This window comes from Pezoporus occidentalis, unplaced genomic scaffold, assembly GCF_034315485.1.
Source record: "Pezoporus occidentalis ecotype Australia unplaced genomic scaffold, CSIRO_AGI_Poc_V1 ctg45, whole genome shotgun sequence".
Taxonomy (NCBI): Eukaryota; Metazoa; Chordata; class Aves; order Psittaciformes; family Psittacidae; genus Pezoporus; species Pezoporus occidentalis.
Genome location: NW_026915780.1, coordinates 1,370,892 through 1,441,332, shown reverse-complemented (window position 1 = coordinate 1,441,332; position 70,441 = coordinate 1,370,892). Strand labels below are relative to the sequence as shown.

Here is a 70,441-nt window from a genome sequence, read left to right as displayed (position 1 = left end):
ACAGGGGCACAGATCGCTCCAGAGGTGGACCAAATAAATGGGGGATGAGTTATCCTTCGGTGGATGTGCAAAGGTAACAGCACAGAGGAAAAATGGTGTTTCCAGAGCTGCATCAGAATGGCTGAGCCTGTCTTAGGGCCACTGAAGGTGTCCCGGCCATGACCTGGAGCAGGAGAAGGATGATTTGGCCAAGGACCACAGAAGCCAGCAGAGACACTTAAACCTGTCCTGCCTCACTCTGTCTTGATGTTTGATGGCTGCTTAGACCAAGGGTGATACTACTGAGGGAGCTGTGAGAACAGAGCGCTTTTAAACACACCCGTACTTGGGAGTCCCTGGAAGACTGGGATTTATACATAACATGCAATGTCTAAATATTTGCATTTTATTCTGTAGCTCTATGGAAAATGGTGGGAGGGGGATCAAGCCACAGCCAGGCTTTGGTTTGGAAGCGAGAGGAGTTTCTAACAGGCTTCATTTTCACTACATAAGCCATGCTGTGATCTTCCTTGTGCATCTCTTTCCCCTTGATCTGCCTATGTGAGTGACAGCTACTTTACACCAGCATTATCTGTCAAAATATTGTTTAACTGGAATACCTTCCAGAACAAGTTTTTGTTGTTATTAGATATAAAAAATGCGGTGATAATTGAATCCCTTTATATTCCCCATGTAATGCAAGGAGTAAGACGTATTCACACCTAAGGGGAAAACACATCTGGATTTCCTCTTTGCCCCAAGACCGTGTGCTCTCCCTTACACTGTAATGGCTTTGATTCACTATACCTCAGAGGGAGATGAAATTTGCAGTGTATGCATATCATCTAAGGAAAACAATAGCATACATACATTCTTTTGCTATAGGAATCGCATTAAATAAATATATAGCAGGCTGCAGTGTCACAACAAGTAGATGTACAATTACGAAGACAAAATACCCCAAGGAAATCAACACAAGGCTTATTAATATCCAGGCCTGCAGAAGACAACTGTCAGACAATTGGTCAACAAGGTACATGGTATCTGTTAGATACTGACTAACCCATTATGATCTTTATGAAGTGTCCTTTTGGGGGTCTAGATCTTCAAATATGAGTTGGAAGACCCTTTTCTTTTATTAGTTGCTAAGCTCTTTATACTTTTACCATATTGCGGCAGGTTAGAAGTCTGAGCTTTATTGTCTTATGTTATTGAAAATCCAGATTCCCGCAGCCTTCTCCCTCAGGTCAAGATTTGTCTGAGAATACATTCTCATTTCTCCATGTACAAAGGCTGTCTGGAGAGAGGCAGAAAAAGATTATGACTGTAATATACTTAAATCCAATTTATTTGCCTGACTAGAAACTTCCACACTTCACAATTGCTTCCTACAGAAGATTTTGTATTTAATTCCTTCATCGCAGCAAGAAGCAGGAATCATCTTAGTCCTCCAACAGGTATAGACTTGACTTGCACCTGAGCCAGATGAAGCACGGTGGGAGAGACAAATGGCCACGCTTCTTTTGCATGTTTGCAGGTTATTTCTGCTTAAAAACGATGAATTTGGCAGGGATCTTTGAGTATCCTTCATGGAGCTGGTGGTACAGGTCACTGCAGGTGCACGGATGGCTGTGAGCCTCACCTATAAGCACTGTGTGATGTAGACATCATTTTGCACAGTCACTTCATGCTCCTGTCAGTCCTTGGTCAGGGAGGACTAGTGAAGCTGCACTAACCATGCAGTCATCATGTCACTGCTGCTATTTTTAAGCCTTCATTTGAGGAGGCTTGAAAAAGATGTGAGGATCTCGTGTCAGGTCTGCTGCACCCTTTCCCTAAGCAGTGGTGGCAGCAAACGCTTTCTGCCCTGCTTGCAGGATGGGACAAGGCTGACGTGGACGGTCAATAGTGCTTTGGGTATTCTGGGTCCACAGCAATGGGTTGGGGGGGAGCAGGAATAATAGAGGATGAGAAGTCTCTTTGCAAAATGCAGTGCTCACCCTTGCATTGCAGTTGGAGGACTGCAGCAGGGAGCCTCAGCTTTCCATAACGGTGCCTGGGATGCTTGTGGTAGATGGAGAAACTGACACAAAGAGATAAGTGAAGCCACAGTGGGGAAAGCTGAAGTATTAATGGCAGCATCATTTCCTGCTTGCCTTGGGTTCTGCAGTAGTGGCTGCAGCTCGTTGCTTGAGCAGGGTGATGCAGGGCTCCCTGCTGAGGGTGATGCCAGAAGGGAGGCTCTATTCACAGCTGCCACAGCCATGTTTTGTAGCAGTGCATGAAAATGGGGCACAACACGCTTCAGGGTGAATGTCGGATTCACTCTGGGGCTGACACTGCTGGACTGTGACTATGCTGGAGTGGTGAAGAAGCTCCCCATGACCCAGCTTCAGTGTGCGCTTATAGACCAGAACCCCCCAGAGCGTGAGCAGCAGCTCAGGGAGGGGATCCTGCCCCTCTGCTGCGCTCTGTGAGACCCCCCCTGCAGCCCTGATCCAGCTCTGGGGCAGCAGCACAAGAGGGACGTGGAGCTGTTGGAGCGAGGCCAGAGGAGGCCATGGAGATGCTGCGAGGGCTGGAGCAGCTCTGCTCTGGAGCCAGGCTGAGAGAGCTGGGCTGGGGCAGCCTGGAGAAGAGAAGGCTCCTGAAGGGGAGACCTGAGAGCAGCTCCAGTGCCTGAAGGGGCTGCAGGAAAGCTGGAGAGGGGCTTGGGACAAGGGATGTAGGGACAGGCCAAGGGAACTGATAGCAGATCAGTGGGGGCTGAGCAAAGAGGGGTTGGCCAGTGCTCACTGATGTGCTCTGATGGGATGAGGAACAAAAAGGAAGGAGCCAAGTGACCCGAGGTTGTTCTGCTGGTCACCTGTGGTGTTTTGGTTCCTTATTCCTGTGCTCCTAAACTCGTGCTGCTTTAAACTTCTAGCACATGGATGGGATTTGTGCTTTCCAGGAGCTCAGACCCTTCAGCCCCACGAGCTGGAACAGTTCCATTCTCTGTCCTGGCACCACCTTTACACAGGCACCATGCGCAGCCCCAGTGCTGGGATTTCTTCATTTTCCTACCAACCTTCACAACAAATTCTCCTTTTCAACTCTTCACCCTGTGGAGCTCCAAAATCAGAACAATGAATGCTGGAAAAGCCTCCTGAAGCCACCCAAGGCATCCCTCCTGCTGGGGCAGGATTGCTGGAGCAGGCAGGGGTATTAATGGGGAGGGAAGGTGCAGGGAGCTACCCTGAAGCTGGGTTAAAAGCTGAAGCTACTTGCTGTTTGAGGGGAGGTGGCACTGCTGCTCTGCTACCTTTGTGCTTGGTGGCACCTCTGGAAGCAGCTGTAATCACAAGCGTGTCCTGAGTTCAGTCCCTGTTTCAAGGCTTCCTTTTCTCCTTAGTTTTACTTTTCACAAAGGCTGATTCTGTAGCAACAAGGGGTGATGTAAAAGACTTACAAACTATAAGGCTTACAATAGTGTTTATCACCTACTTCAGAGGCATTAAGCGGCTGTAAAAGCATATGAAGTTATCTTTGGTGGATTCCTTGCCTGTTAAGTAATGTGCTCTTCCTACGCTTCTAATCGCTATCAGGAAAAATAGGAGGAATTTTACTGGCTTCCTGCACACCATTCAGACATCTGGTGCTGCGAGGTCTGCACGGTGTCCTAGGGGAGAGAAGATACATCAGGGACAATTAAGATGCCTTGGGAAGCACAGCCTGAAGGGAATGTGCCCAAACAGCCCTGTGACTGCAGCTCCAGCCCTTGCCCCACACATCCAACTGCCCTCACTTGCCTTTTCTGCTTTTCCTTCTCTCCCTGATGCAGTTTTTAAGCCCCGAGTCCATTTATCATCTCCTTAATGCAAACCATTGGTGCCCCGATGCTGGGCTTAGCTGGGGACTGTGGCTGGTGGAGCAGCATGTTTGAGTGGGAAGAGGGGATTTTCCTGCCCATTTTCACCATCCTCAGGAGCTTTTCCCTTATTTATGTGCAAACGTTTCCAAAACGGGGGCTTTTTATCCTCAAAAATTCACATTTGTGAATCCTACCTCCATGCTGTGTCATTTTGGGATGCTTTAGAGGAGCTTAAATACTCTTCTGTGCGTCTGGGCTGGGTGAGTCTTTGTTGCTCCATCCTTCTGGAATGTGCTTCCAGGTACAAATTCCTGCATTCTGGGGGCTTCTTCTGAGCCTCCGCACTCCTGGAAAACCTGGGGACCACACCATGAAAAATGGGAAAAGCATTCCCATTGGGATGCTTCCTCATCGCTGATCCAGACGGGTCATTGATGACATTGTCTTATTTATCTGCTTGAGATACCAGGGGGAAAGATGGTGTGGATTGATTTAAATCAGTGAGCCAAGTAACAGCTTTGAATCCTGATTGAAATCATAAAGTGAGAAACCTTGGCTGAAGTAATTGATTTCTTGAATTTGCTTTGCCTTTGTCCTCTTTCAGCTTCCAAAATAAAGGTCTGTCCCCTTTTGGGGATCTTCTGGACCTAAAATCCTCTTTGTAACAGATCGGGTGATAATGGCTTGCCAATTTTGACTACACGGTACCTGCTGATATAGTTGTGAACATACTGCTATTCCTATCTTGTATAAAAAGCATTGCTTTGTTCCTTTTTTGTGTCACGTTACATAGTTCCTTGCACCGTCTATAGCAGCAGAGGTGACTGGAAGGCAGCAAGGGGACAGAGCAGTGGTTTTTGTTATAGACAATGGGTTTCGTTAGACACGTACCTGGGAAAAGACACAAAATACACCTGGTAGCAGGACACGAGGCTGAACTCATCCCAGTTAGTTCTGGGGAGCCTTTGGGAAGGCTCACACATACCCAGCAATGGGTGCTCACGTAAGGGATGGGGTCGTTGCAACTGCTTCTCACTCTTCGCTTCCCGGGATTAGTAGCTGGTGTTCTCTCACATACATCCGTTCTTGAGCAAAGAAAAGGGCTGTTATTGAAAACTCTGATTTTGCTCAATTTCAGGGAACTACCAAAGCTAAAGAGGAGCTTTTCACACTCCCCGGCAGCTGAAATCAGGAGTAATTAATGCTGAAGCTTTCCTGCAGAGGGGAGATGAGCATGTGGATTGAACACATGTAACCACTGGTGTTTGCTCTGCTGAGTGCCTGCAATGAGCAGCGAGCTCCTGAGGCTGTCAGGATGAACAGGGATGCGGATGCCAGCCCCTGGGCATGGTCACCCCTGGATCTGCACAGCGGTACCCTTTAGCTTTGAGCACTGGGGTTTCCTTGGCCTGTCACTGTGCTTTTGTTGCTTGGTTTGAGAGGTTAATGATGGAATCCCAGCCTGGTTTGTATTGGAAGGGAGCTTAAAGCTCCTCCAGCTCCAACCCCTGCCACGGGCAGGGACTCCTTCCACTAGAGCAGCTTGCTCCAAGCCCCTGTGTCCAACCTGGCTTTGAACACTGCCAGGGACCTTGGCCTCCTGCCTGGGATGAGGGGAGCCATTTGACTGGTGCCTACTCCTATAACAGTATCCTGCTCCTCTGTGCAGTGTTTAGGTCCCCAAATGAGGGCAAAACAGGAAACTGAGTAATGGGGAAGGGGAAGCATGGGGGTCCCCTTTGTAGCCCCCAGAGGCTGTTCATTTATCCATCAGAGTGCTTTACTGCTGTGGTTTTCCACTGAGACACCTGCACTGCTGAGGAGATTCCCCTGCTGGTGCTGGGATGGGTTTGGGTGGGCACCATAGTTTTTGGGGGCAGTGATGAAAAGGCTGCATCAGCTCACCTGGCACCCAGCTTTGGCTCTGTCCTGCTGGGGTGGGGGGACCCTGGGTGGGCCAGGGGGCCCTCGCATGGAGCTGTGTGACAGGGGATGTGGGCATTGCCTTTGCCTATTCACACCGGTGAGCAGGCAGCTGAGTTATGGGCATGGCCAGTGATGGTGACCATTAACTCACTGGTGTTAGACCTCGCCCAGATCAAATTGGTGCTGCTGGACCTTCTTCATGGGGTCATGTGCTCCTGGTCCCACAGCAGAAGCGTGGCTCCAACCCAAGGCTCATGCCCAGCCCACCCCTAGATGTTAAAGGATGCTTTACCGGGAGCGCTCGCTGGATTTATAAGGGCTGATCAATACTTTGAGCCTATCTCGGTTGCAGCTGACAGCACCAGCAAAGGTTACCCTTTGCACTTTCCCTCTAGATAAAACAGAACATAATGTCTTCTTTGAACCCCTCTCAGAATTGCAAATCACCCTCTCCTGGAAGCGAGATACAGCCAGATACTTGTAGGCATCTTTGCCAGCATCAGGCAGGGCTGGGGTCCAGCAGTGAGACTTGGACAGACCAAGGTTCCTTCCCAGCAACGCTGAGCCTCCAGCTTCCCCTCACTGAAGTGAATGGGGGACCGGCCTCCTGCAGCATCCTCGGCCATGGGCAGTGCTCGTTAAACCAGGAGAGCCCAGGGAGCAGGAGCGCGGAGAGCAGCGCGCCAGGAGCGGTGCTTGAGCTCCTTCCTGTGGTGGCAATGATGAGTTACTGCTGTGTACCACCAGCCCTGCGTCGGGGCGGCATCGGCCCGAGCCCGCATCCGCCTGGCCATCCGCTCTCCATCCTCCTCAGCCAGGCCATGGCAAGGACAACAACGGCCGGGGAATGCTGTGTGGCTTGGCAGTAGGTGGGCAGAGGAGTGGTGTGGTTTGCTGGTACCTATCAGTGTGGCTATGAGGGTTAATGGGAGTTGAGGTGCATGGTTGTGCCAACCAGTTGTGTGGTGACACTCTTGGCCAGATGTATGGTCACTCATAGTATATTCTTTATTTAATGCTCCTGCTTTTACTCTGTTTACCCATGTTATCCTAAGCAGGGATGCTCAAACACTTTGTATTGTGTGTAAAAGTGGAGCAAGGGAGGACAAAGTGGCACAGGTACCACATGTGTCTGGTGTTTGGTACCAGCGATGATGAGGATGCCTGGGGACACCCTACCCAGCCCATTGTCCCCAGCCCCACCGAAACAGGCAGGCAATGGGCAGAGCTGCAGGTCCCACCAGGTGGGAAGCAGCAGTAACCTGCCGGATGCGCATGGAGATCTTCAAACAAACAGGATCTGGCCCCTAATGTTCTTTTGATGTCTTTTTTGCATGCAAATAAGGTTTAATTTCTGAACTTTGAACAGTTTGCAGCTCAGTTTATTGGAGTGTTGTATTATTAAGTTGTATACTCCTGGGGTGGGAGCGAGGCATTTGGAAACCTCGGTGAGCATTACTGGGATTGTTAAGCAAAGTCAAGGAATACAGACAGCTGGTATTCCCCACCAAAGCAGACAGGGAAAACAAAGACGTATTTGTAATCATACTCAGTAGTCTTTTTATGTGAAGTAATTACTAAAATAATCTAAAGACATGGATCAGATTATTAATGAAAATGATAGCCTGCACACCACCGTAATATACATCCCTACCTTTCATAAAGCAGACGGGAAACTGTGTAATATAACGAATAGCCCTGGGGTTGTGCAGTGCCAGGATTCATGCTTTGAAATCTGTTGTCTCAGCTGATGAGCTCTAAGGGGAGTATTAGCAGACCTACTGCTGCTTGGGCTGGAGATGGCAGTTCTGAACTCTACTCCTTCTAGTCAATGCACTGATTTGGCTCTTCGCACTGAAGCAACCAAGTATGAGTTATTAATGAATTCCTCTTAATATGAGTATTTATATGCATATAGCTGGGGTAAAATTCCAAATAAGGTAGGAAACATCCAGGGCTAATTTGCCTGTATTAACATAGGAATGGGAAGCTGAGTAGGGCGAGTTGGGAGCTGGTGTAGCTTTCCCCAGTGGTCACTGGGACATCTGTGCTCTGGGCTGTGGGTTGTGTTCTCCTCTGTGATGCTGCTCTTCCCCAGCCTTACAAAGACCAGGCAGCCAGAAGGAACTGAATACGAGCACACATATAGACACACACCAGGTATGAATTGGCCTCTGAACCCTGCAGAGCTGTGCATGGCATGGAGCAGGCTCCAGCGCTTTGGGAATGGGAGCACCACAGCCAAACAGCGGGAGTAAAACTCCACCTATTCATTGCATTAACGAATATCTCAGAGTGCAGCACCAGCTCTGTGCCCCTGTGAGGGCTGGCGTTTCAGCTGCTGTGGAAGTTCTGCTTCTCCAAGTGATGGTGAGGCTCAATCCTGTCATCGGCTTCCTCTTACAACCACCACCGGCTTCAAAGGAAATCCTGCTGGCAAAACAGCCATGGAATTGTGTCAGTGGTTTATCTGCTCCCAAGATTAGATCATTAATGGAGACAGAACATTAATACTGCATTTATATAAAGCTAAGGGTAACCTTAGAGTGTTCTGTTATTTTGTAAAAGACCCGGAGTTTGCAACTCATTTATAATCATGAAGGAGGACATGAGTCCCTTCAAATAAAGAAGCACAATTTATAGGCACAGTTGCCTTGTCACAGAATCATAGAACAGTTTGGGTTGGAAAGGGCCTTAAGATCATCCAGTTCCAACCCCCCTGCCATGGGCAGGGACACCTCACACTAAACCATGGCACCCAAGGCTCTGTCCATCCTGGCCTTGAACACTGCCAGGGATGGAGCATTCACAACTTCCTTGGGCAACCCATTCCAGTGCCTCACCCCCCTCACAGGAAAGAATTTCCTCCTTAGATCCAATCTAAACTTCCCCTGTTTCAGTTTGAACCCGTTACCCCTTGTCCTGTCACTACAGTCCCTAATGAACAGTCCCTCCCCAGCATCCCTATAGGCCCCCTTTAGATACTGGAAGCTGCTCTGAGGTCTCCACGCAGCTTCTCTTCTCCAGGCTGAACAGCCCCAACTTCCTCAGCCTGTCTTCACTGGTTATTCATGCTGCTGTTGAATCATCTGCCCTTCAAACCCAGGGAGGCCTCAGAGCTTGCTTCACCTGCCCGTGCTGCTCTGTGATACAGCCTGAGCTCTGTGCCGGAGTCGGTCCAAATCGCATCAAGAGGTGGTGAGCTCCACACAGATCATCTTGCTTGGGCCTGGGTATCCCCAAATTCAGCAGGACTTCTGCTGTTGGGCTTTCCCTTCAGGTTTAGACACCTGAATTCCTGAGGAGTTAGTGGTGGTGCAAGCAGACATTTGCAGTTCCTGGTATAAAACAACAGGAAATGCTGATTCTTTTCCACTCTAACACTTGAATAACCATTATTATAGAATCATGGAATGGTTTGGGTCTGGAAAGGGCCTTAAGATCACCCAGTTCCACCCCCTGCCATGGGCAGGGATGCCTCACACTAGACCATGTTGCCCAAGGCTCTGTTACCTGCTTGCTTTGAAATAAGCATCTCTGGTCCATCAGAGCTTTAGTTAAAGCCCCTTACCTGTTCCCAGGTGCAGTGGTTTTCCCACCCCTATAACACCAAAGGGGCATTTTCAACACATAAATGCATTGTGCACGCAGGGCCCTCGGTGGGCAGCAAGGGTTCAGCAAAGCCACCCAAGGGATTCAGGGCTTTAATCCACAAGCTATCCCAGGGGTGTTCCCAGAGCAGCAGTGCCCTGGGAAACCTGGAGAGGGGCTTTGGACAAGGGCCTGTAGGGACAGGACAAGGGGAATGGCTTGAACCAAATTCCCTGTCATGGCTGGCACTAAACCTGAACCATCCCACTGCTCTTCAACACAGGCAGCAGCATTTTTGCCAAGGAATCCCAGCCTGGTTTGGGTTGGAAGGGACATTAAAACTCATCCAGTTCCAGCGTCCTGCCACAGGCAGGGAATAGGAGCCCCTGTTCTGAAATCACTGTCACAGCCTCTGACCTGGGAAAGGGGTTGTGGCACTGAAGGTGCTGCTATATGGAGAGCAGGATCTTGTGACTCAACTTTTAGCAGAGCTGGAATAGCTTTAACGTTATCACCAGCAGAACTGTCAAATGGACGGAATGCTGGCAACTAAAAGCAGACGGAGAATCAGGGCTGTGATTTACTGACTAAATCACCCCACCTTTAGCAAAACAGCATCTCTTTGCTGCATAACTCAATCAGTTATTGCCCTTTCCTTACAACCGCTTTTGAAAATAGCTCTTCTGAATACTCCTTCCAGCCTTGTGCTCCAAGTGAACATCTTAAAGGCTTTCAGGGCTTCGTAGACTCCTTCCTTTGCAAGTTACTGGATCATAGACTCAAAATGTCTTTCACGCATCACGTGTTTTCCAGAGGTTTTGAGGTCAGACAACTTTCTTGTATTTAAAGGCTTCTTATTACATTGATAGAAAGTAGCTTTGCTAAAGGCATGGATCCAGCATCCCTGAGGAACCAGGGATGGGTTCCTGACTCTTTTTCCTGTGGGTGTGAAGATGAGGGTGGTGGAGGTAAAGGCTGATGGTGTCCACAAGCAGAGGAAACCTTTTGGATGAGGTGGGAGGCACAGGGAAGGTTTTAGCTGGGCTCTGTCAGCCCAAATGTGGTGCAAGGGCCATGTTACACTGAATTGTGCCCTGTTTCTCCCCGGACGCTGGCTTAGGACACTAGTGAGAACAGGAGGGATGGTGGTGGTATCTTGTCATTAATTCAGGCCTAATTCATACCTGTGTGTGTTTAACCAGGCATTTGGGTGTTGGGTGAGAAGCTCCCCATGTTCTGGCTTCAGTGCCTTGAGCCCAGACCCCCCCTTGTGCTGGGCTGTGCCCGCACAGCGTGAGCAGCAGCTCAGGGAGGGGATCCTGCCCCTCTGCTGCGCTCTGTGAGACCCCCCCGCAGCCCTGATCCAGCTCTGGGGCAGCAGCACAAGAGGGACGTGGAGCTGTTGGAGAGAGGCCAGAGGAGGCCATGGAGATGCTGCGAGGGCTGGAGCAGCTCTGCTCTGGAGCCAGGCTGAGAGAGCTGGGCTGGGGCAGCCTGGAGAAGAGAAGGCTCCTGAAGGGGAGACCTGAGAGCAGCTCCAGTGCCTGAAGGGGCTGCAGGAAAGCTGGAGAGGGGCTTGGGACAAGGGCAGGGGGCTGGAAATGGAGGAGCTTTAAGGTCCCTTCCAACCCAAACCAGGCTGGGATTCTATGATTATACACAGTGTAAAACTTCAGTCAGTCCATGTGGGGATGCTTCATGTAACTAAGAGGTGAAGGTCAGAGTTCCACAAGGAGCTGAGGAGGCTCCACAGTGCAGCCCTTAACAAGCGGAAAGGGGAGAGAAGTCCCAAGTGAACTACCTGCAACCGCTTCAATGTCCTGAGACAGACAGTGTCATTGTAATTGCTCTCAGTATTTAACCATCCTGTCTCCTTGGAACCGTTTCTGGCCATCACTAGGTGGCAACATAGCCGGTGGAGAGAGCTCCCATGCAGAACTGAACACAGGGAAACCTCAGGCCGATTTCCCTTGGCTGGCTCCATAGGTTAGCCGAAATCTTTTTGCTTCTGTAGGTCCAGATCCCACCTGCAGCCTTCCTGCAACTTCACAGGCCTCTCACTGTGCAATTACAGGAGGACTTTAGGCTGATTATGCATCAAAAACTCCCCTCTAGAAAGAAATTCAGTGATCACAGACATTTTAAGTGTTATGTTGAAATCTGAACAGTCCTGCTGCTCGCTACAAAATGTTGCTACAAGCTGCTGTTGGACTTCACATTTTCATTGGTAGGATGTTTCTCGTTATTTAAACATTAAATCCAAGCATTTCACTTAAATCTCCTCTTTTTTGACTGAAATATGTTATGGAAGTCTTAATTACAGCCTGAGGAGAATGAACATCACAAGTCATTGTGATGGCGAGTGTCAATGGGACGCGGAGAATCCAAACCAAACAACAAATAAATGGCACTTTTGCCCTTCAGATATGTCAAAGTGTGAATGCAAATTCTGCAGTCTTGTATTTTCCTGATCCCCGCTATGCTCTAGTCTTATCAAACCCACATTCCCATATTCAGAGTGGATCTGCTAAAGCAGCTTGCTCTTGACCAGTTGCATTGGATTTTTGCAGAGCGCGCTTCCCTACTAAATCCAATTTCACAGTCTTTTCCTGGTGACAAAATTAGCCCTTCCTTAGGATAGAAAGTACCCTTGGAATGTTTTAACTACTGTGTTTTACATCCCCATGTCTCTCAGGGCTGTTGTGCTGTACAGCATCCCTCTTTAGGCACTATTCTTTACTGGAAGCATGGTATCACTTTGCATTGTGCTCCTTCTTCACCCTTCCAAGGCAGAGGTACCACTTGCCAGCAACCATCTCCATTCCCAGTCCCTGCCTCGCCGTGGTGCATCCACGCAGTTGGCTTTTGATATTGCTGTTTGTCTGCGAATGGAGGTGCCTCAAGGTTCATAAATCTGTATGCAGTAGTATGGGTTCTCTAACAGCAATTCATTTTAATTATGTGAGACATAAAAAGACCACCTACAGATGAGACAATACAGCTGTAAGATTCTCAAGGTTACTATGGGGAATACTTCATAACTGAAGTATGTTTTCCCAAAGGAATTGCACTACCATTTGATTTAATTTTTAATTTTTACATTTTAATCAAAAATAGATCAAATGGTGGTGTTATCTCCTGGGAAACATACTTCAGATATGAAGCAGTCCATGTTCCTTTTAAATATGTAAAGCTGCCATTTATGTATAACTCATGAATGACACCCTGTGTTGCAAGCAAATATCACGCCGTGATTTCTATATTGTTTCTGTAACAACACTGTAATCATACACAAATATCACCACACCTCATTCTACAGAGCAAATGGCATTAAAGAGTGAGGACTTCAGGAGCCAATGTAATAAATGTCTAGTGCTAACTCAGCCACCGTGTAGTGGACGTGTGCATGGGGATGTTGGTGTCCCAGGGGCTGCTCAGCACCATAGAGGCTGATGTTCAGCTCTCTGAGAGCTTTTGGAAAGCTCAGGTTCAGAAGAACAGGGGTAATGTTCCAGCAAGAACAAAGCACAGGAACTTCAACCTTGGGTGGTGCGATCTGGAGATCTCAACACAGATATTGTTGTGGAACAGCAAACCGGTGTTTTGACTCAGAGTCCCAAACTGCTTTGGGTTGGAGGGCCCTTAAAGCTCCTCCAGCTCCAACCCCTGCCACGGGCAGGGACCCCTTCCACTAGAGCAGCTTGCTCCAAGCCCCTGTGTCCAACCTGGCCTTGAGCACTGCCAGGGATGGGGCAGCCACAGCTTCTCTGGTGCCAGCGCCTCAGCACCCTCACAGGGAAGAGCTTCTGCCTCAGAGCTCATCTCAGTCTCCCCTCTGGCGGGTTAAAGCCATTCCCCTTGGCCTCTCCCTGTTGGCAGGGGTTTGGAACTGGATGAGCTTTGAGGTCTTTTCCAACCCAAAGCATTCTATGATTCCATGATTTACCTATCTCAGTGTCTGCAACCCAATCCTGAATGGAGTAACAAAACCAGCCAGTTCCACACTGTAGCCAAAGTGGTGTTTAATGCTTCTGCTTTTATAAGTAACAATTTACAAAATACAAAGTTAAAAATAGAAGAATATATCCTATTAAGCTGAATTAAAGGCAGACCATATGGCTATTTTACTATATACACATAAATAAAATCACTCGGGTAATTTTGTGTACAAATCACAGTATTAGGAAATATAAAGTGTCTTACTTTTATCAATAAAACATAATCCCATAGATATACAAGGCAAAGAAAAGTCATACAAAAATAACTCTGTGGTTCTAGTGCAGACTTGACACAAATCTGCTCTAAAGAAACTCTTCCCCTGTCCCCATGGCATTCACCTGTATCTATTGCTTATGATTCTGACTGACACATCCTGAAGCTAATTACAAACACTATGTCTATTGTAAAACATACACTACCATAAGCCTGCAATGTATTTAACTATTAAGCTGCAATTTGTTTTTCTCCTGGCTGATTTATGGCTGCATTCCTCACCCCACTGGAAAGCGTGGAGTGAGGAATGGCATCCTAACTGAAAGATTCACTTCAGAGCTCATCCAGATGCGTAGGAATTCTCATTTGGAAAGAAAATCAGGATAAACCCAGTATTTCTAAATAGCCAAACATGTTCCCAGTTCACTGGAGAGGCCAGTTCATATTTTAGGACCAAGAAGACTTAGGTTCATACGGACTCTACCTGAAATGTTCACCTACCTGGAATACTTAATTTACCAGCAATAGCATTCCCAGGAATCTAACTACATATCTGTTCAAGTTTTTGTCAGGGCTTCCAAGTTTTCCTTAGGACTTAACATTCCTCCTGCAACAGGGAGGAATGTAGAACACTAATAAAAACATCTTCCACAGTTACCCTCCTGCTTCAGTTGCAGCTCCCAAAGGTTCTAGGTTTTTTGATAGCACCAGCCAACTCAAGAGGAACAGAGAGAGCTGCTATCTTTGTATAGGAAGAGCATCCTTGCACTGTGTAAATTAAGTGTGAATATAGCCACACACTTGAATTCTAGTCATAAAGGAACTGCTGCTTAACTCTTGAAGGTCGTATTGCTAAGCATTGGTAAGTTTAATGTTCCCTTGCTAACAAACATACATCATAGCAACAGATCACAGCAAAGGACAAAAATACTGTTGGAAAATACTGATGTTTTCATCATTCCTGAGATATTTGATGTTTGAGGCTTGGCTGTGAGGCAAGAAAGGATGCCCATAACACAACCTGATAGAAAATACTGGCTTTGTATTTGTACCAAGTCTTTCCTTCAATGCTTGCTCTGCTTCTTGGACTCTTCCCTGGGCCTGCCAAAAACTGGTCACTTGACCTACTGAGCTCGGTGTTCCCATCTGACCCAGGGCAGTGCTTTTGCAGATTACCCTGGATGCTGAAATGTTTGGGATGCAAAAATTAAAACACTTCTCAGTTCTGAAGGAATAAAAAGATATAGAAGGGTTTTCACAGAAATCTCTCCTAAGGAGGAATCTTCCACTGAGCCAATCTGTTTCAACACCTCTTTTTGGAGCCCATTCTGAACTGGATGAGCTTTAAGCTCCCTTCCAACCAAACCAGTCTGTGATTCTATGACCCTTCTGCCTAGACCAGAGCAGGCACTGAAGTGTCACACTCAAACAGCACAGCTTGCCTATCTTTTGAGTCTAAAAGTCTGATCCTATATAAAATTATATAGCTCTATGCACTGGCAAAACATAGGTGAAATTACCTGTGACAAGCCAACACAAGGATGTTGAATGACAAGTTCAAGGCTTTCTGAACAGATTTGTTCTAATATCACAGTAACTGGAAAGACAGAGTCAGGCAGTGTCAATTGTATCTTAACAGCTTTGTGAGGACTCCACGGAGCTCATCTACTACTCATCCTATAGAAGGTAGTCCAAATAATATTCCTTTTCCTGTTGGATACTTAACTGCCACATTCACCCACTCTGCTTGTTATAAACAAGCTACAAGTACAGTATATAAGATACCTGAACTGGATGTGTAATTTGGAGATAAACTTAAATTTCAATAGGATTTTTACTGGCTTTCACAGCTGCAAAGCAGAACAGTCATCTAAGGATGAAGACATTTCTACCTGCACATACAGGGCTGAGCTATGTAATGTATACATGCCTGTATGGATGTAAATGCAAGGACTGTTTTCCAAGCACATCAGGAAAAGTGCCCAAAAGAGACAGGAAAATCTTGGATCATGACCCCTGACCCAGGAGAAAACTGCTCCAAAGGCCAGATCAACCCAACTGATCTAAAACTAAATCAACCTTATTTTCTTATTTAAAAAAGATAGCGACTACCTTAAAAGCAGAAGCATTGTTCAAGTGTAAAAAACAATGATACCCATAACTGTGCACTGAAAGAGCAACGCACACAGGGAAGTGCTGTATGCTGAATGACACACACATGTCCACACAAGTCCATGCTTCGAGTGAGGGTACAGATATCCAGCTGCACAGATTGCCAGGTCTAGCTTCAGAACTCAAACTGAATAGCAGCACTGCCGATCTTCTCTCTTGCCACTTCTAGAAGCTCAGGATATGATTGAAGTGTCCCTGAAATGACAAAGTTTCATGTCGCTAAAAGTTACCCCATCCAAACCTGAAGTCTCTTCCTCCTCGGTGTATGAAGGAAGTGACCCTTCCACTAACAACATCACAAATGTTCTCTTTTTGTCCCTGGAGGACCAGTGGACAACTAGAAAGTCTGGATAATAACAGGACTGTGTAGTGTAATCTGTGTCAGGAGCCACAGGAATGCGTTACTTGGAATGAAGATACCTATACTCAAGTCAGATTTTTTCCCAATAAGTGGTCTCTGATACAGAAGAATTTACAAACTCTATAATGTTGTCACTGTAGTTCTGGAATACAACAAAACCCATGTCCTAATGTGCCAGTTTGGGGGGGAATCCCAAAATGTTCTTTTCTTTTGGGGCTTTTATTATTTAGGCAGCCACAGCTTCTCTGGGCATCCTGTGCCAGTGCCTCAACACCCTCACAGGGAAGAGCTTCTGACTAAGAGCTCATCTCAGTCTCCCCTCTGGCAGGTTAAAGCCATTCCCCTTGTCCTGTCCTACAGGCCCTTGTCAAAAGCCCCTCTCCAGCTTTCTTGTAGACCTCCTTGTTCGCTATCATTAGCCATTATCACTTCAGTGTTTTGGCGTCCTATCCAGGGCTAAAAAGAGTAAAAAGAGTCATCACTGACAGATGACTGAGCTCACAGTCATCTGTCAGTGGGAGGTTCTAGTGCTGCTGCTGCACCATTACACCAGAGTGCACAGTGCCAAGGGGTGATGAGTTCAAACTAAAACAGGGGCAGTTCAGGTTAGGTATAAGGAAGAAGTTCTTTGTTGTAAGGGTGGTTAGGCACTGGCACAAGGCGCTCAAAGAAGTGGTAAATCATAGAATCATAGAATAGTTAGGGTTCGAAAGGACCTTAAGATCATCTAGTTAAAACCCCTCTGCCATGGGCCACGTAAATGCTCCATCCCTGGCAGTGTTCAAGGCCAGGTCTGGTGTGAGGCATCCCTGCCCACGGCAAGGGGTTAGAACTAGATGAGCTTAGGGTTCTTTCCAACCCAAACTATTCCATAGTTCTGTAACTGCAACTACAGCCTAGAGAAATCAAATAAGCAATACAGGTTTTGAAGAGCTTTCTCTGGATGTCAGGAGGAGCCTGTGTGCAGGAGCTCAGGAGCCAGCACTGTGCAGCTGCCCAAATCCATGTGCTGCTCCTCAGAAAGCCAGGCTGTGCCAAGCTCTGACTGCAACTGGTTCTTTTGCTCCCTCATTTAGAACCAGCTCTGGTATGTCTACAGGGTATTATTTTTAGGCTGTGTCTATTTGTTGGAAAGGAAGTATCCAATTAGAGTTAAAAACAGGAGATAGAATGGGATTGCTGACTACTTTATTATGATCCAGAAACTCAAGGAAGATATAAAAAGGGGGGAGAGGAAGTTGGATGTCAGTGTTTGCTTCAGTTACTTCCTAAACTCTGCTTTTTAGAGTGAATCTGAAATATGTCTTCATACTCTCCATATTTTCCAACTGCTGCTGGAAACATATTAGTCTGTGCTCTGCTGGTGTAGCTCTGAAGTGCTAAATCAATCTGTCTTCTTTTATTTACATGCTTTATTCCTGAGCTGTGTAATTGTGGGTTTTATTAACTTTGTGTTTTATGGCTCTAATACTTAAGAGCAAGTCTATCTTTTATGTCACAGAAAGAAGGTTAATATACTTACAGATTCTCCAGCAATACATCTTGGGCAAGGCTGAGCAGTACCTCTGCTTCCATGGTTTTCAAAAACCTCATGAACAAAGACACATGCATAACAAGAAGAGGGCAATTACTTGCAGTGGTATTATAGAATGTATTTTAAACGTGTTCTTCTACAAACATAAGATGTTGTGGATGGTGTAAACATACCATTGAATTCTGCTTTGCCTTTGTAGCCCAAGGACCACAGTCAGAGGAGATTTTCTGTTTGGAATCCAGCTCCATGGCATAACCAAGCAGATGAGTCTCAGCCTCACTGGGGATGGTTTCTAGCCGCTTGCATGCTCGCTTCTGAAAGAGTCAAAAGCAGTATCATAGAACCATAGAATAGTTAGGGTTGGAAAGGACATTAAGATCATCAAGTTCCAACCCCCCTGCCATGGGCAGGGACACCTCACACTAAACCATCTCACCCAAGGCCTCGTCCAACCTGGTCTTGAACACTGCCAGTATGGACATGTCTTTGCAAGGAACAGGCCACTGAACCCAGGTTTTTGGGATTAATATTACTATTATTTATTGTTTATGACCAATAAGGCTCTTGCATTTACTTGGTAGAACCCTAAGTTAGTAACAGACCACCAGACACTAGGCCAGAAGTCCGCATCTTGCATTTAACACCACATCTCGTGCTGATGTGGTGATCTCTGAGCAGGTCTCACTAAACATCTCTGTGCCTCACATTTAGAAACTGGAGATAAAATGCCACTGGGAAAAGAACATCATGTAGCATTAGTGTGGAACGTGGGAATGTGTTTATCAAAGGAGAGGAGCAGGGGAAGTTGTGCGAAATGACTAATTAAATCAAGGAAACGGAAGGAAAACCCTGGAGCTAAGTCAGACAGTTATGAAGAGATATGCTGTAATGATTTTTGTATCTTTCTCTGACTGTCACATTTTTACAGCTTTCCATTGCTATGTAATCCATTAATTATCACAGAATCCCAGAGTGGTTTAACTGGGACCTTGAAGCTCATTCAGTTCCAACCACTGCCATGGGCAGGGACACCTTCCACTAGAGCAGCTTGCTCTAAGCCCCATCCAACCTGGCCTTGAACACTGCCAGGGATGGGACATCCCTTCATGCTCTTGAAGCTCTAAGATGAGCTGTTATCTAGTACTGAATGACATCTGGATGTCCCATGAACCAAAAGCTGTCCTTCCTCATGTGCACAGCAACCCAGCACGAGCTTGGAGGTCCCAAGAAACGCTGCTTTACTGCTCTGTGAGAACTTAACTAAGGTTAAGATGCAATGGGAATGGCTTTAACCTGCCAGAGGGGAGACTGAGATGAGCTCTTAGGCAGAAGCTCTTCCCTGTGAGGGTGCTGAGGCGCTGGCACAGGGTGCCCAGAGAAGCTGTGGCTGCCCCATCCCTGGCAGTGTTCAAGGCCAGGTTGGACACAGGGGCTTGGAGCAAGCTGCTCTAGTGGAAGGGGTCCCTGCCCGTGGCAGGGGTTGGGGCTGGAGGAGCTTTAAGGCCCTTTCCAACACAAACCAGGCTGGGATGCTATGAAGTCTGAGGAAGACACCAACTGGAAGCCCTAAGAAGGATATCCTTGGCCTGTGCCTGATATCCCATGCAAGGGGGAGGAACTACGTAAATCCCAGGGGCTCCTTGAAATTCTAACAGCAAATTAACAGGAAATTTCAACACTGACACAGACACTGCAGGGTCCAACTCTGAATTCCAGATACACCCACCTTTGAAATACTTTTCTGATGCCTTTCTGAACAAACTTTGTTTAAGGAATAACAATATTCCATCTCTTTCACAAGCATCTAATTTCACAGGCACAAGATATGTTGTCACAGAACTAACAGACTACTGAAGCATGGCAACTACATTTCAAATCTGAATATGTTATGCAAAACAAAAGTGGATCAATACAATAGGAACCTCAGCGGGAAACAGTTGAAACAAGAACACTACCAAGTGTTTGGATGGGAAATAAATCAAAAAGTGAAATATGTATTGTAGTAAGAAAGTGAATAATACAACAACGGAAAGTCTGAGAAGGTCCTCTAAAGATGGAGCAGCTTCCACTGGGAAAACATTCCTTTCTTGCTGAAGAACTCGTCCTTTATTAAAAGGTACAGCAGAGAAGTACAGCAGCATAACTAGGAAGATGTGTGAGATGAAGGAGAAAAGGGAAAGAAGTGACTTACTGCCATCCATTAGAAGAAATCTGGCTTATTAAAAATGAATTCAAGGTATTGTCTTTTGGGGGGGTTAAGATACTTGGCATCGGTGACAGGAATTCAGCATACAGAATAGATGGTGCCACACTTGTCATGCCAATGCTGAGACAGTTGTGTGCGTGTTTCTATCAGGAAGCTGGCTTCAAGGAAGACTTCACTCCCTTGAATCCCTTCTTTTAGGAGACAAACAATCAATACATTGACCACTGCCAGGGATGGGGCAGCCACAGCTTCTCTAGACACCCTGTGCCAGCGCCTCAGCACCCTCACAGGGAAGAGCTTCTGCCTAAGAGCTCATCTCAGTCTCCCCTCTGGCAGGTTCAAGCCATTCCCCTTGGCCTGTCCCTACATCCCTTGTCCAAAGCCCCTCTCCAGGTTTCTTGTAGCCCTTTTAAGGCACTGGGAGCTGCTCTAAGGTCTCCCCTTAAGGAGCCTTCTCTTCTCCCATGCATGAATGGTCGTTCTACATCCAGCTTGGAAATGCAGTTTAAGACAAGTAACAGCAAATTACGTACTGCCCTAGAACAGGTAGAAAATGGGTCCTTCTGCCAAGAGGATATTCTGTAACTTTCTTTTCCAGCTGGGAAGTCCTGCAAAAACACATGTATTTTCATAGAATAAATCACAGAATCATAGAACGATTTGGGTTGGAAGGAACCTTAAAGCTCACCCAATTCCAACTCCCCTGTTATAGGCAGGGACACCTTCTACTATACCAGGTTGCTGAGGCCACGGATTTTCACTGATGCCAAAAGGATAAAGGCCTCACAGATGCTGCTTTTCAGAGAAAGGCAAACTAAACTGCTGCAAAAACTAGCTGCATTGAAATAACTAATCTGAATGCAATGGGAAGTACTTTTAAGCACTATCACTTGCTTTCTTCGATTTAGCTGTAAGATTTGAAAGTTCTATAAATTCAGCATGTTCATCACATGCAATTTCTGGTTTGTTTAGCATATTCTTAGAAGCTAGGCTTGCTGCTGATCTGTGTTCCATAAGCAGCTGCCCTGTAGGCATAAACCAGGTCTCGTGCAGCACGGCTTTACTTGGTTTAGCTCTACTGGGTACCTTTATGGAAAGGCCAACAATGGCTATGTGTGGATGCTCCCTGTTGTAGCATCCAGCTCCCTATGAAAGAAGTGCAGATGGAATGTGAGTTTGGATGAGCAGAAGGAATGTGAGGTCAGTGCAGGTCCCTATTCTGGGAAGCTTTGCTTCCATTCAAATCCAAACCAGAACATGCCACACAGATAGCTCTAGCCTTGAAAGTTACTACTTGTTATTTACCAGCCTCTAAATCCAAACACCTTAAAAGCAGTAGGACATCAATGAGCTCTATCCTACGGCAAGATTCAGAAATACGTGCAAATAACTACGTCAAGGTACAAAAGGCAAAAGGAAACCATATGTACAGATCTACAACGTGCAGCAGGAGCTGAGGGAGAGCAGAAGAACCCGTGGGGAATCTTCCCCAGTTACGACAGCTACTAGCACAGACATTGCATGGCAATGGCATCCAATAAAAGGAGGATTAGGATGTGGTTGTCTCCCCAAATCCAGGGCTCAGCCTGGCCCCGCTTGCTTCCTTCAGCAGAGCTCTCTCTGCAAAGCCCAGCTACAGCATTTGTAAGGAGTGCAAGCCCCAGTCCCAGCACCTTCAAACCAAACAGGGCAGATGCCCAAGGAGAAGGGCAGCAGATCTTCTAGCATTAGACCTAAAACGTGCAGGCCTCCGTGAGAGCTGTATGAGATACAAAGTGCAGCACCTTGTCTGTGTTGCGCTCGGGCTCATGCTGTTAGCTAAAATCAGACACAGCTGCCAGTTATTTAGCTAAGAAATCCCCACACCACAGCGAGGAGGTACTCCGAGGTGGAGACAGTGAGAAGGGTTAAGTGCAGATGTTTCATCTTGTGTCTGTGATAGAGCCAGGACTGCAGCAGCTCAAGTAAATGCATTAAGCTGCGATGACGCAGTTGTAATCCAGACCGTAACAACTGCCCTATAGGATAAAACAAGCTCTAACGTCTTGTCCAGGCTACTCTACACAGTAAATGTACTCTAATGAATGTTCTCTTTTAAAACTACCTTACAGAGCTTGACATATGTTTTCTGCTACCTACAGAGGTGGAGACAGCGATCCAGAGTCTCTGTCATAGAAGTTCCAGAAGAATTTCATCTGGTCTCCAGACAACTGGCCTGTGAGTGACTTTTTTAGGGGTAAAGCTGCAATTCATGAACTGGAAGAACTTTCTTATTCACCTCTCCAACCTCAAAAACCAGGAAAAGAGAGATTCCTTCTTTCCTATGTTACCTTATCAGTCACAGTCCAAGTTCACTGCTCCTCCTCTCCTCTACAAATGGTGTTTCTCTGGGGAGATGTCAGCCCCAAACTGCACAAGTTTTTGCTCATGTCACACACAAACAGGGATGCTCAAGTAACAGAAGGGGAGAGTGTGAACACCAGGATAAGGCTTTCTGGGAACTTGACACCTTTCCAAAGTTAGCAGCTTGGCACTTACTAGGACGGAAGATGCTTACAAGCTGCTGGAAGAGAAACACCTTGTTGGAATGAATCCCATTGGAGAAACACAGATGAGCTTAGCTGAAATGGAAAAATTATTCCAGAAGCCCAAAGTGTGAATGCTCCACAGAGCAGTGCTGGGAAGCACCTCTTGGAGCCAGGACAGCAGGAGAGTGTGCGCCTGCAAACCAGAACCGCCCCCCGCTGCACCCACACAGTGTGAGCAGCAGCTCAGGGAGGGGATCCTGCCCCTCTGCTGCGCTCTGGGGAGATCTCCCCTGCAGCCCTGGTCCAGCTCTGGGGCAGCAGCACAAGAGGGACGTGGAGCTGTTGGAGAGAGGCCAGAGGCCATGGAGATGCTGCGAGGGCTGGAGCAGCTCTGCTCTGGAGCCAGGCTGAGAGAGCTGGGCTGGGGCAGCCTGGAGACAAGAAGGCTCCTGAAGGGGAGACCTGAGAGCAGCTCCAGTGCCTGAAGGGGCTGCAGGAAAGCTGGAGAGGGGCTTGGGACAAGGGATGTAGGGACAGGCCAAGGGGAATGGCTTTAACCTGCCAGAGGGGAGGCTGAGATGAGCTCTTAGGCAGAAGCTCTTCCCTGTGAGGGTGCTGAGGCGCTGGCACAGGGTGCCCAGAGAAGCTGTGGCTGCCCCATCCCTGGCAGTGTTCAAGGCCAGGTTGGACACAGGGGCTTGGAGCAAGCTGCTCCAGTGGAAGGGGTCCCTGCCCGTGGCAGGGGTTGGGACTGGATGAGCTTTAAGGTCCCTTCCAACACAAACCAGGCTGGGATTCGATGCAGTAGCATTTATGATGCCCCCACGTGCAAAAGTGTACCAGCAATAGTAACAGCAGCGATAATAAATGATCGTTCAGCGGAATTCCTCTCAAAACTCCCCGAGCACACGTGCACGCTCCCGGTCTCCCTGCGGACCACAGCCCGATGCACTCCCACAGCGGCACCAGTCCCGCCGGGGACGCGTTTACAGCGGGTATGGGGAGCAAGGGCCGCCGTCCTCGCCGCCTTCCGCTCCGCTCCGCTCCCCAGCACCGGCCCGGGCCGGCGCCGCTCCGGGCCAGCGGCCTCCCCGCCAGGCCGGCGCTGAGCGCGGGACCCACCGGGCCCGGTGAGGCGGCGCGGGCTGCGCCCCGGGACCCGCCGCGGCCCCGCCGGAGAGGCCGCTCTCGCCGCCGAGTTTGCGACGGGCTCCGCGGGCCCGGCCCGACCCCACCGCCCCCTCCCGGTGTGCACACGGTCGGAACTCACACGCTCCGGCTCCCCCGGCTCCGGGTCCGGTGTGCTCAGCGCCCCGATCCGCCGGTCCCCCCGGGCGGGCAGCGGCAGCGCAGCCATGTCGGCGGGGCGGGGCGGGACGGGACAGCGGGCTCCAGGGCCCCACAGCCCCGCCACCGCCCCGGGCAGGGCCGCCCCAGCGGGGCGGAGCGAGGCCGGGCCTGGGCCAGCCGCAGCCGGTGACATGGGGCAGGCAGTACGGTGGCCGCTTTGCGTTCACCGGGCAGCGAGGAACCGCCACCGGCTTCCTCCGGACCGGAGCCCCACGGAGGGGAGGGACGAGCTGAGGTCGCCGGGAGCGCTGGTGATGGTGGTTCAGCACAACCAGTTCTGTCAAGTCGCGGTTTATTATAACTGAGCGTTCCTTAACTCGGCAGTGAAAGATGAGAGGGGAGATTGAGATGAGAGCACCGGAACAGCTTGCTCCAAGCCCCTGTGCCCAACCTGGCCTTGAACACTGCCAGGGATGGGGCAGCCACAGCTTCTCTGGGCACCCTGTGCCAGCGCCTCAGCACCCTCACAGGGAAGAGCTTCTGCCTAAGAGCTCATCTCAGTCTCCCCTCGGGCAGGTTAAAGCCATTCCCCTTGGCCTGTCCCTACATCCCTTGTCCCAAGCCCCTCTCCAGCTTTCCTGCAGCCCCTTCAGGCACTGGAGCTGCTCTCAGGTCTCCCCTTCAGGAGCCTTCTCTTCTCCAGGCTGCCCCAGCCCAGCTCTCTCAGCCTGGCTCCAGAGCAGAGCTGCTCCAGCCCTCACAGCAGCTCCATGGCCTCCTCTTGTGTTTGAGGACCCAGAGTCCTTTGCTATACTTCTGCTGGGTCTTGAGGCCAGCACAGGACCCTGCAGGAGGGTGTAATGCACTGCTTGTCTTTTTTGCTCTGCTAAATCAAGCTGTTTTGCAGGAGAGAACACGTATTATCAAGCTATCCCTGGCATTCATTCTGTCTGGAGCTTATTCTTCACTAGGGATCCAGTTGTACTTACTGTATGTGCTCTGTCACAGCCTTTGAGCCTGAGGCCGTATCACAGTAAAATAATCCACAGATTCCTCTTTTAATTTAGCATTTGACATGCCTGATGGAAAACCAGCCCCAAACCTGGGTAATCCAGTTTGCAGAACACGCGAAGCATAAGTCGTTCCAGAGGTTGAACAAAACCCATATCCATTCACATCAAATCAGATTTATTTCATTATTTCAAAGCCACCTTCCAGTTCCACCCCCAGAGCCCAGTTACGTGCCTTGCCAGTACAGCGAGCGCTGTGGACTGCCTTACCCTTCATATTCACACGCTTAGAACAACAGGATACACTATAAAAAGCATGGGTTTTGTGCCCCATCCATCTCAATGTGTCAGCAGATGGCAGGGGATCCTCTTCTGCAGGTGCCAGTCTCATCTGCTGTGTGAACCATGGCGGGAAGTGGTACCTGTGCGAACAGAGCATCACTGCCCTCCAGCCATGGATCTCGTTGGAAGGAGAAAAAGCTTCACTTTGCGAAGAGGAGGAGGAAGAATATGAGAGGTCCCTTCAGAACTGCAAAGAGCGGCCATGCAGATCCAAAAGGGTGATTTGGGGATGTGATTCATTCCTTCCGCTGGGAAGGCCTGAAGGAAAACCACAAGTCACCAGATTTGAAGAGTTCAGTAGCAAAGGCAGAGGATGTACAATTTACAAACCTCTTCAAGACATCTTGTGAACTAAGAACGTGATGTTTTCAGTTAGGGATGCACTTTGGCTCCTGCAAGTGAGACCTGACCAAAACGCCCTCCAGCAAAAGCATGGAGATTTACTCTGGTTGTCAGTGGTAGCTTGTTGCCATCCACACGTATCCACATTTGCACTTGCTAAATTCATAGTCCTTTGCCTCTTGGGACTTGAATGACTTTTATCTGGAATAGTTTGGCTTTTTTTTTTTCAGAGAAATTACTTTTTACCACCCCAAAATTCCATTCTTGGATTTGCTGTTCTTGTCTCCTGAGAAACTCACAAGTCTTCTCCTTCTTTTTCTCCATTTGCTCAGTTATTTCCCTTTATTCCATTAAGCTAATTTGCTAACTGTTTCTTCATGCTGTCTCTGCTGTTAGCTCCATCATTTTGTGGAGTACCATGTAATGTAACTGGAGGATAATTTCATGGAATCATTTCACAGAATCAACCAGGTTGGAAAAGACCTTCAAGATCATCAAGTCCAACCTTCACCCCACCCCCAACCCATGGCACTGGGGCCTCGTCTCCATGGTGTGTGAACACTTGCAGGGACGGTGACTGCAGCCCTGCCCTGGGCAGCCTGTTCCAATGCCTGAGCACCCTCTGGGGCAGGAATTGTTCCTCAGCTCCATCTAAACCTGCCCTGGGGCAGCTTGAGGCCGTTTCCTCTTGTTCCAGTCCTTGTTCCTTGGGAGCAGAACCCAGCTCCCTCCTGGCTCCATCCTCCTGTCAGGCAGTTGTAGGGAGTGATAACGTCCACCCTGAGCCTTCTCTTCTTCAGAAGAGGATTTGGATTGGAAGGGACCCCTTGAGAGGATCATGTTTGCCCTCAGTAAATAGATTTGGTCACAAACCTGTCACACCTTCCAACCTGTTTCCTCGCACACCTCAGCAGAGTGCTGCTGGAGAAAGGCTCTGGGAACTCTGTGGTTACAGAAGTGTTTAGTTCTTTTTTATCTCCTTGGTCCAAAGCTGATTGATACCTCCAGGTCTTCAACCGGGACCTTAATTTGACTGTTTTCCTAGAGGAAAATGTCAGTATTTCCATGTTTGCTGTATCAGATTTCCTGTTAAACTCCCCCTCATTTTGTTTAATTCTGTGTATACAACTCTTACTGACATTTAATCAAGAAAACTTCTGACCTCTCATAGCCTTTTCCCACTGCTATTCCACTAAGACCTGACAAGTCTTGAAGTGAATTCCTGTCTTCTTGTGGAATATTTGCTCTTTGTTTGGCCATGTTCATACCAAACCATCTCTTCAACTGCCAAACCTATACACTCTAACAGGTCAAAGTGGTTTTAATTTCACCTCATGTCTTGCATCCAGAAGGATGCACATCCACAATATAATGTTGGACCACAGTTCTGCTTATTGCATAAGGTGTCTCCAGAGCTCTCCTGTGTTTTCTTACCCATGTCAGTGCCCTCTTATTGGCATTTGCTCTCTCATTACTGTGAGTTTTTTGTTCTCATCTTCTGAATCTGTCACTTTCACTCTTTATAACCTTATGATACATTCTTATTATGAAGAAGCTCTTCCCTGTGAGGGTGCTGAGACGCTGGCACAGGGTGCTCAGAGAAGCTGTGGCTGCCCCATCCCTGGCAGTGTTCAAGGCCAGGTTGGACACAGGGGCTTGGAGCAAGCTGCTCTAGTGGAAGGTGTCCCTGCCCGTGGCAGGGGTTGGAGCTGGAGGAGCTTTAAGGTCCCTTCCAACACAAACCAGGCTGGGATTCTGGGATTCTGTGTTTAGGGCTTTTCAAACCCTCCAGAAGAAAGGAGGACATTAACGAATCCTATGAACCAACAAGGATGGTGTGAATAGGACACATGTATGGAATCTCATCTTGGCTTCAGTGAAAGGACGCTGTCAACTTTGGATACCTCCTGCTACATGGCAAACAGTTCTGCCTTGATTTACCATGATTTGTTAAGGAGGGAGAGAACTTCTATGTTAATTATGCCATCAGTGGTAACAGTCAAGGCCCCTGGGGAAAAATATCCTCAAAAATAATTTTATGAATCAAAGAAATCTGTTTTAATATAAATTTTAATTTGACTTTGAATGCAGCCAATTCCTTCAAACAGAGGAGTCAATCTTCATTGGCAGTCTAATAAATCTCTGTGATTCAGATTCAAGATGGTTTTGCAAGAATCATCAACCCCCTGCAATTCTTCATCACTTTTGTAGAAATGAGACATGAAATTAATACTGAATAAAAGTCTTTTGTAGCAAAGGATGGACTCAATTCCCCAACGTGTACCTGATGGTGTGTCAGAATAAAGAAATGCTGTAATCAGATAAAACAAGAAAAGGTGTTACTTAGGTGTATTCATAGAATCACAGAATTGTAGAATAGTTAGGGTTGGAAAGGACCTTAAGATCATCCAGTTCCAACCTCCCTGCCATGGGCAGGGACACCTCACACTAAACCATGGCACCCAAGGCCTCATCCAACCTGGCCCTGAACAACGCCAGGGATGGAGCATTCACAACCTCCCTGGGCAACCCATTCCAGTGCCTCACCACCCTCACAGGAAAGAACTTCTTCCTTATATCCAATCTAAACTTCCCCTGTTTAAGTTTTAACCCATTACCCCTTGTCCTATCACTACAGTCCCTAATGAAGAGTACCTCCCCAGCATCCCTATAGGCCCCCTTCAGATACTGGAAGGCTGCTCTGAGGTCTCCACGCAGCCTTCTCTTCTCCAGGCTGAACAGCCCCAACTTCCTCAGCCTGTCTTCATACGGGAGATATTCCAAAGACATGAGGGTATTCCAAAGATATTAGGGTTTATTTTATGCTGTAATAAATATTTCTGTATCAAGTAAATATATTTCTATGTATATATATCCTGATCACTTAGCAACTTCAAACTGGAATGGCATAGTCTCTCTCCTTTTCCATCACTGTCTAACGCTCAGGAAAATAGTATTAAGTCCTACTAACTTTTCTTCCACACATAAAGCTGTGAGTTCAGGGACTGGTGGATGAGAATGATGTTAAAACACATTAATATTTTACAGGGAATTCCCAGCTTGAATACAACAGAGTAAAACCTGTGTCTGCGAGGAGCATGCATATCAGTGCAACACGGTAATGAGCAAATGTAAGGCCATGACACAGTCCTCTTGTGAACCAACTCACTCTGGCAGGGCTGGAAACCCCCCGTGGTGCTCAGGAGTGATCACCCATGCTGCTGCCTTGTGCTCTGCCTTCAGCTTTGCTCTCTTGCAGTTCGGGTATCGCCTCTGTTGTCGAGTTCTTTGCAACCCGAGGTGAGCAGTAGATCAACTGGGCACTATGGGAGCCTTGCCAGATTAATTTGGCCTGCTGCCTGTTGTTCAATCTGGAGTCATTGAGCCCCGGGTTTCCCTGGGACCATGCTGCCAAATACTCCATATGGGATGCCCAGAAATATTGCCTAACGTTCGGGAGATTTAGTTCTCCTGCGTCTCAATAGGCCTATACATTTTTAACAGCAATCCTTGTTTTTCCCTTCCAAATGAACCTTGAAAAGGTCTTGTGAACCTTATTAAATAATGGGGTCTTAAATTATGTGACATAGCTGCGGTTGACACAGGCTACAGAGATGCACATTTATCTCCAGAAGTTACAGTTGTCCTAGAGCTGATGCAGGGCAAGTCATTCCCAGTGTGTGATGGTGTCATTGAGCTTTGGCCAAAGGAATAGAGCACGCTTTAACCCTCCATCCCAACCTGGCATCACCAGAATAGCATACGGAATACGGTATCTAGTGCTGAATTCCTTCCCAGTGAAAAAGTAGCTCAAGTGGTTGAAAATGGGTCAGGCAACTGCACGAACAATACGGGCAAGAAATAATAAACCAAGAGTGAATGTGGCTGGAACAGACACTTTACTACTGCAAAACCCACAGTCTTCTCCATGAACATCTTCAATAGAGCAGAACTGTGGAGATCAAACAGGATGAACATTGTGTGTGGTACTGGGGAACCTGGAAGGCAGAAGAATTTACCATTAGAAAACAGATTTGTCTGTGGAATTACATATTCTAGTCTTATTAATGGCTCAGTGCTGTGTCCTGTGTCACTCTGCACGGTCTTATGGTTTCCATGAGGCATGAAGGAGCAGCAGGAGGAGGTTACATGCTATTTGCTCAATGTTCTAGATTATTTAATACGGAGTTTTTTAATGATCCGAAATCTAAAATCAAATTAGACAACTGTGGGACTTATTTAACTGTTACCTGACTGGGTTTCAACCACGACATTAACAAAAAATGAGAATTTAAGCAACATTATTTTCTTTGGAACAAATATTTTATAGAGTGAAAATAACTGTCTTATCCTTCTTCTGTGACTGGAACAGTCACTTTTAAAAGCTCTGAAATTGAGCACAACATGGTGTAAAATCCCAAATACACTTTCCCTAAAGATTTTCTATTCTTAAAAGTTTCTGATGGTGCCCCTGGTTTTCTTTCAAGTTAAAATGTCAGAGAAAATGCACAGAATGGGACTTTCTCCCCTCAACTCATCCCAAATCACCAGAGAGATGCAGCAACCAGGAAGCAGAGCTGAGGTGCTCATACTTCTTCCCACTGCTTTTACCACAACACCTGTTAAGATGAGTCTGTAACTGTTAAGATGAGCAAACTGTGGTCAACTTGTGTCACAATTCATACATTTCTGTTAGAATTTTCTTAAAATACTTGTGATTTAGTCCAAAAGTCTGTTTCTAACCTAATTTTTTTTTCTGTCAGGTAATGCAGTCAATTGGCATTGAACGGATGAATGGTGAAGAAGATCAACATTTGCAGGCACATCCTCCACCTCCTGCTCTTCAAAAGGAATCAAAACCCAACAGTATTATTGACCCGTGAAGATTTAGGATGTCCTGGGCACAATCTTAACGCTGGAGCTGTTTTCAGCTGGCCTGTTGCTGTGGTGTCACACACCGACTTCAGACCGTACCCTCCTGAGGCTGTTTGTTCAATGCACTTTATGCCAATGAAACTTTGTTTGTAGCAAGCACCTAGTTGTACATCTTGGTTTTCATTTGTCTTCTTAAAGAGTATTCACATGCTTTTGTTTCCTTAGCATGATTGAGAAATGGAGGACCTCAGTGGAGATAGGAATATTTTATTTTGGATTAATTCCTATTTTGCTTTTTGAGGTTTCAGGTAACATTGTCAATGATTAATGTGCCAACATCTTACATGAAATTTATAGGGACAGTAAATATTCTTCAGGGTGCTTTATGACTGGTTTTTAACAGCACAGAGATAAGACACTATTTTGTATTACATTTTTCTGTTCTCTTTCCGCTTCAAAAGGAATCAGTATTATTAGCCAAAGCTAAATAAAATATTCACTCTTCTTATCCTGTTCCATTTCCTCACAGTGCGATTCCCATCACCGGTGGTAATCCTGGTTCCAGTGACAGCTTGGGCACAGAGCCTGAGGAGTGAAAATCTCATTTCAGGCTGGCATTACATCCGATTCTTTATTCAACAGGTATCTTGGCAAATAAGAAGGGAAACAGTAATACATCAGTCCTGAACAACCTGATATGACTGGTAAGAACAGCAGCCAAACTGCCCCATGGTACCTTTGTTTCTTTGTAAGAGGACAGTGTAAGTGGCTGTTCCATTATAGTGTGAGCAATCTGGCATCAAGCATGTTGGAAAAATCCCTGTCTTGGTGCTGCTTGGAGGCAAAAGATTCCGTGGCAGGAAAAGCGTGCCCTGCCTGCCTTCCCTTATCACCATATTCCAGTATTGAAAAGGTGGCTACAAAGAAGATGAGGCTCCCCTCTGACACGGAGTCCCATGGAACAGACAAGGGGTGATGGGCACAAGTTGCTCCCGAGGAGATCCCCACTGGACACAAGAGGCAAATCCCAGTGAGAACAATCAGCCACTGGAATAATCCCCCCTGGGAAGTGGTGGATTCCCCAGTGTTGGACACCGCTAAGCTCCGGCCGGACAGGGTGCTGGGACAGCCACTCTGGGTGCTGCTATGCCTAGAAAGCTTGGAGCAGATGATCCCCAAGGCCCTTTCAACCTCGGAGTCTATGATTCCCAGTCTGTACACCCAGCCCACTCGAGAGCTGCATGCGGATGAAAGCCCTTGAGTCCCCCTATGTCCAGTCGAGCCTATTTTCTAGCTTTATGTGCTAATACACAAAATCTCACCAATTCTGTGTGTCTTTATTCTGTAAATTACACTGGATTGCCACCCTGAAGTCTTTTCTTCGTCAGAAACAAAAAATGTGTGATTTTGGTAGCCAAAAGTGTCAACTAATAATAATTTTTCGAGTGGTGAACGCAAACCTGAGGTGTTGAATCACTAGATTCGAGAAAACTAAAGAAATTCTTCAAGATGTGTATTTTCTGTATGGCATCAAAACCTTTTGTGGTTATTTCCATCAAAGTGGGTTTGTGGCAATCCTACCATGAACACGGCCCTTTTATGAGTACCAGTTTTCTCTCTGTTTAGAGCTCACCAAGATGCTTTCTTTCACTCAAAAACACACCTCAGAGACGCACACCGCAGGATTATTTCCCTTGTTCAGAAACGGGAAAGCTATTTGAGGATTTGCTTTCTGCAGGGGATACCTGGAGCAGATGAGGAACACGCAGAGCCAGCTCTGCGACAACACAAGAGCTACGTGGAGCTGCCGGCGCAAGTCCAGCGAGCTGGATGAGCTTTAACGTGCCTTCCAACACAAACCAGTCCATGAGGATGAAACCCAAAGCCTGAGGTGATGAGGAGCAGCAGCCATCACACCCACACACACCCCACGGCGCCTGCGCGGAGGCTCTACGCCTGCGCGGGAAGCGCTGCGGCGCGGCGCAGGCGCGGTGGCGCCCCACGTGACGCGCGGCGCCCCCTCCTTCCTGCGGCGCGGCCATGGCGGCGGGGCGGGTGTGTGAGGCGGGCTCCGCCGAGCAGCTCCAGCGGCTGCTGCAGCAGAAGGAGCGGTGAGGCCCCGGGGGTGCGGCTGGGAGGGATGGGGTCCGGGCCTCCGGGTCCTGCCACCCGGGTCCTGCCACCCGGGTCCTGCCACCCGGGAGCGCCAGGTCTCCGCGCCGGTTCTGGCCTGGATATGTATGAGGCGGGGGGGGGGGGAGTGGTGTGTGGCTTGGCCTCCAGCCGGTTGTACCGTGTGTTTCCCTGCGGTGTCGGGGGTTGGCCCGGTGCGCCCCGAAACGCGGCTCCGCGGTTGTTTCGGGCCGAGGTTTGCGAGGGGCCGGTGTGTGCCGAGGGGAGCGGGCCCTGTGCTGCCGCAGAGCCCTGCGCCGGGAGAGGGAACAGCCAGAAACAGAGCCCTGGTTGAAGAGCGGCTTCGGGAGTGGGGTTGGGGAGGTTGTTCTTCAAGGAGCTGTTTGTTAAGGGACGGGTTGGGAAGGCTCAAGCTAGGGAGGGAGGAGGAAGCTGTAACTTGCATCAGTGCCCGAGGCAGGGGATGTGAGGCCTAAATGGGCAGAGAGGCAGGAAAACCACGAAAACGGGACTTTGTGCAACCTAAGAAGTTGTTTTTCCTCTTAAGCCCTGAGGTGTCAACAAGCCCAAGTTATTATACAGCGTTTCCAATAAAACCAGCAGCATTTGAATCAGTAGAACCATAGAATCCCAGAGTGGTTTGCATTGGAAGAGATCTTAAAGCTCCTCCAGCTCCAACCCCTGCCACGGGCAGGGACACCTTCCACTAGAGCAGCTTGCTCCAAGCCCTGTCCAGCCTGGCCTTGAACACTGCCAGGGATGGGACACTATGGGCCGGTGTTTATGAGGTTGCATATTGAGAAAAATACATGAAGCAAAACTGTTCATCTCTCATGTCTCAGGGCTGGTTTCTCATTACTCTGGTTTTATGGTCTAGTAATGAGTAGCAGGGCTCTTTATCCACTGCTTTCTCGCTGACTCTCTGTAGCCTCTGAGCAGCAGCTCCTGGCCTGGTGTTGGGAATCTTGGGCACTGATCTTTAGGGGGAATTTCTGTGCCCAAGTTTTAACTTTCCTGGGAAAGTGTCCCAGTAACTACTATTGTAATTAAAGATTAATGGGTGCTTGGGTGCTTTGCTGCAGAAAGACAGGTTTGGTTATGAGCTTTGCTTGTTTCTCTTGTGAAATCAAAGGGGTAGTAACTGTATTATAACAGTTTTTAATCCCTTAGCTGAGTGTGTATTTAACTAGGCCTTGGAAGGCACAATAAAGTGCTGTGTTAAAAGCATTTCCATGTCATTTAACTGCTGCATTAGCAAGTGGACTTTTAAGTGTATAAGGAGAGGAAAGTGATTGATTAAATGGTTTTAAAAGGATGATGGAACTATCAGCATCTCAGTCTTAAAGACAGCAGAAGGAAACATTCATAAGTGCTGATTATGGGAAGAAGAAACTAGATTCTTCAAGACTTGCACATCACTTCAAGTTTTCCTTTCCTGGAATTAATCTTCAACTGAATTGTTGTGTGAGGACATTCCATTGGAAACTCCCCCTCTCTCACATGGATAAACATGGATCAAAATGAAAGTGGCTTCAGCAGGCTGTTATTTTCAACAAACCCCTCGGTAATTCTCATTCCCTTTGCCCACATGACATGATTCAGTTTTCTCTTTTATGGGTTTGATTCTTTTGGGCATGTTTCTGTTCCTAAGACGAGTTGATAGAATTGATAACTCTCTTCCTTTGCTTAATTTGAAAACATTTGGCTTTGGCTTTTGGTACTGTTAAGAAACCAATGAAGAAAATGAATCTGCACTTACAGAACATAACACATTCCCCAAGTCATAGTGGGGGTTTTGTTTTTTTTTAATGATGTTGGGTTTGGATGGTAGTAGAACCTTAAAAATATAAACTGGCCCATTTAGGGTACCTCTTATGTTAAATTATCAAGAGAATTTGAAAGTTAAAGGTTTAAAAAGTAGTTCTAAATGTACACTTTATTGAAGGTGGGTAAGGAGTAAGGAAGGGAACTTATTCCTTACCTGGGAGGGAAGAAGTTAAAGGAAGTATTTCTCTCTTGAAAGATAAAGCTGAAGGCAAAGAGTGTGCTGTATTTTTAAGGATAGGCCTGAGGCTCTTTTACTACTAAAATTGTTCTTTTCAATAGACTTCTGGATTTTTCCAGACTAATGGAATTGCCACAAATCACTTGCAGTTACCAGCATTTTATATTGACTCTTAATTCCATCAGATTTCTTGCTTCAGAAAATCAATGTTTCATATATCAGGCTATTAGTAAAATTTGTGTCAGAGAATAAGTGTGAATTTTAAGGTTTAATTGTTTTCAAAATGCGTCTAAATTTTACAGTTGTAAAAGGGGAATTAAGCCAATGGCTTCAAGATCATGGGATCATTTATCACACTGTAACTGTTGTTTTACTTGGACCGTGTTTTGGAGAAATCAGCTTATAAACCAAAAGGCTTGTGCTGTCTGTCGGGGAGATTACACAGTTACAAGGGTGGGTCATCAATGGAGAATTTATTTAGTAGTTATTTTCTGGATATGCTTATTGGAGAATGTCTTACTATTTTGGCAAATAAAGGTTAGATCTTAGGCAGAAGCTCTTCCCTGTGAGGGTGCTGAGGCGCTGGCACAGGGTGCCCAGAGAAGCTGTGGCTGCCCCATCCCTGGCAGTGTTCAAGGCCAGGTTGGACACAGGGGCTTGGAGCAAGCTGCTCTAGTGGAAGGGGTCCCTGCCTGTGGCAGGGGTTGGAGCTGGAGGAGCTTTAAGGTCTCTTCCAACATAAACCAGGCTGGGATTCTATGATTCTATATTAATACACTATAGAAAGGAGACTTTGGGCTTTTCATTTCTGAAAAGAAAGTGTGATGTGTCTTTGTGGTTTTTCTTCAACTAGTCAGGTTTAAAAAAAAAAATTGTGTTAAATAAAGTGAATTTTAGTTTTGGGCCCATGGGTTTTCCTCCAAAATGTGAAATATGGATTGATACAGGAAGAGAAGCTTTGGGAGCTGTCATAACCTTTTTGGTTTAATCTTCTTTTATAGGTATTAGTTAGGGTTTTAGAAGTATCTTGGTTGAATGTAGGAAATAATTTGTTTAGGATCACTGGGGTTCGGTCTCCTGTTTTCCACTATTTTTTAGCCAGTGGAAGCATTGTCTTGCTCCACTTGTAATTTAACAGATGCAAAAATCAGTGTTTTAAACTTAGAGGCATTGTGCCGTTAAAGGACAGCTCAACGCTTCATTCCCTTTGATTCCAAAAGCTGTGATAGATCAAAGTAGAGCAGCCTGCTTTTTGAAGACCATGGAAACATCATCAAACTTGATTAACACAAACAAAAAGTACTTGTTACTGATGGATCAAGGATGGAACAACTTCCCTGAGCTCTTCGCAGCATCAGTGAACAGTGCATAGGTTAGGAGCAGTATTGGAGGAGGTCTCAAATGAAGCTTGCGATGAACAAGCTCCAGAAAACCAATCCTGGGGCAAACCTCATGGTGATTCTCTGCATCAGAGCCTGCTCTGTTTTCTGAGCCACTGAACTGCTGCTGCTTTTTGCATTTGACACTGTTCTGTCTGTTTGGACTGGATGTTCTCATACACCCAAATGCCTTCCCCATCTTACAACCTACCTAATTGTTTTCACCTCATTACACTGTGATAAAGTGGCAGTTGCACTGTGGTGTGAAGTGCTCAAACAGCTTTGCAGTGAAGGTTTTGCTCTGAGCAGTGTGATGCGGTCTCAGGCTTTGCAAGGAGTCCATCCCAAATCCTATTTGTAAGTAGAGTAGATCACTGGTATGAATCTTTACTGGGGTTTAAATGCCAGCGTCAGTTGTGAGCAGTGAGATCAGGGCAGAAAAGCCTTACAGCTATTTTGTTATGGTTAAAGAGAAGTGGTTTGCCTTTCGAACCACTGGTGGTGGTGACTTGTGTGCAGGAGTGCTGGAAGAGTCTACAGATGACAGCCATGGAGAAGATAGAATCACAGAGTGCTTTGGGTTGGAAGGGACCTTAAAGACCGGGTTGGATGGGGCTTGGAGCTCTAGTGGAAGATGTTTCTGCTTGTGGCAGGCGGTTGGAGGTGGATGAGCTCAACCCAAACCACTCTGTGATTCAATGATTATTTCCTGGATATGCAGTGAAGAGGCAGTGGCGTGGCTGAGGGGAAGAGCAGTGGTGCAGCCTCAGGCATGGAGCTGCTGAAGACAGATATCTTTGCTTGGGCTAAGGTGCCCCAGAGCAATTCCAAGTGCTTGTCCTCAACATCTGTGTGACTTGATCTTTAGTGTTTCTGCTTGTTCTTCCTCCAGTTTGACACTCACATGGAATGATCTATTACTATTGAAATGCAGGATGATATTTTTCTTTGTATTACGTTACCTTAACAGTGCTGGTTGGCTTTTGGAATGCTTTCTGAAAAAGTAATTGAAAATATTCCTGGTTTCACTTGTTGGATTTTCTTTTCTCAGGAGCGTGCTCTGAGTGGTGGGGTTTGTGTTTGTGGGTTTTTTCACAAGGTGTATCAAGCTGTTGTATTTCATGAGTCTTTTTTTAAACTATAAATGCTGTTACTCTCTTTTTCTGTTTCTGAACAGGTCCCTTGTAGTTGTCCACTTCTGGGCACCATGGGCTCCTCAGTGTGCTCAGATGAATGATGTTATGGCAGCACTGGCAAAGGAGCACACGCAGGTTGTGTTTGTGAAGGTAAGTCAGGCAGTGGAGCTGGTTCTAAACAGAGGAGAGCCATTAGTACAAAGTGTGATCAAACTATTACAAAATAAGAGCAAAGCTGGTTTTGGAAGTTCCTTTGTGGATTCACATTTCAAGATGAGAGTTGAACATATGGACAAGATGGCACCAAAACTCTGTGGGATGAAAGCTGTAGGTTCATCTTTCCAAACTTGGTATTGCAGCTTCAATAATACCTTCATTTTATTATGCTGTATAAAGGGAAAAATCCCACACTGATTTGTCCACCAAGATACAATGAAGGAATTTTTTCACTAGCTACTCTACCTAACAAGCTTTGAAATTTCTCTGTGCTGCAATGGCTCAGTCCTTCAGTTCTATAGACAGGAATATTTTTAAAGCATGGATTTTGTCCCTGAATTTGAGATTAATTTGGCAACACTGTTCTTTCCAAACGTTCTGGGGATTTGATTTGTTCCCATGTGGGGTGGGCTGGCCCTGGCTGGATGCTGAGTGCCCACTGAAGATATTCTGTCACCCCCTTCTTCAGCTGGGCAGGTGAGAGAAAACGTACTGAAAGGGTTGAGATAAGGACAGGGAGAGATCACTCACCAGACAGAAGCATGGGCAAAGCAGACTCCACTTGGTGAAATTAGTTTATTGGCAGTCAACTCAGAGTAGGAGAATGAGAAATAAAACCAAACCTTAAAAACATCTTTCCCTAACTCTCCCTTCTTCCTAGGCTCAAATTCACTCCGAAACATCTCTGGTTTTACACAAGCAGTATATGAAGATGATGAAGTACCTGCAGCTGCTTGTTTCGTAGAATCCCAGCCTGCTTTGTGTTGGAAGAGACCTTAAAGCTCCTCCAGTTCCAACCCCTGCCGTGGCCAGCGACACCTTCCACTAGAGCAGCTTGCTCCAAGTCCCTGTGTCCAACCTGGCTTTGAACACTGCCAGGGATGGGGCAGCCCCAGCTTCTCTGGGCACCCTGTGCCAGCGCCTCAGCACCCTCACAGGGAAGGATAGATATAGATAAAAATACAAGCTTAATACATGTAACTAACTATGAAACGTTTGGGAAACATAGGCCAAATTTAAGGCCTTCTCCTGTATTTTGAAGCAAGTCCTAATCTAGTGGAAGGTGTCCCTGCCTGTGGCAGGGGGTTGGAACTGGATGAGCTGTAAGGTCCTTTCCAACCCAAACCAGTTTGGGATTTGATGATTCAAATAAGCTTTTAGCCCATCCCAGAAAATCATGAATTTGAGTTAATTAAAAGATACAGTTTCTTGGCAGATTGCTCCATGAAATGATTTCAAGTTTGCATTTGAATGCTGACTAGAACTAGAACCAATAATCTCAACAAACTGGCCCCTCAGTAGCCTTGCAGGAGTTAAACATACAATTCAGCAGACATCAATAGCTTCTTGAAGAAACACTCCTTTTTCCTTCCTCATTTGCAGAAGGCTGCAAATGTCACTCATGATGTACTGCCCCTCGAAATTAGTCAATAGAGCAACCAGCCAGAATTGCTGTGGGCACAAAATAAGCACTGTAATCATGACATAACTGGGGTCAATGATTTATGGATTTCAATATAGTAGTAGCTGCATATGATTGAAAATTTACTAGGTCAGTAGTGCACCAAAAATTTTATTTGCAGCCTCTGGGCATCTTTTGAAATGTGCAACAAAATAAAACCCTCTGAACCTGTTTTGCCACTGTGGAGGCTCAGTGGATGACACGCCAGCCCACAGAGTCTCTTTTCAATGCAAATATGGCACCAACTTGTGCATCAAAGCCTCTTTAAATGTATAAAACGCCGAGAACGACATCGACATCTGCAGTCAAACTTTAAAGAAGATTATGGAAATCATCTTTTTCTCTGTGTTTGTGTTTTGTAGCTGGAAGCTGAAGCTGTGCCTGAAGTATCTGAAAAATACGGAATTAGTTCTGTTCCAACGTTCCTGTTCTTTAAGGTAAGAGAAGATGGATTTAAGAGAAGATGGATTCCATGTGGACTCTTAATACGACTAACATGAGCACAACCTTAACGTTCTCAGTGAAGAAACACTCCTGTGTCTGATTTAAGTTTATCTAGTGGAACCTAACAGAGTAGATAGAAATGGTTCTTACACTTCATATGTAATATTTCAGAGCTTCCTTAATTGCTTTGGGATTCTTACATAGGACTTTAGTTGCACCTTATATTGGGTCAGAGAAGTTTCAGTGCTGGTTCCTTGTTTAGCTGCAGTTCTACAACATGTCAAAAACCTGGGTAATCTTAGGTAGAAATAACAAGGTCTGTTTAGGTCACATTTGCCTGTGATGATAAAATTCAGAGTATTTTCTTCAAGTAGCAAATTCTGGTGGGATCAGAATCACAGAATGCACCAGGTTGGCAAAGATTTTTAAGCTCATCCAGTCCAACCATTGCCCAGCACTGCTCACGCCACCACTAACCACTTGCAGGGACAGTGTGTGAACACTTGCAGGGATGGTGACTTCAGCCTGTTCAGCCTGTTCCAATGCCTGAGCACCCTCTGGGGAAGGAATTGTTCCTCAGCTCCATCTAAACCTGCCCTGGTGCAGCTTGAGGCTGTTTCCTCTTGTCCCATCCCTTGTTCCTTGGGAGCAGAGCCCAGCCCCTCCTGTCTCCATCCTCCTGTCAGGCACTTGTAGGGAGTCATCAGGTTCCTCCTGAGCCTTCTCCAGACTGACACTCCCCCCAGGTCCCTCAGCTAATCCTCATCAGACTTGTGCTCCAGACTCTTGTGTTAACAGTAGCCAGCCAACAGAATGGCCTGAGCCTTGGATGTAAAGACTGGCTAAAAGCTCAATACACGAGCCCACCCTGCATCTCGGACTCTGTATTTATATGGTGCTTTGGCTATTACAGTACAGAGTCTGAATTTAATCCTTTAACAGGAGCCTGTGTTTTGCTCCCCTCAGAACTCTCAGAAAGTGGACAGGTTGGATGGTGCGCATGCCCCCGAGCTGACCAAGAGAGTGCAGCGCCACGCGTCCAGCAGCTCCCTCTCTGCTGGTTCCAACGGCAGTGTGAAAGAAGATCTGAATGTGCGCCTCAAGAAACTCATCAACGCTGCCCCGTGCATGCTCTTCATGAAGGGGACTCCAAAAGAGCCCCGTTGTGGTAAGGATTGAGTCGAGTTCATGTTCAACATGACAACTCTTGCTTTGGGCTAGTTGTCACACTTAGTTTTGGGAAGATACATCTCAGCAGTGTCTTCGGAGTAGTAATGAAAGTGTTTTCATGTTGGTTAAGTGTAGTTAGAGAGTTAGTCTCTTAGTTAAGTCCTGGCAATGGAATCACAGAGATTAGGGGCTTTCTGAAGAGGACATGATGTGTGGTGTTGTGCTTGAGCTGGGACACCTCAGGAATATTGAGGACATGTTTTCTGCATCAAGTTGCGCATGTTGAAAAGGTAAAAGAGTTTGAAGATTATGTTTCAGTTCAAGGAATAACAAGAATTCACTGGGATCACAGTAAATTGTCTCTGGTGAGACCTTGGAGCATCTCTGTGGCCTCCTCTGGACTCGCTCCACGTCCCTCTTGTGTTGTTGCCTCGGAGCTGGATCAGTACTGCAGAGGGGGGTCTCTCCATAGTGCAGCAGAGGGGAGAATCCACTCCCTGGACCTACTCCTCATGCTCTGGGGGTGCAGCCCAGCACATTGGGGGTTCTGTGCTCAAGTGCACACTGAAGTGGTCATGGGAAGCCAACACCCCAAGTCCTTGTCCTCAGGCTGCTCATCATGTCTCCACCAGCCTGTTTTTGTGCTGGGATTGCCCTGACCCAGGGGCAGGACCTTGCACTTGGCCTGGTTGAAATCCATGAGGTTCTCACTGGCTCCTGATATTTCTGAGCACATTTGGGGTGTCTGCAGTTCAGGCTGTTCAGACACACCTGTTGTGAGTTTAACTGTGTTGGCACTGCTGTTGGTGACCCCACTGTGCTTGTGGTGTGAGTGGTTGGGCAGGCACATGGCAAGCTGCAATAGCACAGCATGGGTCTTGCTGTGGCCATGGCAAGCTCAGTGTCATGCAGGCAGTGGCGAGTCTTCTCAGAGCTGCTCATGTGCCCAGGTTCTCTGTTATTCCTGGGTCAGCGGGATCATTGATGACACAGGGACAGTTTCCTTGGATTTCTGTGGATGCTGAGTCAAGAGCTGGTTCTAAAGGATGTTGAGCAAAACAATGGGAAGAATTCGAAGCTCTCTAGGGAAAAGACCCTTCACTGCTTTTCATGAGCTTGAAGTTTTGATGGGAGGCAATTCTGAAGCTATTTAAAACACAGAAAACACAAACCAAAAAAGACATCGAGGCATTGAGATTAAGGATGGTTTGGCACTTCGTCGTAAAACCAATATGGAAAGTGATTTAAGAGTGTAACACAGGTTCATTTGCATGATTTAATATGATGAAGTAGATCATAGACTCATAGAATCCAAGAGTGGTTTGTGTTGCAAGGGACCTTAAAGCTCATCCAGTTCCAAGCCCCTGCCATGGGCAGGGACACCTTCCACTAGAGCAGCTTGCTCCAAGCTCCTGTGTCCAGCCTGGCCTTGAACACTGCCAGGGATGGGGCAGCCCCAGCTTCTCTGGGCACCCTGTGCCAGCACCTCAGCACCCTTACAGGTATTTCTACAAGCTTTCAGTTCTTCCCTGGTACCCTATGAAAAGTGCACAGGATGTGCTTACTTAAATATAGGTATGTATTAAAGTTGGAAGTATTAAAATGTGGTACAAGACAGGAAATCATGTAAACTTCTTAATTTTGCAGTTAAATGTTGTGCCTGCCTTAAACTGCTGTGATAGTTTCAAAGGTGTTGCAAAGTTGGGTCTATGAAACTTCCTGGAATAGCCTTTTTGAAGCGGAAGGTAATTTATCACTTTGACAAAGATGATACAGTTTGAACAGTGGTAGGAGTAATAACAATTGAATTAAACAAAAGGAGCCATGCTTCTTGAAAGGTGACGATATTCTTGAGTTGTATGGATTTTGCTGCAAATAAGGCTTGCACTGGAGTCCATAGTGCAGTGAGCAAGTGAAGGGGAACCTCGCCAGCAATGTGTGTGGGGGTCTGTGTGTAGCCTGTCATTTCTCCAGTGGAGAAGCCAGCTAAGCACAGTGTAAAGAGAGGTTTTCCCCTTGGCTATGTGTTTACTAGCCGTTGTGTTTGCTCCATACCTTGTATTATTTCAGTGAATTTATTTGGACTGTGGTGTTATTTGTTGATTTGCTTCAATACCATTATTTATTCAGGGTGTTTTTACTGGTGTCGCCCCTGCAGTAGCACTTGCGATCGTCTTCATAACCAGTTAAGCCAGTTTGTTAGCAGTTTAATTCTTCTTTGTAAGGCATATATGGCATTTCATCAGGAATTCAGCCTAACCCTTTTGTTACGGAAGTAAAGCTGTTCCGGCACTTTATCCCTAAGCAGAACACTTCCAGCCTGCTACCATAACCCTTCAAAATAAAGCACAAGCAATCAATCTTTCTAGTTTGCATGTAATGGCCTCCAGCAAAAATAAAGCTGTTTTTTATTCTCCCCAGTTCCTTACAGTAGAAATGAGTTAATGTATTGGTGCTGGAATCACCATCAGCAATCAGCCTTTAGCTGTTTACTAATGAACTCCCAGATGTATGAAGGATTTCAGAACCTGTGTTTTACTTCAGGCTGTACATGAACTTCACACTTCAGTTGTAGAAAGAAAAGCGACTTAGATGCCATCCATAGAGCTAGTGCTCCTTCATATCCCAGTAAATTGTGGAGCATGAAAACTGCAGAAAGCTGCTGTAAAAAAATCCATATTTCAAAAACTAATAGGTGGTCTTGCAAGCTGAAATCAAAGGTTATTCTTCTATGGCACTTGGATTCTGTTTCCCATTTAAGGCTGCTTTATTTTTTTTATTCCTTTATTAAAGCCTGTAAGCATTGCCTTTTTTTCCCTTCTGAAATTTATATGGAGGTTTTCATTTGTCTGCACAGCATTTGGTGGAATTCTGTGAAGGAATTGGTAGGATTGCAGGGGCATTTCAGTGCAAACCACAGTGAGTTGGCAAGCACATAAACCACATTATTATTACTTCTTATCACATTATTATTCACTATGAGGGTGCTGAGGCGCTGGCACAGGGTGCCCAGAGAAGCTGTGGCTGCCCCATCCCTGGCAGTGTTCAAGGCCAGGTTGGACACAGGGCCTTGGAGCAAGCTGCTCTAGTGGAAGGGGTCCCTGCCTGTGGCAGGGGGTTAGGAGTGGATGAGCTTTAAGGTCCCTCCCAACACAAACCAGATTATCCTCTATGAAAATAGAATAGAGGAGGATTGTTTGAAAGTGAAATTTTGAGTGTTTCCCTCTAGTGTAAGAAGATTTAGGTGATTATAGACTGTAAATACTATAACGTTACAATTTTCATGCATACACCTTTCTGCAAATGATGTGAGGATTTGCTTAGGAACAAGATGTTTAATCACAGAAAGGAGAAACTTTTCTTCTCAAACTGGCACAGAGTAAACTTACCAAATCTGGATGTTTACATCATAATATTCAGTGCTTAATATCCAGCTCAGAGGGTGTGTTTGGAGTAGGACGTAGTGAAGATCTGTTGTAAAGGAAGACAGAACATGGTGTGGTAGTGTCACAAGGTATGAAATGAATATATGTGCTGTTGTGGACATAGAGAGTTTAGAAAATGAAAAGGAATCCGCCCTTTACCCTGAAGTAGGAAAGGAAAAGCTCCTAAAGCAAAAGGAGTAGAAAACCATCTAAAGCCAAGTTTCTAAGTTAAACTGGTGACACAGTACTGGGGTGAGATCCTGACTTCCACTTCTGTGTCAACTTCATACACATTTGGTGGAAGCGAAGTTCAGTGGTAGCTGGAGGAAGAAATGAAAGGGTAGAGAAGTGATGTGTGATAGAGAAATGAAAAGGCAACTGAAGGTGCTGTTGTGGGCACTGGTTAATGTTGAAGTCATTTTATTCCTTGTGAATGCTCAAGTGAAGAGCTGGAAAAGACAGAATAAGGGAATGGGTTTAACTTTGCTTTAATTGTATCTTAGAACAACAGAGACACTTAAATGAAGGTTAGAGCACTATATGGTCCGTAAGTAGAGAAGCACCACACTTACAAACCATGCACTTTGGTTTTGTTATCCCAATAATAAATACTTCTCTTGCCCCTTTATAATATTTGGGGATATTGCTGGAGTGAAGAAAAACACGCTAGAGCTCTTTTGAACTTACTGTCCTAAAGAATTGCATTTTTAAATGACTAATGTGTAGTGCAGACATGGGAAAGCTTTGCTTAAACTCTGTCATTCCTCTTTCTGTGTCTGCAGGTTTCAGCAAGCAGATGGTGGAGATTCTGGACAAGCATGGCATTTCATTTAGCAGTTTTGATATTTTCTCTGATGAAGAAGTTCGTCAGGGGCTGAAAACATATTCTAACTGGCCAACTTACCCACAGTTGTATGTATCTGGGGAGCTCATAGGTGGACTTGACATTGTCAAGGTTAGAAACTGAGCAACTCTTACTCTTGGTAGTTGTCAGAAGCACATTTTTCTTGCTTTTTACATCTGACTTTTCTTCTCCCCAGGAACTTGAAGCCTCTGGAGAGCTGGACACGGTCTGTCCGAAGGCAGAGAAGTTGGAGAGCAGGTATAATGTGTTATGTCAGTATTTTAAAGGCATCTGTTTTGGGGTTTCATAGAATCCCAGCCTGGTTTGTGTTGGAAGGGACCTTAAAGCTCCTCCAGCTCCAACCCCTGCCACGGGCAGGGACCCCTTCCACTGGAGCAGCTTGCTCCAAGCCCCTGTGTCCAACCTGGCCTTGAACACTGCCAGGGATGGGGCAGCCACAGCTTCTCTGGGCACCCTGTGCCAGCGCCTCAGCACCCTCACAGGGAAGAGCTTCTGCCTAAGAGCTCATCTCAGTCTCCCCTCGGGCAGGTTCAAGCCATTCCCCTTGGCCTGTCCCTACAGGCCCTTGTCCAAAGCCCCTCTCCAGGTTTTGTGTGGGCCCTGTTTCCTGTTTCTTACGTATGCAAACCCCTATATAAATTCTGCCCTTCGACTTCCTCTTAAGTGCATCAAGGTTTTCTTTAATTACAGAATTCCTGCAGTTGTTTCGTATGTTCAGTTTTCTCTCCAGTGAGCATCATTTCACATAAAGCTGTAGTATTAAGCTATACTGCTCCGATAGGCTTTACTTACTATATTTGTAGTTTGTTATCTTTTAATTACAGCAGGAATATATAGATTCTTTCTTGTGTCTCTTAAGAATTTATTGTATAAAGACAGCTTAGAAAGTCATCTTTTAAATATTAGTAGCTTTTGTGAGCTTCATTTGGCACAGACTTCATAACTGTGGTGTCACTGGAGAAAATATGTAGGCTTGTTTCATTTTTCTTGGTTACTCATGTCCTTCAGGCCCTGTTTTCTTTCACCTTGGCAACAGGAATGTGTGCTGCAGCAGCAGGAAGTGTGCTGCTTCCTGAATCAGCTGTAATAGCTGGAAACCAATTTGTCCTACTTTAACCTTCCCATTTGAAGATTTGCTCTCATTTGCAATCCTGGTGTGCCCCAGGCAGTCAGGCTCCAGATATCTGACAAGTCCTTCTCTCTGAGAGGTTCCTCCTGGATGTGGCTTTGTTTTTCCCTAGTTCTTACGCGAATTGTGCCATTAGGACATGCAAAGGGGGTTGGTTTACTAGGAGGTGGCCTGTACCTTGCAGGCAGATATGTTAGCAGAGATTCCCTCTTGCTGTCTGGTTGGTGAGAGCAAGTCTGACAGTGCTCTGGGTGTGTCTGCTTCTGGTTCTTTTGCCCTCTCAGCACAGTGGGGAAGGAATTTAATGCAGGCTGTTTCTATATGGTGATGAAGTATACTTACCTTTACAGCAGTGTAGTTATTACTTCCCTTTCTAATGTGTTCTATGGCCAAGGTTTACCTTTTGTTACTCTAGTAGAGTCACTAAATTGTTTGAGCAAGGTCACAAAACCCAGTCACTACTTTTTGTATTCTGAGCTTTAATTATAGGTAAAGATGAGATTCTTTGTATGGCCTTTTAAAAACGTACGGTATAAAATGTCCTCTCTTCCTTCTTTTTTTTGCAATCTTGCATAAGCTGCAACTTGATTGAATTACAAGTTTCTTGCTTTACTTAATGTTTTTGGGGTGAGAAGGAAATGGGAAATGTCTTGTGCTTATCTAATGTGTTTAAATAGATGAAAATGATTGGTATAGCTCAGTGTCTCCCTAAAGGAGTGGCTGCAGCATCTGTGGAAAAGGTGAGTGAAGCTTTTACCACTGAAGGAAGACTGGCTGACAGTTCCCCAGCCAGGTCACGAGCAGCTTCTTGCCTCATTTGTTCTTCATCCTTCAGTGGGTGTTTGTTTCTTGGGTTAAACCAGGACATTTGGCTGAGGTCTGTCCTCTGTTCTCTGGTGACAACTGGGAAGTTCTTTTTCCATGACTCGGGTTAGTTTTCCTTCGTGACTAATCTCATACTTGTGACCAACTGACATCTCTCCCCAACTGTATTCACTCTAACCAGTCACTCGTAAAGAAAACTGTATGGGGTAGTTCTTCAAACATGCTAAGACTTAATAAAATGAAGGAATCTCAGTGTAGAAACTGTTTAATGCTAGATTATGTTGCTTTACTCAGTGTTTGCTCTCTTTCCATCAATTTACTGCATCTTCTTTACTTGAAAATGGACTCTGGAGATCCAGCTGGTTTCAGGGAACAGATCTGGCAGCTCAACCTTGCTGTAGCTGTTTTACTGCTGGTTTCTAACCTAGAGTCAGCTTGGTTGGAAGAATTGTTTTGAGGTTTACATGTGTGAAGGCTGTAGGCAACCCAGCAAATCATGGACTCCCAGCCTGGTTTGGGTTGGAAGGAACCTCAAAGCTCATCCAGTTCCAACCCCTGCCACAGGCAGGGACCCCTTCCACTAGAGCAGCTTGCTCCAAGCCCCTGTGTCCAACCTGGCCTTGAGCACTGCCAGGGATGGGGCAGCCACAGCTTCTCTGGGCACCCTGTGCCAGCGCCTCAGCACCCTCACGGGGAAGAGCTTCTACCTCAGAGCTCATCTCAGTCTCCCCTCTGTCAGGTTAAAGCCATTTCCAAAACCTTCATTTAATTTTATTTTGCAAAGGCCTTGCATTCTCCAGTCTGGAATCTTTGTGTTATGAGTCACACAGAGTGACTGGTTTGCCTTTATCAAGAAACCATTTGACAGTTTGATAACTTTTTCTGTCACTTGTCATGAAAAAACCTTTCCTAAAGGAAAGGGAAGTAGGGGGAGTGTTGTGCTGGTAGACCAGTATTGGGCAGGGCACAGTGGTGCAGACCAGACCTGTTTCTTTGAGTAGTAGTTAGTCCTTATTCTGTAAGTCCATAGGTCTTACAACTGGTGGACAATAGATACAGCTCTTACTCTGCAAAAGTTACTCTCATGCGGGGAATGAGAAATGCAAAGTGTGATATTCAGTGTGGGGAAGAAAGCAGTGTGTGGCTGAATATAGACCCAGTGGTGTTCCTCCTTACACTTACTGCTGCCTAATAGTTAGAGGTTGATGTAGGAAAGTAAATTGTTGCCTGAAAGTAACGGGATGGTTCAACTTCATTCACTAGAGTCACACTAAGAGATTTAAATGAATGAAGTGCCTTTTTAGAATGCTTTAAGTGCATTTGGTAAAGCTCTAAGTTGGTATCTTTCCACTTTTGTGTTTTATCCTCCTATGGAAACAAAGCTTGGGTAATAACCGAGGTGTTTTATGGTTTTCTTTTATGTGCTTTCTGTAGGCTTAAAGCCCTGATAAACAAAGCTCCTGTGATGCTTTTCATGAAGGGAAGCAAACAGGTAAGATTGTGTTTCATGGTATATTTAAAGTTTCTTTAAATAGTGACAATAACATTTTTTTCCTTGCTATTGAAAATTAATGGTGCTGGGAAGTCAGTTATTTGTCTTTTTGTTTGGTGCTCCTGTAAGAGCAGTGCCCATTTAACCTGATGGGTAATATATATTGCGAAAATGCTGCTAGCTGTGCCCCAGTAAAATCAGGGAATTTGAAGCCCTGCAGGGATGCCCAGCAAGTGATGTTCAGGAATGATGGAGGAGCTCTGTGTGTCCTTTGGTCTGCTGTCAGTTGGCTTTGCACATCCTCACTCAGCTGCCCCCCTGAGGCAGACACCTTGAGTGTGGCCCTGAACTTCATCTCTGGATCCATGCTTCTTGAAATTCCCCTCTGTTGGCCTGGTTGCATTGGATGTCCTGTCCTGTCCTTTTTAGTTTCCCTCCCTTCATCATACTTTCACGACTGCTTTTCAAATAAGCTGCTGATCTTTTTAAGGCTAAAGAATAATGCCACATGCCAGAAATGATCCACTCTTTCTCACGTGCATAGGATGATCTGTTTGTGGTGTATTTAAGCTGCACTTGATTATCTTGCTCACTGAAATAGTCACTGAAGACAGACAACTGCTAACAGACAGGATTAAAATAAGCACAAGTGACTGTAATCCAAAAGGTCAGTCTATTGCTTTGTGTTGTATACTCGAACCAAGTAACCAGGGAACAAAATACTCCCCTTTGAACAGCAGGCACTGCAGTTCCTCCTGTCAAAGTTACTTGAGTGGCACCTGGAGTGGTGAACCCAGAATAATAACTGTAGTTAGTGATGAGTTGTTCTATGATGTTTTTTAAAGGGATACAGAGGTAGGGGACTGAGCTCTTCCATGTGATTTGTGTTTCTATTTTATTTTCTTATTTATTCTGTGAGCCTTCTCTGTGTATTAACAATAGAGTTTGTAGGCTGTTTTCCAAAGCCATTTCATAGGCACTGGAATCCCGTGGGTTATGCCGAGTCACTGAAAACATGGGGGTGAGCTGGTTGGGGTTGGGTCTTCTGAACAGGTGCACTTATGGAATCCTGGAGTGGTTTGTGCTGGAAGGGACCTTAAGGCTTCTCCAGCTCCAACCCCTGCCACGGGCAGGGACCCCTTCCACTAGAGCAGCTTGCTCCAAGCCCCTGTGTCCAACCTGGCCTTGAGCACTGCCAGGGATGGGGCAGCCACAGCTTCTCTGGGCACCCTGTGCCAGGGCCTCAGCACCCTCCCAGGGAAGAGCTTCTGCCTAAGAGCTCATCTCAGTCTCCCCTCTGGCAGATTAAAGCCATTCCCCTTGGCCTGTCTCTACAGGCCGTTGCCCAAAGCCTCTCTCCAGGTTTCCTGGAGCCCCTTTAGGCACTGGAGCTGAAGGTGTCTCCTTACGGAGCCTTCTCTTCTCCAGGCTTCTGTCTCCTTTAAAACCTGTGTCTTGCTCACAGAAAGCAAGATGTTGGGCAGGTTGCTTAATGCATTTTGATTTTGCTTGAGCTATTGGTGGAGTTAAATCATCAGTAGGAAGAGGAAGTTTGGATTAAAAACTCAGTGTCTAAAACAGTGATTGGTGTTCTGTGTCCTTATACTGTCTGTGTGGAAAGGTTCCGGTAGATAGTTTCAATCACTGATTTCAGTTAGGAGTTGCTGTACACGCAGCCTGTTTATCATAAAATCATAGAATCAGAGCATGGTTTGGGTTGGAAAGGACCTTAAGGTCATCCGATTCCAACCCCTTGCCGTGGGCAGAGATGCCTCACCCAAGACAGTGTCACCCAAGGCTCTGTCCAGCCTGGCCTTGAGCACTGCCAGGGATGGAGCATTTACCACTATAGGTTGCTACTCTCTCCAGAGCAGTAAGTAAAGGCCAGTGTATGTCTTGGACTAAACCATGTGTATTTTACAATGCATGTGAGGCAATTATACGCATCCTGCCTACAGCTTTTGCTTCTTGAATGTTCAGAAAATAAGCAAACCTGACTAGTTCTCAAGGCAGTGTTGTCAGAGCTAGAAAACAGATTCATTTCATATCTTTTCAAACCACAGCTGAGGAAAGTGCTTAATATCCTAAATGCTTTCATTTATATCAGCAGGGTATGTAAAGAAAGAGAAACTCAGTGCTGTTTAAAGTTCAAAGAGTGTAAAGAAGAAGGAAAAAGAGATTAGTAGTGTTGCTGATCCAATAAGGTCATCACTAGCAGTAAATCAGTAGTAGCTGTAGTGTAGCTTGAGGACTTGGTAGTTTGTGGATTAAATATATCAGATCCATGTTTTAACCTATGTGTGATTTGCATTTTAGGTGGCAAAATGTGGCTTCAGCAAGCAAATTGTAGAAATCATGAATAATACTGGGTACGTAAGTGGGTTTTTCATTGAATTTGGGAAGCCAGTTGTGTGCTAAAAACTACAGCTTATGAATGTAAAGTTTGGAAAATATTTGTGCAAGAGTTTCCCAAATGTAATTTTCTTTGTTTAAGGGTATTTTCAGGTATATTTATGTGAAAGCCCATAGTGTAAATTACTAGTACACTCTCTTGCTGCCAGGTCAGATGCGGTGTGTTAGGTATTAACTGCTTTAGCACTACTGCATTGTGATTGTCTTGCTCATATTGAGGAATTCATTGCAACAGTGATTTTTTTTCTTCCTGCTGTGATTGTTAACATGAAAGCAGTCCTTCCACTCTGATAAGCAGCTTGTCTCAGAGAGGTCCCTCTTGATCTGTCTCCTTAATCTTGGAGCCTCTCATGTTACCTAGCCTCAGTTTTCCTCTTTAAAGCAGCTCTTTCTGTAGTGAGAGAGATTGGTATCATCTCCCTTTGAACAAACTCCCATTTCATTTGCACTGCTCGGTAGAGGTTAAGCAGTTGTCTTGATTACTGCGTGTTAGAATGGGCTTTTTGAGATCATAGATAACAATACATCAATGTACTACTTGGAAATAAGCAGCACTCAAATCATTGTTCCCCGTCATGGTCCTAGTCCAGTTGAGGAATCTATGCACGTGCTGGTTATTGGAGATACTAGGAATGGCTTACCCAAACTTGTACGTGGACCAACCAGAGATCAGATTTACACAGGAACTTTAGTTTTGTGTTTTTACACAAGTAGTATATGAAGATGATGAAATAGTGGCTGTTTGGTTCATAGACAGACTGGTTTGTGCTGGAAGGGGCCTTAAAGGGTCCTAACCTCCTGCCGGGGCAGGGACCCCTTCCACTAGAGCAGCTTGCTCCAAGCCCCTGTGTCCAACCTGGCCTTGAGCGCTGCCAGGGATGGGGCAGCCACAGCTTCTCTGGGCACCCTGCACCTCAGCACCCTCACAGGGAACATCTTCCTCCTTAATAAAACCCTCCAAAGTGTGCATGTGTCTTTGGGTGTTTTTTTAAGCTAATAGTGAATGGAATTACTTTGAACGCATTTTGCCCAGTTAGAGCCTAAGCCACACAGCTTAATTTCCAGTGGGTTATAAGGGGTTATCTGTGTTTTATAAGGGGTTTCCTATGAAACTGGAAACTACTTACATCACAGTTCTTTGTGCCTAAGATGTTGGCTGTTTTCTTCCTCTTACCTGTCAATTCTGAGTGATTTGGAATCTGCCTTATAAACATGCCCATTCTGAGTTTTAAAAGGTCTTACCTTGCAAAACTCCACAGTAGATGATTTTGTGTGTTCTTTTTTTTCCTAGCGTTGATTATGAGACATTTGACATACTGGAAGATGAAGAGGTAATGAACCTTTTCCAGCATTGAGGATTTCACTGCTGTTTCTGCAAAGGCTGAAGTTTGTACTTAAGGTTTCTGTTGTCTTAGGTGCGGCAAGGATTGAAAACCTATTCCAACTGGCCAACGTACCCACAGTTATATGTGAAAGGTGAACTGGTCGGAGGGCTGGATATCATTAAGGTAGGAATGGGAAAATCTTGTTGGAGGTGTAAATTGGGTGCTTAAAAATGTAGGACTGCTTCCTGCCCATCACGTACAGACGCTCCAGGGTAATGGCCTTATATCATGAAAGCACCTGCCTTGGTGGCTTTTACTGTGACTTGTCTTAGCTCAACACACAGCTGAAAGCAGCTCTAAATCTCCAGTGTTCTCATATGCCAAGATTTAGCAGTGAAATGTATTTTCTTGACAGCAGTCAGTTACTGTTACTGTAAAGACCAGTTTCACCCCATGGGTGCATTTTTACAGGTTTCTTTTCCTCGTTTTACTTCTGACATGGCTTTTCTCAGAGAAAGTGGGCAAGACATTCTTTTCCTAGCAAAACAGGCTCATTCCTGGAAGAAAGGAAGGTTTATTGGAGTTGTTTGAACAGGCCCTGAAGCAACAAAAATAGATCTGCATCTCTTACTCTGGTTTTTGATTTCTGTAACAGAGCAGGCACAGTGTTCTAAAGCCCAAATACTCTGGAGCCCATTCTTGTCTGAATGTTTTATAGCCAATTCCTCAGACATTGTAACTCCTGGGAAGATACAATCAATAAATCTCATTTAGTTCTAAAAATACTGGTATTACTTAAATTATATGGACTAATTTTATTTATTTAACAAGTGTGTGGGTTATTTCAGTGATTGGGAAGTAGAGTCCTGGGCATTGTGGAGATGTTGCGGAATACTTCCCTCACTGGTATTTAAATGTGATTTGTCTGTTTGCATTGCTGGAGTGTGTTCGGTTCACACTGACTTGTAGTATGTTGTCAGTATCGTAAAGTGCATTCTGTAATACAGCTTAATATGATTGAGTTGTTTCTCTCGATGGGGGGAAAGAGTATGTAGGATCACAGTGGCTTGGGTTGGAAAGGATCTTGAAGATCATTTAGTTCCAGCCCCTCATACACTTCACAACATGTTATTTTATAACTATTTCCTGATGTTATTGACTTCTTTATGAAGTTAACAGCCTTATCATTTGAATTTAAAGTCATCAACCTGTTGTAAAATCCTAGACTGGTTTGTGTTCGAAGGGGCCTTAAAGCTCATCCAGTTCCAGCTCCCTGCCACAGGCAGGGATGCCTTCCACTAGAGCAGCTTGCTCCAAGCCCCATCCAACCTGGCCTTGAACACTGCCAGGGATGGGGCAGGTACCTCTTAGTCAGGAATCTTACAAATCTCTTCCTGTCTTGTGTGTTTTAATGCGTGGCTGTAACAAAATCTGTCAGTGAATGATGATTTTTTTTATATATTTAGGAGGCATTTTTGATGTCAGAATTCTGTATGTGCCTAAAATAGGCCTTGAATTGCACCTAGAAGGAAACAGAGCAGGGGCTTTACCCAGGAAAGCTGATAACAACCAGTTCTTTTGAGGGGGTATCTTTTCACTGGGTAAGTTTCTTTTACTAAACAGACGCAGGCTTTAAACCCAAGGTGAAGAGCTCCAATGTGTTGGCCAAGGGGGACCTCTAGTGGGTTGACTGGCACATTCCCTTGTAGCTGCTGCATCGATTTCCTTACCCACAAACCACCCCTGTTGGAACCTTGTTGTAATCACAAAGTGTACATAGAGAATAATTGCTGTGTCTGTTTCTTTACAGGAACTAAAGGAAACTGGTGAATTGCTGCCTGTTCTGAAGGGAGAAAATTAATAGCAAAAGGACATCAATGGGAACAGGAACACTTTGAACACTTACTCACTTCTAGATATCAGAGCAATAGGCAACTTAGCCCCGTGGAACTGATCAGGAGTAAATAAACACAGCTTATGTCCTCTGGGTGTTTCACGAGACCACGCTACATATGAAAATGTGTTTCCACTGAAGATACAAACATGTCTAGATCTACAAATGCAATTAAAATATGATGCTGAAGAACTTTGGGGTGGTTATTACACTCTTTCAGTGTGTTCATTGCATGTAGATATTTATGCATTGGGTAATGATACCACTGCCTTTTGTAGTATTATATAGGACTAAATTGCATCTTTACTTTTCCGGGCTCAGCTCTCATTAGGAGAATATTAATGGCTGTAGCTCTGTGGTGTGGAGCATAATTTTCTGTCCCTGTTCATAACTGTTTTCCTGTCTAGTAAGCAAGAAAAATCCTATTGAAACCTTAATCCAGTGCCCCATTAGGAAGTGGATATTAATGAGTTTCAGCTCTACGCTGTGCATCTTCATTAGCAAAGCTGGTCCATAATTGTTCATCTCAGATGTTCAGCCTGTTTTAACATAGCTTTTGGGGCATATTTAAATTACAGTTGAAATGAGCTAATAAACACGGTGATTAGGCCAGTCTCTTGGTGTATCATAAATCGTAGAATCCCAGACTGGTTTGTGTTGGAAGGACCTTAAAACTCCTCCAGTTCCAACCCCCTGCCACAGGCAGGGACACCTTCCAGTGGACCAGGCCTTGAACACTGCCAGGGATGGGGCAGCCACAGCTTCTCTGGGCACCCTGTGCCAGCGCCTCAGCACCCTCACAGGGAAGAGCTTCTGCCTAAGAGCTCATCTCAGTCTCCCCTCGGGCAGGTTAAAGCCATTCCCCTTGGCCTGTCCCTACAGGCCCTTGTCCCAAGCCCCTCTCCAGGTTTCCTGCAGCCCCTTTAGGCACTGGAGCTGCTCTAAGGTCTCCCTGGAGTCTTTACTCCAGTATTATCAGTGCTCCTTCCGTTAAATGGAAAGGGTTACTTACTGGGGTATGACTTTGGCAATTTAAATAATTGTCTTGAAATATGAATCCTTAATTTCTGTATTCAGAGGATTTAGTTTAGTTTTAATCCTTCTTGTAATACTTTTAATGCTCTGAAATACAGTTAGTTCTAAGAACAGGCTCACCATGAAACCACTTGCAGGTACGTGCAGGAGGGGGTTTTCCTTCCAGAGGAACACTTTTTGCTTTCAGGTCTCTTGAGTTCTTGGTATCTGTGCTCAGACTGAGGTTAAACCTGAGGGGTTTCTTCTGGAAGGTGGTTTTGTGCTGGTGAAGTACTGGAATGTTTCAGGTTAACTACATGTAGATTGTTGTGTGTGACAGCTCTCTCAGCTGCTACTGAGTTGATAGTTGTATCAACTGCAATGGATTAAACTGTTCTGGGCACACTGGCTATGCACAGTAAGGAGGACAAGGACATCACTTTCTTGGAGAAGTGTAGAACCTGAAGAGGAGTTTGCTTCCTTCGTGAAACCCAGAAAATGAAGCAATGGTGAGCAGCAAAATGCCTGAGCCTTACCTGTAACATATCCTGAGCAGGGAAGTGTTGCTGAGAGCCTTTTCCTTGCTGATTCTTGTGTTGGTTGACCTTGCAGAGAAACACTGATGTCTGCTTGAGATTCCTGGCCAGAAACCCGCTTGAGGAGGTTTTTCCTTCAGGCAGCAGCTGAGCAGGTTTTGGAAGCAAGTTCTTAGGGGTTTGATGCTTCAATTCTCAATATAATCTAAGTATACTGGAACCTGAAGCAGGACTGTTACTGGAGGTAGTCCCCAACTGTTAGAGGCTGACTGCAGAGAAGAATGGACTCGGACATGTTGCAGAATTCTTAGTGATTAATACTTAATTTGGTCTGTCAGTTTTCTAGGAATAACTTCTGTAATCTATGAAATAGTACAGGTTCTAACTTTAAAACCAAGCTTAACTACTATGGAGAGATCCTGTCCTCATGAAAACCTTAGTCTCTCAAAGTGAATTGCAAATGCTTCCACGTGGTTGTGGGTACAAGTCGTAACCTACTTCATTTAAAACAGTAAAATTATACCAAAGGGTAACATCCCTGTGGTCAAATTAGGAGTCAGAAGCTTTAATTAAACCAAGACTAAATACAAGATGCTACTTCTTCTGCATTAGTTTTCCTTAAAAGTCACTGTAATGGAATTTAACCGCTCAGGGCTTATAGAAGTGCAACAGACCCCCAGTGAATAAAGGTTGTTACTCTGTCTGACAGCTTACAGTCCATATACTTGTATAGATATGTTCTGTATACTCTTGTACTGGGTATACTCTGCTACACCACTTAGACCAGTATGGAAATGGCTCTTATACCAGTAGGGAATTTATGTGTGAAGCAAAGCTCCAGTGCTGCCCTTGGTGTTTGGTGTCTCTTCTCTCCCCTTACGGTGCTCAATTGAGGGTCTCCAGCTTGCATTATTGGCAACATTCATTAGTATCTTTATGATCTTTATTCTAGTTTTGCCTTTCCCATTGCCTAGTTTTCCATTATTGTTATTGATTAGTGTATATATAAATTCCTATATTTAGGATATTCAGCACTCAGGAAATGTAACACATTCTTGGAAAAGGCTTCAACCATATGGACAAAACCACTCAAGGCACTGCTGGGGAGCGTGACTGGTACGTATGGTGCTGCTGCTGCTGCTGTGCAAGGTGATTCTTCCCTGTCTCTAGGTATGTGTTCTCCCTCTGCCTCTGGAATAGACTGCTGCTGCTGTGGGGAAAAGGTTTGGCTTTGTGTGGAATGGAAGAGACAGTATGTAGTTCATCAGCACCTGCAACAAGGTGAGGATCATGAAATCATACAATCCTAAAATGGTTTGGGTTGGCTTAAAGCTCCTCCAGCTCCAACCCCTGCCACGGGCAGGGACCCCTTCCACTAGAGCAGCTTGCTCCAAGCCCCTGTGTCCAACCTGGCCTTGAACACTGCCAGGGATGGGGCAGCCACAGCTTCTCTGGGCACCCTGTGCCAGCGCCTCAGCACCCTCACAGGGAAGAGCTTCTGCCTAAGAGCTCATGTGTGCCAGTGCCTCCAGAGCAGAGCTGCTCCAGCCCTGGCAGTATCTCTGTGGCTTCCTGTGTTCTCGCCCAGACCTGATGGTGCTCCAGGGGCAGTCTCAGGATGAGGTATTAATGCACTGAGGGACAAGTGCTGCTGGAATTAAGTGGTTGATGCCTATAACCAGGGCTGGCTGGCTCTTGTTTTGACTTTCCACGTGCATACATGTGTGGCATGAGTTCCTGAACTGTTTTTCTGCAGATCCCAGTGATTTGAGCATTACAATTAGATGATGTTTCCAGAGCTCCAAGTGGAGCATGGGGAGGACTGGGGGTTCTGCTGGGAGACACACAAGGAAAAACATATTTTGCACAGAAGGGAGAAAGGGCAAGGAAGTGTTGGAGCCACAGTGCTGCTCGTGAAGAGGTAAGTGAGGTTTTGAGCCTTTATGGTTGCTAAGGGTGGCATGTAGAGAAGTATCTGACATTGGGTTTTGAGCACAATTAAGGTAACTTATGTTCTGCTTATTTCTATTTTGTTTTCTTTTCCATCCTCCCAAGGTTTCGGTTTCATTATTTTTTTCCCTGCACTTTATATTAGGTTATAAGGAAATATTAGGGTATACACAAAGAAGTTGTTCCTTGTGAGGGTGCTGAGGCGCTGGCACAGGGTGCCCAGAGAAGCTGTGGCTGCCCCATCCCTGGCAGTGTTCAAGGCCAGGTTGGACACAGGGGCTTGGAGCAAGCTGCTCTAGTGGAAGGGGTCCCTGCCCGTGGCAGGGGTTGGAGCTGGAGGAGCTTTAAGGACCCTCCAACCCAAACCATCCTGTGATTCCTTCAGCTTGGGATATTGGGTTGGAGTTAAGAATCCCAGCACTAGGCAGGCTCAAGCTGTCATGAAGACTGAAACTCAAGCCCAGGGGCATTGAGGTTTGCAGCAATATCACTTTGGCATTTCTGCTGACTCAGCACCTGGGGTAACCCATCAGCTGAGCTGGCTCAGGCCCACCCTGGTTCTGGTGACACTGGTCTGCCTGCCCAGCACCGTGTTCCAAGGACTTGTTCTGTACAGAACCCTGTTGTATTCAAAGCCATTGCTGGTTGCAGGGCAACGTTCAATGCGGTGAAGTGATGGCCAGAGAATCAATGGTGTTATGTGAGAGTCAGGATGGGGGAGCTGGTCCTCAGCTGCTTTGGTTTGGGCTGGAGATGCTGTGTTGCATTCTCTCCATGATGTGACTTTAAGGTACATTTGCTGTTGGCTGTCTCTGGATGGAGACCTGTAGCCGCTAAGCCAAGGGGAACTGCGGATGTATGATGAGAGTGGGGAGCCACAGCGTGTCCACACTGCCAAAACTGGGTGAAAATCCAGTTCTGGCACCATTCCTGCTTGGTGCAAATTGCATCTCCTTTCCCATTACTGTGCTAAGGACTGCGATGGTTTGTACATGTGTGAGGGGTTTAGGCAGGGCACTGAAGAGCTCTGTGTAGTAAAATCTACTCCATATTCCCTCAAGCACGGCACAGCACGGGCAGGAAAATGCAGTTATTTTGCCTTAAAAATCTATGGCAATTATCAATTGGCTTTTTCCCTGGAATTCTGCGGGAACGACGCTAGATGGAGCCGTCTGTGCGCTGGAGGAGCAGTTGGAAGCGGTCGGCGCCGCGCTCCCGCTTCCAGCCGCAGCTTGGAGAACGGGATAATAATGCAAGAGCTGGCAAAGCCGGGAAAACGGGATGGGGAATTCTTTCTCACACCTACAGAAGGCAAAAAACCCATCGGGGCTCGGATAAACGTTAGGTACACATCGTTTTCAGAGCGCGTTTTGGAGAGGAAGGGTTGCGTTTGCGGTTTGGCTGTTTTGGCTTTGGGAACCCGTGCTCCCATCTAGGTATAGGTAGGATTGCTTGTCCTTCAAATATCTGCTTTCCCACAACCATTTGTGCTGTTTTTCCTTGGCAAATTGTCCAAAATAGGACGAGTTGTGGCATTTTAAGCTGGTTATTGTTTCATGTTATGGCCTTGGTGGCCGGGCATTGACTGCTGCTCTGAGCGACTCAGCAGTGGTGGTGGCTGCATTAAGGGGTTCTTCCCAGCGAAGCCGAGCGGCGTCAGCGTTCCATGCACATTCCCAGCCTCTGAAAGCAGCCAGGGAAGCAGATCATGGAATGCTGGTTTCTAAGAAGCCAAAATTGCCCCATCATTGTGAACTGAACCATGTCATCTTAATTAGTCCCTGCAGCTTTCAGCCTGCGTCTAAACAGCTTGTGCATCTCACTGGCGTCCGGAATGATCAATAGGATGCTGGGAAAATGCAAATATAAAGCAAATTTTGGGCAAATGAATGGTGTATGTGCCAAGAAAGATGACTGAAAGGGAAGCTGCTGTAGGAAACTGATGGAGACACACGGGGTGCCACACAGAGGGTGGCTCCTCCGAGCCATAAGCTTCCCGTCAGTGTCCAGACCTTGTAGAAATGGATCCTTGATGGGTTGGTGGCCTCGTCCTGCAAATATTTATGCTTTAATTTTGTGCTCAGCTGAATAGTTCCTAACGAGTTTACTGGCATGGCTTCATTAGAGCCTCTTTGGTGGAAAACCAGGAGGATAATGCTATCTTTCATACTCTTACATGTAAGGACATAGCTGTGAAGCGCTAATGTTTAAGGAAGTGGGTACATGCTTCTTAATTGTTTAGGAAAAGATAAAAATGCATGTATTTAGGGTTAAAGTTCTTTCCTACCTTCACATGCTTCGCTCATGCACTGCAGCACACTATTGACTTGCATTGCTGCAGTAAGGCATGGGGCAGGGGAGGATGCTGTTGACTCTCCAGTCTATGAAACGGGTCCATAGTGTCTTTTCAGTGAGAAGCCATCACTGTCTGCAGTCCCCCTTGCTGAGCAACCCATCACAACAGGCTTCAGGAGGGTTTGGCTGATGGGTTCAATCTAGCAAAGTAACATGAATGGGATGGGAACAGCAGCAGCAGCAGCCGCGGTAAAATACTTTGTCTTGTAAATTAAATGGGGTGCCAAGAGGTTGTGGAGCTTTCAGTGGATTTCTGCAAGCAATGCAGAGGGATGCAGTTCCTCCTAAAGCACCTGATTTAACCCCTGCCTTGCCGAGTTTGCCTTGCATTTTGTAACCCATCAGAGGCGCAGGCCGCTGGCGCTGGGTGGCTTTCCCTTCATTTTCAGGTGGATGCGGCTTTCATACGCTGCCCAGTGGCCTTTTATGTGGTTCCAGCCACCAGTGGTGAAGGTGATCTGTCAAAGCTCACCTTCATCCTTACTCACATAAATTGCTACTGCTTTCCGCTCCAGCCACTTAGTGGTACACAGTGGAGCAAAGCAAAGAGGGGTTGGTTGGGCCAGCTCCTCAAATTGACTTGATCTTTGTATTAAAAGCACTCTTCCCATGACTCTGGTGGTGATATGGGGTGTGTGGTTGACCATGGAGATGTTGCTGTCTCCATCTTGATGCTGGTAATTCAGTGCACTCCACAGGGGGAGCCAGGGAATAGTCATAGAGCTGATGTTTGCCTGTTCACTGCGTCGAGGGCAGCTTGATGCCATCTACAGATGGAGAGCTCCTTCAGGCATCTTAATTTGTCATTTTGGTGACATTTTGGTCAGTGCAAGGCAGCAGTGGTTTGCTGTCACCTTAGGGCACAGGGGAGAGTTAGGTTGGGTATAAGGCAGAAGCTCTTCCCTGTGAGGGTGCTGAGGCGCTGGCACAGGGTGCCCAGAGAAGCTGTGGCTGCCCCATCCCTGGCAGTGTTCAAGGCCAGGTTGGACACAGGGGCTTGGAGCAAGCTGCTCTAGTGGAAGGGGTCCCTGCCCGTGGCAGGGGTTGGAGCTGGAGGAGCTTTGAGGTCCCTTCCAATACAAACCAGGCTGGGATTCAAGGACCAGTGGGAGCTCTGGTGCCTCTGTGCCCACCGCTGCATTCAGGGAGCAGAGCCTGGGCTGCTCAGTGTGTGTCTGCACTGATGGTTGCTCCTTCCCAGCCTCCCCTCCTTGTGACTGACCTAAACCACTTCTGTCAGGAGCTGGCTCTGCCTCGCTCTTCACCACCTCTTGCTGCCTGTTAATGAATATATTGAAACAGAGCAGCCCAAGGCTGATCCCTGGGGCACTCCACTATTAACCTTTCCCCATGCTCAGAATTGGCCATTTATTTCTGTTCTCTTTCCTATCTCTTAACTTGTTTTAATCCATGACAAGACTTTATCATTCACCCGGTGCAGTGTTTCCTGTACAGCTTTTAGCTAGGCAGGAGCTTCATCAAATGCCTTTGGAGCACATGGAGAGGTCATACCTCCCATCCTCCTTTGGATTACCTCTCTCTTGCCCTGTGAACACTCCTGACAAGCAAAGGGGATGCAGATCCCTGCTGCTGCTGGTTTTGGGGCATCATTTGAGAAACCTGCATTTTGGAAGCGGGACACTTGGGTACCGTAGACCCTAAGGGGCAATAAGAATTTCTGTATTGCCTTAGATTTTTCAGTGCTTTTAGTTAGAAACCTGGTGTATTTCAGTACCTTGATATATCAAACCACAAAGATATTGGTCTGCATTGTTTGTTTTTCCACTAAGAGATCTGGGTCTCACTGGCTGAAATTTGACAGTGTCATAGAATCTTAGAATAGTCAGGGTTGGAAAGGACCTTAAGATCATCCAGTTCCAACCCACTGCCATGGGCAGGGACACCTCACACTAAACCATGGCACCCAAGGCTCTGTCCAACCTGGTCATCTACACTTGCAGATCCATAGGGCACTGCAGCCATATCTGGGACTTTCACATGAAGCACAGGAATTAATTCAGGTTTAGATTGCTTGGAATACTTGAAATAGTAATTTGGTGCATGTGCAGCAAACCATTTGTGATCTAATTCTGATGCCTCCAGGCAGCTGGTGCCTTGTGCATGGGGAAGGGTTGACATGTTGGTAAAGAGAGTCTCCGCGTTTGGGTAGTAGATGTCAGTGCTTTGGTCAGCCACAAGGAGCAGACACCAGAACCCCTTTTGTGCTCCGTGTTCAGAAAGTTCAGGGCATTAGTGGCTTAAGGAAATGGGATTTCAGCCTTCAGAGCTCTCTCTGGCCATGCGCACGTGCCGCAAGCAGCAAGTTATTTCTGCTAGGGGCACGGGTTTTGCCTTTTTGATGCTGAGAGCTCATTAAAATCTGATGTTAAATGATGTTCCCTGGGACAGATTGTTTCAGGTAGCAGGGTTTTCTCTAGCCAGAGGAAAAGACAATATCCCCCAAATTACAGGGCCTGTAAGGAACTTGACGTTCCAAGATGCTCAGCGACAGCCCCAGTTCATTCCTGGCCCCAATAACAACAAAAAAGGTTTTCCTCAGTGTTTAGCAGGGAACCCAATACAAGAAGTTAATGATCAGACTGTGCCCGTTGCCTCTGCTTGATGGGGCCCTACGACTTCTGCTTCGTTTCTACATAGGAACACTGTAGGCAATTGGGTTTTTCCTTGTAGTCTGTTAGGAGGGAAGAGCATCCCGACTTACTCCTTTCCAAGAGCTGGGAGGTGGCTTTACCCTCTTGTGCTGTTCATTGTGTCAAAACAGGGAAGGCAAAGGCTGTTTTGATTGCATTTTTGAAACCTGGTGCTATAAAAGGTTCAATGTAAGGAGATTAAGAGGGTAGGAAGCATCCTGCCCAGTTCAGCTCATGGGTGATGTGCTGTCTGCATCCTGTGTGAAGATGGCATCTGCTGGTCCATCTCCAATGCAGCCTTTATGGTTTCACTCTATTCCCGAATTTCACAGCCAGACAGAATGTAATTGTGTGGTGAGAGCTTTTATCTTTTCATCTGAAAGCTACATCTAGATTTTATGGAATTTCTGAGCCTATTTAACAGATTGAACAGGACAAAGCCTTCACTTACTGGCTATTTGCTGAATTTAGCCCGAGACATTAAAAAGAACTGAACCGGAGAAACTAATGAAAATCCTGTTTTAGACTGCGCTCTGTTCCCCCCAGTACATCTTAATAAAGCCAATAAAAATAACAAGAAAATCACTTAGGCAAACCCCCAGTTCTTGCATTTGGTGTCATTATTGCCCTCAATTTGTATATTTTTCTTGCAAGCCCCCAGGCCTTTTACTACACAATGTGATGGTCCTACTGACTCCTCCTCATCTGAAGCCAGTTCCCTGCTTTTTGCTACCCAAATTGCTGCTGTGAAGCTTCTAATGCCACAAGGAGACTGAAACTCCTGTGTCACCAAGTATTCTATGCGCTAACAAATAGCCCTGGTGATGGGAGCTGACACGGACACGTACCAGAGCAGTTGTCCCCTCCACATAGAATCGGAGGCTGGTTTGGGTTGGAAGGGATTTTAAAGCTCATCCAGTTCCAACCCTTACGTGCATCCCACACCTGCAGCCCCTGGCAGGGAACCCCCTGTTGGTTTGCTTCTGCAGGGGCAGGTTCCTGCAGCCAGAGGAAGAGGGGAAAATCTGGTTTTAGGTGACTGGTATGAGGGATGAGCATCGAGTGCCATTGCTGGAAACATGATCAATGATCATGATTTCCCATCTCTGAAGTGTGCTGTCCCATTTCTTGTGGAAAACTGTCTTTTATACACATCTATTTTTTCAATAAATAGGTTTTTCCTCTTTTTTCCCCCAGTGTTATCTTCCTGAGCAGATGCAGAAGTACCAGTTTGGGAAGGTGTGGATATGTCCCACCCTGCTGGACCAGTCTTGTGGTCCCATCATCCTTCCCACAGCAACCATTGCAGGGTGTTTCAGAGGAAACTGTAAGTAACTTCTGGACTTGTCCTTGCTCATTTCTTCTAAAGGTGATTACATGTTCTGAGAACTGAATTTCTTTATTGCATCCAGCTTTTTATTTACTTGCTTTCCTCAAGGCAGGGAACTGTTCTTAGGCTGCAGCCTCACATTACGAAAGGTTTGTGGTTTTTTCCCCCTCTTATGAAGAGTATTTTATGTTACAGCATCTCCAACCTTTTTCTTCCCAAGAGCTTTGCAAAATCCTGGTCCATTATCTCAGTAATAAGATTTCTGGCCCTTTAGTCATCCCAAATGGGATGCGACAAAATCAAGTTGTCAGTCCGGACTGATCACAGTGGAGAGCAGAAATATCATTTTTAGACCTTAGAGTTTCTGTGTGTCCCTTGTGCTCTACAGAGATAAGGACACTTGTCTTTGCTACGGCTTTTGCAGGGCCACATGAATAAATTGGTGCAGTAACCCCCTGTGTCCTGTGCTGGATCCTATCTTGTTCTTCCTTTCCTTTGGAGAATGGGAATGAGTTCAATAAGAGAGTATCTTACAATCCTCAGCAGGCCAGTATTACCTTATCTTCTGTATGTCTTGAGGTTCCTCGGTCCAAGAGGTCTCTTATGCTACTTAATGGCAGTGCTCTCTAACACTCCTCATCTTCTAACTTTATACAGTTCTTAACTGATCAATTTATTCTAAATTATAAAATGTTATGGGGCTCTTTATGGCAGAGTCATCTACTGGAAGGATTTTATGTGCATCTCCTTCAGTGAATCAGTTTGAAATAGCCTGAGAGCAAATCCTAATGGCTCACTTAATGCTTATCTATGAGATTATTATCTTCTGCTTGAGCTCCTAATGCTGCCTCACTTCAGTTCTGTGCTCACGTTGGGCAGTGTCCTCATCAGGTGTTGGTGCTCGCTTGATCTGACTTGGTTCTGCTCTGTGCTCCTGAGAAATAGCACTTGGGAGTTCTCCTTCTTCTCTGGATCTCATTTTACACTTGTTAGTTCTTATAGTGTACTTGAAGTTGATGTTTTCGGAAGCCCTAGACCTCCTCAATTGAGATCCATGTTGCATTTCATCTACAATGGATGCAGTGTACTCTTCCAATGTCACTGCCGCACTGGTCATCCAAGCCCAACTGCCACAGCCAGGCTTCTGAGCAGGTATGTCCTTCTTCCTTAGGATTAAATGGACTTTTCTTCCCAACGGAAGACGCCATTATTCCTTCTGTTGTCTTTGATTCGTGTTAGTGTTTAGATTTTTCCTACCCCTCTACCTGAATGAGATGATTTAGGCAGGCTGTGCAGGTGGCCTGGGCTTGGTGTGCTTCAGGGTAGGTAGAGGTCTACCTGGAGCATCCATTATATCACCTGGATAGTCATCATATCATCTTTTCTTTCTGTTTTGTATTACTTGTGCTAAAGGACATCCTGACATATGGTGAGACCTAAAGGAAACTAAAACTGAGTGAGGAACCTGGGTTAAAATTGCATTAACCCTACAAGGGATGGGCACTACTTATTTTTCCCATTGGCACAGCTGGGCTTCCTCTCTGTCTCTGTTGAACATGGAATTTGGCTTTATTCTTCAGCCAAAACAAAGAAAGAAAGGCAGATGTGTAGTAGAGCAGATTGCTCAGAAGTGATTTTTAGGCTTGGATTTTGTGAGTATCTTCACTGAGCATGTATATATGTGTATCCACGTATATAATGCACTATACAGTCCATAGTCTGTACCTGCAGTGGATATAGGTTGAAGTAGAATCTAACTTGAATAAAATCAATTGCCATTGGTTAGAATCAACCTGAGCACATTATATTAATTTGATGTAATTCCAAGTTTGATACCAAAACCCTGAGGCTTGTTTTTCCTGCTTGGTTTGACAGTAAATGCTATTAAACTAAAGCAGTTTGTCTTTACACTTTCTTCCTCCACTGCAGAAGACCAGTAAACAGTGAGTATTCATGATCAGTTGTGAATCACATCTGTCTCCTGTGCTCCTTTACAAAGGGCTCACGTTCCCTCCATGCCTGCAGCGGAGCTGAGCAGTTTCAGACGACTGAAAATACATAATTGTACAAATTAGCTCATTATTTGGAAAATTGTTGTAGCCATGTTAATAATTAAGGGCTATCGACAATGCATGATGTGCCTATGGCTAATGTACAGTGGCCATTGAAGTGCGGTAATGATGCCAAGGAAGCTGGAGCACCTCCTGTATGAAGACAGGCTGAGGAAGTTGGGGCTGTTCAGCCTGGAGAAGAAAAGACTGCATGGAGACCTCAGAGCAGCCTTCCAGTATCTGAAGGGGGCCTATAGGGATGCTGGGGAGGGACTCTTCATTAGGGACTGTAGTGACAGGACAAGGGGTAATGGGATCAAACTGAAACAGGGGAAGTTCAGGTTAGATATAAGGAAGAAGTTCCTTACTATGAGGGTGCTGAGGCGCTGGCACAGGGTGCCCAGAGAAGCTGTGGCTGCCCCATCCCTGGCAGTGTTCAAGGCCAGGTTGGACAGAGCCTTGGGCGAGATGGTTTAGTGTGAGGTGTTCCTGCTCGTGACGGGGGTGGAACTACGTGATCTTAAGGTCCTTTCCAACCCAAACTATTCTATGATTTTAAGTTCACGTGGATACTCCAAATCCCTTCTCCAAGCGTCACGTGTGTTTTGTGCATCCACAGCATCTTCATGCTTTACAAAAAAGCATCTTTCTGTCAGCTACATTTTTAATGTGTCACTCAGTGTGCACATTCCTAACGTCATTTTGTGGGACTGAAGTTGGCTGGTAGCTAAATTGTTTGTTATCAGCCTCTGCACTATGGAAGGTCTGATGAGACCTGCAGGTAGTCCAATGGAAAATAAAACATTTAGGGCAGAGGATAACAAAGCAGTCTTATTCCCTGAATGATCTTCGTGGGATGCCTACAGTAAAATAATAAATAAAATACCGGGATGACAGTGTAAATATGCCACAGGGATGGGGAAAATATGAGGCAGAAATCCCAAAGTATATCACTGTTATGACCGTATATGCCAAAATCCTGCTAAAAGCTGTGCGTTTTAAGCTCTGCTCTTCTAAACCAGCGACCATGCTACAAATTGAATTTAGGCTCTTCACAAGTGTGTCTGAATAGCATGCAAAGAAGCACAGGAAGAGGTTTACTCGGTTCAACTGATTTATTTAAGACTGTGACCCTAGGAACTCATATTCACATGAGTGATGTGCTGAGGAACAAGCATCCAGAGCACTAGGAGGTGTTTATTTGACTGAAGTTACTACACACGTGCTCCAAAATGTGCATCATCAAATCAAAATCCAGGTAAAAGGGGGGAGGAATAGCACATGTACAGCCTGGCTGCAGTTAGGAAATGACACATCCTTGAGTATTTGAGCTAAACAGGAGGATTTGTGCTGATGGGTAGTTGATGGCCAGATGCAGATGATGCTTTGACCTGCGGCTGAACCATTTTTGGCTCCTTTAGGATTTATTTGCAGTTTGTATCATTTCTCATCTCGTGTTTCTTCATTTCCAGTGCATGGTGCTTGCTGGAGGACGTGGCTTGCTGGTGAACCACGTGGCTTATCTTCCCAGGTCACTGTGGGTCTGTTTTAGCGCTGGTTGTGTTTCCGTTTGTCTGAGCGCAAGCACTGTTCTTTATGGATACAGCCCAGCTCTTAACATCTCTCATGAAGTGATTTGACTGGAAGAGACAAACCTGATTTTCTACTACCTGAGAAAAACAAACCTGAATTTGTTTCCTTTGAAACCAAAAGGGTATGGGCAGTAGCAGCTACAGCAATGTAATCTAATGGATGCATTGGTAGTCAAGGAGGTGGCCACAGTCACCAGATCCTCAGGGTCCTGCCTTGTTGAACCATGGACATCATCAAGCATGGAGGAACCTGGTCCAGTGCTTATCCAGCTTTGCTGCCCATGGAGCTGGTCATCTCATCCCAGCAGCTAAGCACTGGGCACAGATTGCACTTGGTAGGGTGATCCCAGCTCCCTTCTTGCCTCTCACAGATGCCATTTCCAAGCACTTGAAGCCATGGGAGCCTCCCCTGGTCCTTGTGTGCTTGGAGAAACAGCCGAGAGCACCCTCATAATGGTGTCTCCTGGCTCCTTCAGCATCCTTGGTGACCTCCTGTCCTCTGGTCTGTCATCGGTGATAACTCCCCTCTGGGCAGCAGTGAGTGCATCTGCTGATAAATGAATATACATTTGTTCTGCTTTCCAAGGATGATCTTTCATTGTGTTCTCTCCTCTTCCTGCTGCCTTGATGGCTTTGCTCTGGGCTCTTCCTGTTGGCTTTGCCTCCTGTGGGTTCACCTCTGTCTCCAAAGCCTGATGTGTTTTCCCATGGGCAGTGCACACTGCCTGACGTGCGGTCCCCTTTGTTCCAAGGGTAGGTTGAGGAGGTGAAGGTGTAGTGGTTGCCTTTGACCATAGACAGTGTTGGTTGGATGGCTGTAACCATTAGGTACAATGGGGTAACCAATGGTAACCCCAAATGTTTGTTATCAGCAGATTCAAAGTGGGCATTTGCCTGTCCTGGTCTGGATGTGGAAGTGGCTGAGGGAGGGATGGTTTTCAGTCCAATGGGAACATGGGGTTTTGCTTGGTTGGTTGATTTTCATCAATGCAGAGCAGCCTCATCTGCTGGGTACCTGATCCTGACCCCTAAACCAGCCATCCCCTCCTTTGCCTTGCTGGAATTCCATCAGGCTTAAATCATAAACCCCCAATCGCTTCATAAGAGGATTATTATGAAGTACACGAGTAACATAATTAAATGTATGTCATAATACCTGATTAGAGCCTGGATTTAGAGATGGAGCAGCATTATGCAAAGATACATTGTAACTGGGTTAATAGCAATCAAGTGATTTAATGTTGTACATCTCATTCCAGCCTAAAGCAGAATGGGCTGAGATGATTAGTGCAGTTGCAAATATGCAGAAGTGCACACGGCAGAATGTATGTGACACGACTGAGTAAATGAAGGGGGGCCGTTTATCAGCGTGCCAAAACATAAAGATGCCTGAAGGGGAAGAAATGCTGTTAGGGAGCTCACTGGAGCGAGTCTGGAAGCTGCAATGGTTCTTGGCATATCTGTGTTACTGTGGGTTTGTAGCTGCAGTGAGCTAATATTGCCAATGGAAGTGAACAGAAGATATTGTGCTGAAATTAAAACCATCCTAATGCTCAGTGTTATCTACAGAAGGATGCGCTGAGTGGGTACCCTGTGCTTAACGCGTGCCTAAGGTAAAGCAAAATCCAGCAGAAGGATTTAAGGCTGAGAGCACTTGGTTTCATTTGTTGTGGGCAAGGTGAGCAGGGAGGAGCTGTGAGCCTTCCTCTGCGCTCTGTGTTAACGTACATCCCGTCTGTGGGGCTGGTGCCTCACAGGAGCACTGGGGTCCTAGAAGAGGCGATGATGGTCTTCAGTCTCATGCAGTGTTCAAGGGGTTTTCTTGTATGGCTTTGGTAGGTTCTTGTTGCTCTGTGGAAATGAGTGAAGAGATCTAATTCTGATCATAGGGTGGTTTGGGTTGAAGGGACCTCAAAGCTCCTCCAGCTCCACCCCCTGCCACGGGCAGGGACCCCTTCCACTAGAGCAGCTTGCTCCAAGCCCCTGTGTCCAACCTGGCCTTGAACACTGCCAGGGATGGGGCAGCCACAGCTTCTCTGGGCACCCTGTGCCAGCGCCTCAGCACCCTCCCAGGGAAGAGCTTCTGCCTAAGAGCTCATCTCAGTCTCCCCTCGGGCAGGTTAAAGCCATTCCCCTTGGCCTGTCCCTACATCCCTTGTCCCAAGCCCCTCTCCAGCTTTCCTGCAGCCCCTTCAGGCACTGGAGCTGCTCTCAGGTCTCCCCTTCAGGAGCCTTCTCTTCTCCAGGCTGCCCCAGCCCAGCTCTCTCAGCCTGGCTCCAGAGCAGAGCTGCTCCAGCCCTCGCAGCGTCTCCATGGCCTCCTCTGGCCTCGCTCCCACAGCTCCACGTCCCTCTTGTGCTGCTGCCCCAGAGCTGGATGCAGGAATGTCCCCATCCCAGCTTGCCATGTGTTGTGCTTTGCGGAAACATGATTCCCTCCTCCTCCCAGCAGTGAGGCTCATGGCAAGCTTACCTGCGGGACTCCAGGTCTGGTAATGGTTGAGATGAGGCCACAGGGAGCTGAACCCCAGCGCTTTGGGGAGACAGAGCTAAACAGAAGCAGTCCTGTGCTGCTGTTTGCAGAGCTGCTGCCTGCTGCAGTCAGTGGGAATTGCCTGGCATTGTGTGGGGCTGAAGCAGGACCATCAACGGGGATTCGTGTTGCTCCTGGATGCAGAACTCTTCTGTCGGTCAGTGATTTGGATGTACGGACAGGTTGCAGGGCAGTGCTCTGGAGATCAGCAGTGCAGAGCTGGCTGGATTCCGCCTTCTCTTCCTAGTGATAAAGCACCGCATCAATGCGGGGCAGGGATTAAGGCATCCGCTGTAATCCATTTACCTCCGGGACTCCCCGGCACACCTGCGTGGCATACGGAAGGATCTGCCATCTCAAGTGACGCCATCCTGCAGATAGAGCTGGGGATGCTGTGGAAATTATCCCAAATTCTGGACTTTGAGAACAGAAAACTGCCCATCTACTGTCTGTGATTAAAAACATCTGAGGGAGGTCTCCAAAAGGCAGTTTTCCAAAACACGGAGGTGGGAGGGAGGGGGAATTGCCAGATACAGTGCCATAATGAAAACTTTAAATACGTGAATATAAAGGGGTTCTTCATCAGGGCCTGTAGGGACAGGCCAAGGGGAATGGCTTTAACCTGCCCGAGGGGAGACTGAGATGAGCTCTTAGGCAGAAGCTCTTCCCTGTGAGGGTGCTGAGGCGCTGGCACAGGGTGCCCAGAGAAGCTGTGGCTGCCCCATCCCTGGCAGTGTTCAAGGCCAGGTTGGACACAGGGGCTTGGAGCAAGCTGCTCTAGTGGAGGGGGTCCCTGCCTGTGGCAGGGGTTGGAGCTGGAGGAGCTTTGAGGTCCCTTCCAACACAAACCAGGCTGGGATTCTATAAGAAGGCTTAACCTGCACGAACAAATGAAC

General features: G+C 46.3%; 2 protein-coding genes across 2 annotated transcripts; one reads left to right on the top strand and one right to left on the bottom strand.

Annotated features, from left to right (window-relative positions):
• Window positions 1–14,410: 14,410 nt before the first annotated feature.
• CUNH10orf143 (chromosome unknown C10orf143 homolog) lies at window positions 14,411–23,795 on the bottom strand. Its single transcript, XM_062635171.1, has 4 exons — window positions 23,633–23,795; window positions 17,802–17,942; window positions 17,617–17,682; window positions 14,411–15,928 (listed from the first exon to the last, which is right to left on the bottom strand). The coding sequence occupies exons 1-4, from the start codon at window positions 23,717–23,719 to the stop codon at window positions 15,899–15,901; spliced, it is 324 nt and encodes a 107-aa protein (XP_062491155.1). The 5' UTR covers window positions 23,720–23,795; the 3' UTR covers window positions 14,411–15,898.
• Window positions 23,796–32,211: 8,416 nt separating this feature from the next.
• Window positions 32,212–53,725, top strand: GLRX3 (glutaredoxin 3). Its single transcript, XM_062635186.1, has 11 exons — window positions 32,212–32,332; window positions 36,916–37,024; window positions 38,915–38,989; window positions 39,963–40,164; window positions 44,374–44,546; window positions 44,632–44,693; window positions 47,845–47,902; window positions 50,219–50,271; window positions 51,606–51,645; window positions 51,730–51,822; window positions 53,450–53,725. Exons 1-11 carry the CDS (start codon window positions 32,262–32,264, stop codon window positions 53,498–53,500), a joined length of 987 nt encoding a protein of 328 aa, XP_062491170.1. The 5' UTR covers window positions 32,212–32,261; the 3' UTR covers window positions 53,501–53,725.
• Window positions 53,726–70,441: the final 16,716 nt, after the last annotated feature.

What these genes read in the sequence shown, in the direction of transcription:
- GLRX3 (XM_062635186.1), top strand. Translation starts at nt 32,262, where the DNA reads ATGGCGGCGGGGCGGGTGTGTGAGGCGGGCTCCGCCGAGCAGCTCCAG. An exon ending in GCAGAGAAGTTGGAGAGCAG is followed by an intron (nt 44,694 to 47,844) that starts GTATAATGTGTT and finishes TGCTTTCTGTAG; the next exon opens with GCTTAAAGCCCTGATAAACA. An exon ending in GAGGGCTGGATATCATTAAG is followed by an intron (nt 51,823 to 53,449) that starts GTAGGAATGGGA and finishes GTTTCTTTACAG; the next exon opens with GAACTAAAGGAAACTGGTGA.
- CUNH10orf143 (XM_062635171.1), bottom strand. Translation starts at nt 23,719, where the DNA reads ATGGCTGCGCTGCCGCTGCCCGCCCGGGGGGACCGGCGGATCGGGGCG. An exon ending in AGGCAAAGCAGAATTCAATG is followed by an intron (nt 17,683 to 17,801) that starts GTATGTTTACAC and finishes TTTGTTCATGAG; the next exon opens with GTTTTTGAAAACCATGGAAG. An exon ending in GATGTATTGCTGGAGAATCT is followed by an intron (nt 15,929 to 17,616) that starts GTAAGTATATTA and finishes TTGTCATTTCAG; the next exon opens with GGACACTTCAATCATATCCT.